The sequence below is a fragment of the Cygnus atratus genome, chromosome Z, assembly GCF_013377495.2.
Source record: "Cygnus atratus isolate AKBS03 ecotype Queensland, Australia chromosome Z, CAtr_DNAZoo_HiC_assembly, whole genome shotgun sequence".
NCBI classification, from domain to species: domain Eukaryota; kingdom Metazoa; phylum Chordata; class Aves; order Anseriformes; family Anatidae; genus Cygnus; species Cygnus atratus.
In genome coordinates this window covers 69,111,033-69,182,363 of record NC_066396.1, presented here as the reverse complement: position 1 = coordinate 69,182,363, position 71,331 = coordinate 69,111,033, and the positions used below count along the sequence as shown (strand labels likewise).

The 71,331-nt window shown below is 49.6% G+C and overlaps 1 protein-coding gene across 1 annotated transcript; it reads right to left on the bottom strand.

Moving 5' to 3' along the window:
* Positions 1–19,031: 19,031 nt before the first annotated feature.
* CORO2A (coronin 2A) lies at positions 19,032–70,659 on the bottom strand. The gene is made up of 12 exons (XM_035563002.2): positions 70,556–70,659; positions 37,515–37,715; positions 32,747–32,863; positions 28,725–28,874; positions 28,007–28,186; positions 27,048–27,164; positions 25,504–25,608; positions 25,046–25,142; positions 23,826–23,938; positions 23,326–23,416; positions 22,785–23,050; positions 19,032–21,991 (listed from the first exon to the last, which is right to left on the bottom strand). The coding sequence occupies exons 2-12, from the start codon at positions 37,713–37,715 to the stop codon at positions 21,860–21,862; spliced, it is 1,569 nt and encodes a 522-aa protein (XP_035418895.1). The 5' UTR covers positions 70,556–70,659; the 3' UTR covers positions 19,032–21,859.
* Between the last annotated feature and the right edge of the window lie 672 nt (positions 70,660–71,331).

Below are 71,331 nucleotides of genomic sequence, written 5' to 3'. Positions count from 1 at the left end.
TAAGGTTTGTATGGCAAGGGCTACCAGCAGGGGCCTGCAGGGGTGGCCTATGTGAGCAGCTGCCCCATGTCAGAGCAGAGCCAGATCCAGCTGCTCCAAAAGGGACCCGCCGCTGGCCAGAGCTGAGCCAACAAATGATGTTGTTTGCACCTCTCTGAGAGCATATTTAAGAAAGGGAAAAGAACTGCTACACCACAGCAGCTGGGAGAGTGTGGAATGAGATCCAGCCCTGCAGCCCCCAAGGGCAGTGCAGCAGGAGGGCAGGAGGTGCTCCAGGCAGGCAGCAGCAGTTCCCCTGCAGCCTGTGGAGAGGCCCCTGGTGGAGCAGGCTGTCCCCCTGCAGCCCATGGGTCCCACATGGAGCAGATCTCCATGCTGCAGCCCGTGGAGGAGCCCCCGGTGGAGCAGGTGGATGTGGCCTGGAGGAGGCTGCGGCCCATGGACAGCCCCCACAGGAGCAGGCCCCGGGCCGGAGCTGCAGCCCGTGGAGAGGAGCCCACACAGGAGCAGGGAGTCTGGGGGGAGCTGCCGCCCGTGGGGGACCCGTGCTGGAGCAGTTTGCTCCTGGGGTATGGATGGACCCCGTGGTACGGAGCCATGTGGGAGCAGTTCTTGAAGAGCTGCTGCCTGTGGGCAGCCCCCACAGGATCAGTTCGGGAAGGAGCCCACGTGGAGCAGGGGCAAAGAAATGATAAGACAGCCTTCTGGAGTATCAACCATTCCTTTCATTTCTATGTCACTACTAGTTACTGGCCTCCCAAGAGAAGTCCTGTGTCTGATCCCCACTCTCTTAGCATGCTTGTTCAACCGAGTTGCAACCCACTTAATGGTAAATCAAGGTGAAAAAAATTAAAGAAAAAAGTCACATCAAAACACCAACCCAACCCAACAGTGTTTGTAACATGTGGGGCAAAGTGCTCCAGGCCCTGTTGGGGCAGATGGCCCATGGTGACATCACAGAGCGATGGGCTGTGACCCCGCAGCCCTCGCTGCTTATCTTGGGGCGCCAGCAGAGGCCACGTCAGCCTAGCTCGTGGCTGGACTCCTGCTGAGCGTGTGTGCGAGGCTTGGAGCATCGAGCAAGGCTTTGGTGGAGCCGTGCTGTGGGGCCACTGGCAGCTGTTCTCAGTGCCCGTCCCCACAGTCATTGCCCGTGTTTCCCCAGCCCTGCCTGGCTCAGGCAGCCGGGGCCCCGTGGGACGCGCTCACAGCAGCTCAGGTGAGCTGTGCTGGGGCATATGCCCCAGGGCAGCCCACAGGAAGGCCCAGACATGGGGTTGGGGGGGTTCCTGCAGAGGTGCCAGGGGGGCATTTCCTCTGCTCACCCTGGCACAGTGAGTGACCTTGGCCTCTCTCCCTTGTGCAGATTCAGACAGCCTTTGGCAGCTGCAGCGCTGGGACAGGGGAGCAGCCTCTTCACCTCAGCTCTCCCCAGCCCACTGTAGAGCCCGGTGGCCATGGATGTGCCATCGGACTGGACCTGCCCAGCCTGTGGGGAAGGTCGGGACGATGTCACCTACATGACCCCCTGTCTCCACCGGCTGTGCTATGGCTGTGCCCTGCGGTGGGCAAAGAAGAATCCATCATGCCCCTTCTGCAGGGAGACAATCAAGACTGTCAAATACTCGGTGAGGTCGGCCGATGATTACCTGGAGTGTGCTGTCCCAGAGCCCGCAGAGCACTTGGCTGAGGGCCAGCAGGATGAGCAGGGGGCTGTGGAGCCAGTGCCCAGGGCTCCTGAGCTCAGCTTGCCGCCCGAGGTCTGGGCAGGCTTCTTCAGGGAGCACCCAGAAAACGTCGAGCCCCTGCTTGCGTGGCTGCAGCAGGAGCTGGAGACGATCTCCGGCTCCGAGTGGTGGGAGGTGGCTGCAGGTCTGAGCACGGTGATCGGCTTCCTGTGCATCTACGGGCTCGACGAGGAGGGCTTGGTGCGGGCGCTGCAGCCTTGCCTCAAAAACCGGACCCTGTCTTTCGTGGTGCGGCTCATCACTGCTGCTGTGGAGCTGTGCAGCACAGAGATCTGCCGGCTGCGTGACCGCCAGGACGCCCATGCTGCAGGGGGCCAGGAGGACAGCCCCGCGGCCAGCCACAGCCACACTACCTCTCCAGGGGAGACCCGTGCCCCTGCCACCACAGAAGAGGAGGAGGCACCTGAGGAGCCAGGGCAGGCAGCAGCAGGTCCCTCTGCCCAGGGCAGGGACTGCTTGCCTGGGGGGCGCCGGCGTGCCCCGAAGAGGAGGGCCAGCAGCAGCCTCCAGGACTCTCCCCAGCCCCGCAAGAGGCCGCCCCGACGGCGGCACTAGGCGGGCACCCCACGGCTGGCAGCATCACATCTGAAAATAAAGAAATGTTACTGAAAGAGTCTCTCTATTACTGACAGTGCAGACATTGCTGCTGTCCATACCCATGTTGGTTTCACAGAATCACAGAATCACAGAATTGTAGGGGTGGAAGGGACCTTGAGAGGTCATCAGGTCCAACCCCTCTGCCAAAGCAGGTTCCCTAGAGCAAGTTCACAGAATCACAGAATCACAGAATCATCTAGGTTGGAAGAGACCACCAAGATCACCTAGTCCAACCTCTGACCTAACACTAACAAGTCCTCCACTAAACCATATCACTAAGCTCTACATTTAAACGTCTTGTAAACACCTCCAGTGATGGTGACTCAACCACTTCCATGGGCAGCCTATTCCAATGCCTAACAATCCTTTCAGTAAAGAAGTTCTTCCTAATATCCAACCTAAACCTCCCCTGGCGCAACTTTAGCCTATTCCCCCTCATCCTGTCACCAGGCATGTGGGAGAATAGACCAACCCCCACCTCACTACAGCCTCCTTTAAGGTACCTGTAGAGTGCGATAAGGTCGCCCCTGAGCCTCCTCTTTTCCAGACTGAACAATCCTAGCTCCCTCAGCCACTCCTCGTAAGTCTTGTTCTCCAGACTCCTCACCAGCTTCATTGCCCTTCTCTGGACTCGCTTGAGCACCTCGATGTCCTTCTTGTAGTGAGGGGCCCAAAACTGAACACAGTACTCGAGGTGCAGCCTCACCAGAGCCGAGTAAAGGGGGACAATCACTTCCCTAGCCCTGCTGGCCACACTGTTTCTTATGCAAGCCAGGATGCTGTTGGCCTTCTTGGCCACCTGAGCACACTACTGGCTCATATTCAGCCAACTATCAACCAGTACTCCCAGGTCCTTCTCTGCCAGGCAGCTTTCTAACCACTCATCTCCCAGCCTGTAGCGCTGCTTGGGGTTGTTGTGCCCCAGGTGCAGGACCCGGCACTTGGCCTTGCTGAACTTCATACGGTTGGCCTCAGCCCATCGGTCCAGCCTATCCAGATCCTCCTGCAAAGCCTTCCTACCCTCAAGCAGTTCAACACACGCACCTAACTTGGTGTCATCTGCAAACTTACTGAGGGTGCACTCAATCCCCTCATCCAGATCATCGATAAAGATATTAAAGAGAACTGGCCCTAGTACTGAGTCCTGGGGGACTCCACTAGTTACCGGCCTCCAACTGGATTTAGCTCCTTTCACCACAACACTTTGGGCCTGGCTACCCAGCCAGTTTCTAACCCAACAAAGCGTACACCAGTCCAAGCCACAAGCAGCCAGTTTCTTGAGGAGAATGCTGTGGGAAATGGTGTCAAAAGCCTTACTGAAGTCGAGGTAGACTACATCCACAGCCTTTCCCTCATCCACCAAGCACGTCACTTTGTCATAGAAGGAGATCAGGTTTGTGAAGCAGGACCTGCCTTTCATAAACCCATGCTGACTGGGCCTGATCGCCTGGTTGCCCTGCAAGTGCCACCTAATGACACGCAAGATAATCTGCTCCATGAGCTTCCCTAGCACTGAGGTCAAACTACCAGGCCTATAGTTTCCCGGGTCTACCTTCCAGCCCTTCTTGTAGATGGGCGTCATGTTTGCTAGCTGCCAGTCGACTGGGACCTCCCCTGATAGCCAGGACTGCTGATAAATTATGGAAAGCGGCTTGGCCAGCTCTTCTGCCAGTTCTCTCAGTACCCTCAGGTGGATCCCATCTGGCCCCATCGACTTGCGTACATCTAAGTGCTGTAGCAGGTCACCAACCATTTCCTCGTGGATTGTGAGGGCCACGATCTGCTCCCCATTCCCTTCCACCAGCTCAGGATACTGGGTATCCAGATAACAACTGGTCTTGCGGTAAAGAACGAGGCAAAGAAGGCATTAAGCACCCCAGCCTTTTCCTCATCTCTCGTCACTAAGTTTCCCCCCGCACCCAGTAAAGGATGGAGATTCCCCTTAGTCCTCCTTTTCGTGTTAATGTATTTTTAAAAACATTTTGTGTTATCTTTAACAGCAGTAGCCAGATTGAGCTCCAGATGAGCTTTGGCCTTTCTAATTTTTTCTCTACACAGCCTTACAACATCCTTATAATCCTTCTGAGTGGCCTGCCCTCTTTTCCAAAGATCATAAACTCTCTTTTTTTTTTTACTAAGCTCTAGCCACAACTCTCTGTTCAGCCAGGCCGGTCTTCTTCCATGCTGGCTCGCCTTTGGGCACATGGGGACAGACCGCTCCTAAGCCTTTAAGATTTCCTTCTTGAGGAGTGCCCAGCCTTCCTGGACTCCTCTGCCCTTCAGGACTGCCTCCCAAGGGACTCTGCCAACCAGTGTCCTGAACAGCTCAAAGTCTGCCCTCCGGAAGTCCAAGACAGCAGTTTTACTGGTCCCCCTCCTGACTTCGCCAAGAGTAGAGAACTCGACCATTTCGTGGTCGCTCTGCCCAAGACAGCTCCTGACCACCACATCTCCCACCAGTCCGTCACTGTTTGTGATCAGAAGGCCCAGCAGGGCACTTCCCCTGGTAGGCTCTCTAACCAGCTGCGTCAGGAAACTTATCTTCCATGCTCTCCAGAAACCTCCTAGACTGCTTCCTCTGTGCTGTATTGCATGTCCAGGATATGTCTGGGAAGTTGAAGTCCCCAACAAGGACAAGAGCCGATGATTTCGCAACTTCTGCCAGCTGCCTGTAGAATTCCTCATCTGTCTCCTCATCCTAGTTTGGTGGTCTGTAACAGACCCCACCAGGATGCTTGCCTTGTTGGCCTTCCCACCGATCCTAACCCACTGAGACTCAACCTTATCAGTCCCAGCCTCAAGTTCCACAACATCAAAACACTCTCTAATATCGAGTGCCATACCACCACCCCTTCTGTGCTGCCTGTCCCTTCTGAAGAGCCTATAGCCAGTCATTGCAGCACTTCAGTCATGGGAGTAGTCCCACCATGTTTCAGTGATGGCAACCAAGTCATAGCTAGCCTGCTGCACGATGGCTTCCAGCTCCTCCTGTTCGTACCCCATGCTGCATGCACTAGTGTGGATGCAGTTCAGCTGGGCCATTGCCAGCTCCCCAGACACTGACATTGTTCCCCCGGCACAGTTCTAATGAGCCTTATTCCATCCCCATTCCCCATCCCCAAGCCCCTTCTTACCTAGTTTAAAGCCCTCTCAATGAGCCCTGCCAGCTCCTGTGCTAGTGTCCGTTTTCCCCTCAGAGACAGGTGGGACCCATCTGCAGTTAGCAGGCTGGGTGCCGAGTAAAGCGCCCCGTGGTCAAAAAAAAAAAACAAAATTTCTGCATTGGCACCAGCCTCTGAGCCATCTGTTTATCAGGTGGGCTTTCCGGGTCCTCTCTGTACCCCTCCCTGCCACTGTAGGAATGGAGGAAAGCACGTAGGCATCCAGACGGGTCTTGAGTATCTCCAGAGAAGGAGACTCCACAGCCTCCCTGGGCAGCCTGTTCCAGTGCTCCATCACCTTCACCATGACGAAGTTCTTTCGCACGTTGGTGCGGAACTTCCTGTGCTCCATTTTGTGGCCATTGCCCCTTGTCCTGTCCCCACAAACCACTGAAAAGAGGTTTGCCATATCCCGTTGTCTCCCACACTTTGTGTATTTATAAACATTGATAAGATTCCCCCTCAGTCTTCTTTTCTCAAGGCTGAACAGACCCAGGTCTCTCAGCCTTTCCTCATAGAGGAGATGCTCCAGGCCCCGTATCATCTTTGTGGCCCTCTGCTGGACTCTTTCCAGGAGATCCTTGTCTTTTTTTGTAGCGGGGAGCCGAGAACTGGACACAGTACTCCAGGTGAGGCCTGACCAGGGCAGAATAGAGAGGGAGGATCACCTCCTTTGACCTCTAGGATGTGGCCTGGAGGAGGCTGCAGCCCATGGAGAGCCCCCGCAGGAGCAGGCCCTGGGCCGGAGCTGCAGCCCGTGGAGAGGAGCCCACGCAGGAGCAGGGGTTCTGGGTGTACTGTCATTAGATGCATATGGATTCTGAAAAAAGTCATTCAGAAACATTGCTCCTCAACTTCTATGCTACAAGCTTATTTGGGAGAGCTTTCCTTGCTGACAGGAACATCCACAGTCACTTCCATGACATTAAGAGGAGCAGGATTTTAAGTGTGGTGGCTCTGGCCACATGAGCTAGGTCCCAGGCCCACCAGAGCCAATGAAGGAGAATTTGTGGGGTCACGGGAGCCATTCAAGACCACTTGATGGAAGAGGTGATATTGGTAGCAGACTGCTGCCTAGTACAAGGAATGGAAGACACTTATCGGCAAATTCTCATTTGTCATTTAGGGATGTCTCTACTTGCACAGGGCTCGCATTCAGGATGTTGAGGCTACCAATGCTTATCCAGCCCTCCAGCTACTACTTGCAGGTACTTTTCCATGGAGGCACCAACAATACTATCAGGACTAATCTGGGAAGTATCAAAGGTGACTGCAGGATTCTACAGGCAGCAGTCAAGTTTATGGGTGCCTGCATTGTGGTCTTCCTCATCCTAGTGGTAGGGGGAAAGGGCCTGAGGAGGGCTCAGTAGATTCTCCAGGTTAACAGCTTTTTGTGCAGCAAATGTTGATAGCACACCTGTGATTTCTGTGACCATGGAAGTCTCTTTGAAGGTCTATAGGCTCTTGGAAGAAAAAAAATCCACTTGAGTAAAGGAGGTCAACATATCTTTCTGAGCGCTTCCAGCCTGTCAAGGGAGGTCATCCTTCCTGTCTCCTCAGCACTGGTGAGGCTGCATGTGGAGCACAGGGTCCACTTCCAGGCACCCCACATTCAACAGATTCTGGACGTACTGCAATGAGTCCAGCACAGGCTGAGAGAGCCTACTCTGAAATGCACTTGAGGAAAACACTGCAACTCACAGATACTCAGCTCCCAGGTAGCAACAGGGTGCCAGCCCAGGGCAAAAAAGAGCAACCTCCTCTTCTCCCTGCAGGGCTAATGAGGGGACATTATCTCTATATTTAGGCATTCTCAGAACTTCTTGAGCACACCAATGGTACAGACCAATGAGGTGGTGAACAAAAGAATAAGGAATATTGTATAGGCACAACTCACTTTTATTTGCAGCTGGGAGCTGGCCTGGTTAGGGAAGTCTTCTCAACACTCTCATGACAGGCATATCCAGTTATCTGATAGAAGAATATATCCATATATGTTGGGGTGTCTGCCTGGTTTTGGGTTGGTTGCTTCACTGCAAGCCTTGCTTCACAAATCTCCATGGAACTTCCTTTGGAAGGTGGCTGCAGAACATGCTCTCTAGAGAGCCTGGGAAACCTGATGGCCTTCATGGATCTCTTCTCTGGCCCTAGGAAAAGCCAATATACAGTGGGCATGAGAGTAATCTCTGCCCGTCGTTGAGCCTTGCTTCTGCCTGAGCTCCAGCTGAGCAAGCTGTGAGAAGCCATGCAGGAGAAGGTGATCTAGTAGTGGAACCCGCCCCAGTGCAGAGGTCAAGCATCTGGACCCATGAGAAAGAACAGCCAGGAGCTCAAAGGCCTTTAAGTGGCCCCCAAGGCAGAGGCAGGTAGTCCAGCCACAGTGAGGCAGGCTCTCCAGCTGGGCCATGTGGTGAAGGAGCTCTGTTCCCCAAATGACCCTTCCTCCCACCAACAAAAGGACAGTGACAAGTGTTGCATGGGTATAACTTGGGTTTATTTGCAGGTGAGAGCTGGCCTGGTTGAAGAGGCTTCTCAACACCCCATGCAAGGCATCTCCAGTTCCCTGACTGAAATATGTATCCACATATGTTGGGGCATCTGCTTGGTTTGGCATGGTTCCTTCACTGCAACCTTTGCAGTGTTCTCTGAAGAGCTTGGGAAATAAAAGAGCTTGCATGGAAGTTTCCTCAGGCCCTGGGAAAAGCCAGGAAAAAGGAGGCATGAGAAATGCTGCCATGCCCATTGTGCAGCCTTGACGCAGCCTAAGCTCCAGCTCAGCAAGCTGTGAGAGGCCACTCTGGAGAAGTTACTCTGGCAGAGGCTACCCAAGTACAGAGGCCAAGCGTCCAGACCCCAGGAGAGAAGCAGACCAGGAACACAACAGCCTCAACCTTGCAGTGGCCCCCAAGGCAGGGTTGGACTGTCCAGCCACATTGGGGCAGGCTCTCCAGATGGGCCAGGGGCTGAAGAGGCTCTGCTCCCCAAACAGCCTGGCCTCCCAGAGGGCTCCTGGGGACTCTGGCTTCCTGACCAGTCCCACCAGCAGTCCTGCAAAGGAGAAAGGGAGGCTGTCAGACACCACTCCTCTGCTGACATCCATGGTGACCCACAGCATGGCGCCTGCACCCAAAGCAGAATCCCCACTTGCATGGGGAAACCATGCAAGCCCACCCCCTCTCCTTGCCCTCCTGGGCCCTGACCACAGTCCTCCTCCACACACAAAGCCCTTGATTACTCAAGGCAGCAGTTCCTACCTGCTCCAACTGGGTGCATCTCATCAGGAAAACAGGTACTCCCCTGCAAAATCACAAAATCACAGAATTGTAGGGGTTGGAAGGGACCTCGAGAGGTCATCGGGTCCAACCCCCCAGCCAAAGTAGGTTCCCTAGAGCAGGTTGCCCAGGTAGGCGTCCAGACGGGCCTTGAATATCTCCAGAGAAGGAGACTCCACAACCTCCCTGGGCAGCCTGTTCCAGTGCTCCGTCACCTTCACCATGACGAAGTTCTTTCGCACGTTGGTGCGGAACTTCCTGTGCTCCATTTTGTGGCCATTGCCCCTTGTCCTGTCCCCACAAACCACTGAAAAGAGGTTTGCCATATCCCGTTGTCTCCCACACTTTGTGTATTTATAAACATTGATAAGATTCCCCCTCAGTCTTCTTTTCTCAAGGCTGAACAGACCCAGGTCTCTCAGCCTTTCTTCATAGGGAAGATGCTCCAGGCCCCGTATCATCTTTGTGGCCCTCTGCTGGACTCTTTCCAGGAGATCCTTGTCTTTTTTTGTAGCGGGGAGCCGAGAACTGGACACAGTACTCCAGGTGAGGCCTGACCAGGGCAGAATAGAGGGGGAGGATCACCGCCCTTGACCTGCTGGCCACTCTCCTTTTAATGCACGCCAGGATCCCATTGGCCTTCTTGGCCACCAGGGCACACTGCTGACTCATGGCCAACCTGTCGTCCACCAGGACCCCCAGGTCCTTCTTTGCAGAGCTCCTCTCCAGCAGGTCATCCCCCAGCCTGTACTGATGCATGCAGTTGTTCCTTCCCAGGTGCAGGACTCTACACTTGCTCTTGTTAAATTTCAATTGGTTTGGTTTCTTCCTGCCCAAAGTTTCTTCCTGCCCAAATGCTGTCGATCCTTAAGATATTGCAGGGATGGTCTTCTGCAATGCCCACCTTAACTGCAAAAAATGTTGCACAGCACTCTCTCCAACTCAATAATGCAGAAGGTGCAGTGCTGGGGGAGATGAGAGAGAACCATAGCATGCTGCAGGTGCCCCAGTGGCAAGCCCCCTTTCTCCTACCATGTATCTGTGGCAGATCTCACATGTCCTGGAGAGCCACTCTACTCCTGTGCTCTGTGACCATAAATGCACAAGAAATTAATAGAAAATCAGCTATGGTACTAAAGTAACCTAATTAACACAATTCGTTTGACATTCCAGAAAACAAGTAGGATCTCAGGTGGCCCTGCTTTATGATAAACACAACTCAATTTAACCTACGTATTTTTATACAAATCATCAGTGTAAGACTACACTAAACGCAAAGACACATTCGACTTCTTGTGATCCAATCTTCAGTGGTTTGTTAAAATCTCTATAAATAACTCTGTTTTCACAGCTCATCTTTTAGTATCATTAGATAAGCCCTTTTTCATTTTCAACAGAAATCTTACGACATTCTCTCAACTACCTGCTAGCACTTGCTGTACATGAAACAACGCCCCCCCCTTCTGGGCTACGGCAAAGTTGCACTTACTTGCGGAGAAACCACTGCAGAAGAATGGAACAAACTCCTATTAATGTTTACTGAGAGTGTTCCGTAATTAAACTACCTGACCGGAACAAGAAGAGCCTTAAGGCCTATACATAAAGAAGACAAGCAAGTAAAGAAAGTGGGGTGGAGAAATCAATAAAGTATTGGACTATGGGGCTTTGCATTCAATGTCAGCTAAGGGCACTGATAGCTACTACAACTGCAAGTAAGGATCTGTCACCTTCTCAATAGTCAAATAGGAATGATCTGGACCTCATTGACTCCCAAACTCCCAGCGTTTCTTTAAAAATGTTCAATTCACTGAACTAGAAAGGCTGGAATGTGTACTTTAAAACAAGCGTTTAATTAAAGCTCTCGTGTTTTTGGACCCGAGCACAGATTCTATGACCAAAGACCAGATCTAACAGTGGACGTACATACAGAAAGGTTTCTAATAACCGACCACAAGTTTTAAGTAGAAGTGCAGTCACAGATTTGTGTGAAATCTGCAAAATGTTAAGCATCCAATTAACTTGTATCTATTGCTTCAGTCACCTAAAATAGTTTTGACTGACCTCCAACGTTCCCGAAAACTAAAGCTGCTACAGACTATATTAGAAACAACCACCCACCACAAACAAAAGCTCTCGGCAAAGGAAGCCAGTCAGAAAAATCTCCAGGGCCCGTATTTCGCAAAAGAAATTGGTGCCTCAAGGACACAATCCTGACAGCCACCTGCAGCAAAGCGTAAGGCTGCAAAGGAGAACCTCTACACGAGGCTGCCTTTTGGTCTTTTAGAAGTGCCAGACTTTTGCTTGGGAAATCCAGCCCAGAGGAGAAAAGCAGACCACAATTAAGAGTAAAAACATTGGAAGGCACCTGCAGATGAAAAGCAATGGCAGAGAAAGAGGCCAATTTGCAAACAGATGGTATCCAATGTCCCCTCTGACATGACACATACAGGAGATTTGAAAAGCAAATACCTGTTCCCCTGAGCGGTGGCTGCAGAACATGTTCTCAGGAGTGCCTTGCAAACCTGATGGCCTTCACGGATCTCTCCCCAGCTCCTGCAAAAAGCTGGGGAGAGAGAGCCTGAGAGCTGACACCATGTCCGTAATGCTGCCTTGCCTCTGCCTGCTCTCCTGCAGCTGAGTGAGCTCCGAGAGGCCATGCGGGAGAGGGTACACTGGCAGAATCTATCCTTCAGGCTCACAGAGATAGGCCAGCCAGGAAGTATAAAGGTGGTATAAAGAGGCTTTGGGATACACATGCTTATGGGCTGGTCTGCTTCAGGGCTCGTGGGAACTCTGGCTCCCTGAACAGTCCCACCAGCAGTCCCACAAAGTAGAAGGGGAGGCCATCAAACACTGCTCTTCTGAAGACATCTGTGCTGGAACAGTATGGACTGCTTCTGCACCCAAAGCAGCTTCCCCTCTGTTTCCACGGGTCCCTGTTTAATCACAATGCATTAGAAAACCTGCCCACAGGCTAGGCAGAGTCCAGTATGTCTTTCTACCTAGGCAGGAAGACAGATACCCTTTTCTTCCATTTTGTACCCAAGTGCAGAGGCCAAGTGTCCAGACACTTAAAGTTGCGACAGGGGAGTTTTAGGTTGGATGTTAGGAAGTACTTCTTTACCGAAAGGGTTATTAAGCATTGGAACGGGCTGCCCAGGGAGGTGGTGGAGTCGCCATCCCTGGAGGTCTTTAAAAGACGTTTAGATGTAGAGCTTAGTGATATGGTTTAGTGGAGTACTTAGTATTAGGTCGGAGGTTGGACTCGATGATCTTGAGGTCTCTTCCAACCTAGAAATCTGTGTCTGTGTCTGTGTCTGTGTCTGTGTCTGACCCCAGAAGAAATGTCAGCCAGGTGCCCAAATCCTCAGCCTGGCAGTCCTCAGCCTCCAAGGCAGGGGCAGGCTGACAGCCACAGCAGGGCAGGCTCTCCAGATGGGCCAGGATGTGAAGGGGCTCTGCTCCCAAATTATCTCGCCTCCCACTGCAGCCTGGCAAAGCTTTGGGATCCACACAGTTATGGTGTGGCCACCCATAGTGTGCCAGAGGACTATGGCTCCCTCACATGTCCTGGAAGCCTGCCTTCTTCCTGTTCTGACTGAGCGGCTCCATTGTCTGTAGTCAAGCGCCTACACACCGAGCACCGTGTGTGGCACATGCCTCTCCAGCCTGGGGGGTGGCAAAGCCCTGCCTGCACTGCCCACAGCAAGGCCTGGCCTCTGGGCATGTGCCGTCCTGCTGGTGTGTGCAAGTTGCTTCAGGCTGGCAGGAACCATGGCAGCAATGGCAGAGCTCCCTTAGCACAGCTGCAGCAGTCCCTGTTGAGGCTATGGCCATCCTCATTTTGATCGCAGCCAGGAGGTGCTGCCAGGGGATGTAGATGTGAGAAGAAGCTCCTCCGCTGACAGTCCCTCCTCCACTCCCTTGTGCTGCCCCAGTGCAGGTGGCTCCTGTGGCCAAGGCAGTGTCCCCTCTACCTGGATGGGGAGCTCACCTCCTCCTCCTATGCTTCCTGCCACACTCCCAAGTCTCATGAGCCCAGCCTAGCTGAGGAGCCAGAGTCTGGCCTTTTCTCCAATTATCTTGCCTTCTTCCCCGTTCCCCCACCACCAGATGACATGGCTGTCACACAATGCAGACTGGTCCCTGCTGCACCTAATCAGTCTTCACATGTTGTGCAAAGCCCAATTCTTCCCCCACACTCCTCCCTCCTGAAGCCACACCAGGCCTGGCCCATCGGTCACGCAGTCCTTGACCACCACCGCCTTGCCTTGGCCCAGCACTAGGGATCTAGTACCCAGGCTGGGCAAAGCGCGCCCACCCCTCCCTCGTCTGTGCATGGGGCCTGGCCTGCAGGCTGTGCCAGCCCTGCCCTCCAGCTTCCTCCCTGCCCAGGCCTGCCCCGAGCCAGGAGAACTACCCCAATGCCCAAGGCATGTCCCCAGTTGCTGCCCAGCTCCTTCTAGCTGGTGCCAGGGGGTGCCAGAGATATGGAGAGTTATGCCCTCGCTCTGATGCTCTCCAGCTACCGGCAGCCAGGAGGATACAGTCACTTCAGCTGCAGGCCTTGACACATTCTCAGGTGTTCCATGCACTGTTTTCAAGCTGGCCATCTGCCTCAGGGAAAGGATTTGAAATGACCAAGCTCTTGCACCAGGTTTCCCTGGCTCCTCTAGAAACACCAGTTTTGAAAACCTCCCAGGACGTTTTCCCACCTCACAACCTGCCCTGATGCACTCATAAGTCATAACAAAGCAGAGTCTTTGTTAAATATATATATTTTTATTATAATAATTATTATTTACTTTCCACAAATATGGGAGCCTGGCTGAAGGTCTACGGGTGTTTAGAAGAGAGAGGATCCATTTGAGTAGAGGAGGTCAAAGTAATTTTGCTAAAAGGCTGTTCAGGCTGGCAGGGAGTGCTTGCAACTAGAAAAGTAAAGGGGAAGGAGGGGCTGGGAAAGGAGGCGGTGGTGACCTAGGAAAGGGTCCTGAGAACCGGCTACCAATCCTGTCTTCAAAAAGGGCAAGAAGGAAGATGTGGAGAACTATAGGCAGGTCAGCCTCCCATAGTCCCTGGAAAGGTACTGGAGAAAATCCTCCTGCAGAGCATTTCCAAACAAAGGGAGGACCAGAAAGTGCTCAGGAGTAGTTAGCCTGGATTGCTGAAGGGAAAATGCAAAGCTGTTTCCTGAACGCTGGTCCTGTCGGTAAAGACTGAAGCAAAAAAGGCATTCAGCAACTCTGTCTATTCCATATTCTTTCTCGCCAGGGCACCCACCCCGTTCAGCAGCAGGCTGACATTTTCCCCAGTCTTCCTTTTTCTACTGATGTATTTGAAGAAGCCCTTCTTGTTGTCCTTGACATCTGTGGTGGTTTTACTTGGGTGGGCAGCCGAGTTCCACCAAGGTCGCTCTCTCACTCCCCCTCCTCAAAGAGGAAAGGGGGAGAAAATACTACACAAAGAGCTCAAGGTTTGAGATAAGGATGGGGAGATCACTCAACAATTATCATAACAGACAAAACAGACTCAGAGTAGGGAGATAATAAGATTTATTGCCTATTACTAACAAGCTAGAGAAATGAGAAACAAAGGAAAGAAACCAAAAACACCTTCACCCCATCCACCCTCTTCCACCGCCTCCCCCCAAGCAGCACAAGGGAAGGGGGGTATGGGGGTTGTGGTCAGTCTATAGCACTTTGTCTCCACCGCTCCTTCACAGTCACTCCCTGCCCCTGCTCCATGTGGGGTCCCTCCCACGGGATGCCATCCTTCCTGAACTGAGCCTGCGGGGGCTGCCCACAGGCAGCAGCTCTTCAAGAACTTCTCCCACATGGCTCCATACCACGGGGTCCATCCATACCCCAGGAGCAAACTGCTCCAGCACGGGTCCCATGTTTGTTCCCATGAAGTCCAGGGTCACAATTGTACTTTCTGCCCTGCTTCCTCTTTTCAGGAACCTGAGCTCCACGATATCATGGTCACTGCAGCCAAAGCTGCCCCTGACCTTCACATCTGGAACCTCCTGGACTGTTTGTGCCAAGCTGTGTGGTCTTTCCAGCAGGTATCAGGGTGGTTGAAGTCCCCCACGGGAACCAGGGCTTATGATTGAGAGGTTACTTCCAGCTGTTTGAAGAAGGCTTCATCTACTTCCACTTCCTGATCAGGTGGCCTGTAGCAAACACCCACAACAGTATCAGCCATGGTAGCCTGCCCTTTAATCCTTACCCATAAGCTCTCAAATCACTCTTCATCCACCCTTAGGCAGAGCTCCATGCATTCTAGTTGCTCACTCACATAAAGAGTAACTCCACCACCTTGTCTTCCTGGCCAGTCTTTTCTAAAAAGCACGTAGCCTTCCATGACAGCATTCCAGTCATGTGAGCTATCCCACCACATGTCCATGATTGCAATGAGATCATTACACTGGTGAGGTCTTGTGTGTTCTGGGTTCTCCAGTACAAGCAAACTGTAGACACACTGAAGTCAGTCCTGCACATGCTTGGAGGGCCAGCTCTGACATGCTGCTGTTGCAGCACACCCAAGAGGCAATGCTAGATTCTGGGGCTTTGCTCCAGAGCCCCCCTGCAGTTCCCACATCCCCTGCTCCAAGGGACCAACACAGGTCCAGCCTAGCGTCAAGAAGAGTGACTTCTTCTCCCTGCGTGGTTAACAAGGGGGCATCATCTCTGTGCTCATCTCTACTTACAGCTCCTCAACTACACCAATGGTACAGACACACAGGATGGGAAACAAAAGAAGGATGACAAATGTTATGGAGTCCAGTTCCCTGACTGAAAAAAACAGATCCATTTAGGCCAGAGTTGGTTAATTCACTGAGCTCCTTGCCTTACGGTTCTCCATGCCTCTTCCAGTGGAAAGTGTCTGAATGAGATGTTCTCAGAGAGCCTGGGAAAACTGATGGCCTCCACGGAGGTCTCCTCAGGCCCTGGGAAAAGCAGAAGGGAAGACATGTGAGGTACCACCATGTCCATTGTGCAGCCTTGTCTCAGCCCAAGCTCCTGCTCAGCAAGCACAGTCATGCAAGTCTGCTTGTCATGCAGGAGGTTCTATGGTGATCTGGTGAGTGTTGCCTGAGTAGAGGCCAAGCATCCAGACTCCAGAAGGTAGGCTGGCCAGAAGCCCAAGGGCCTCACCCTAGTGGTGTCCCCAGTGGGGCTGGGTCTCCAGCTGGCCCAGGAGGCCATAGGGCTCTGCTCCCCAAACAGACTTGCCTCCCCAAGGTGGCAAAGTGGTCTTGGCAGGGCTTTGGGGTTTGCTAACTTACAGGCTGGCCTCCTGCAGCATTCTGGGTGATGGTTGTTCCCTGACCAGTCCCACCAGCAAGCCTGCAAAGGTGAAGAGGAAGCTATCAAACACACTCCTCTGCTGACATCTGAGCTGCCATGGTGCTGTCAGAGTGCGGATGGCTCCTGCACCCAAAGCAGCATCCCCACCACGGTCTTCCTCCCCACGGTCCTTGATTGCCCACAGCCAAGGGAGGCAGCACTTCCTACCTCCTCCGACTCGGTGCCTTTTGTCTGTACCACAAACAAATGCTGTGCACCGCCCAGCGCAATGCCATCAATTCTCTGGATGTGATGAGGGTGGGGGGTGTGTCGCAGCTCCAGGAGCCTCCCTGGTGGCTCTGGCCACTGCCTCTCAACCCTGAAGACATTGCATGGCTCTCTTTCCTGGTTGAAGATCCGGGAGAACGTGTCATGCCTGAGGATACGAGAGAGCCATGAGGTGCTGCAGGTGCACAGCAGCAGCCCCCATGCCCAGCAGTGTAGTAGCAGCAGCAGCACCACTCACATGTCCTGGACAGCTGCTCTCCTCTTATGCTGCGTGACCAGCTCCATGGTGCGGTGGTCAGCAGCATGCAGCAGGGGAGGTGCTGGGCACTGAGCTAACGTGTGCAGCCCATGCCCCTCCTGCTTGGGGGGCTGCAGGGGTAGAGTCCTGCCTGTGCTGCCCGCAGCAAGACCTGACTTCTGGCCATGTATCATCCTGCTGGCAGCTGCAGGGAGCTTCGGTCTGTCATGGACTGCAGCAGCACCAGCACAACCTTCACTATGGCCACCCCTATTGTGACTGTGGCCATCCTCATTGTGACTCCGTCCAGGGAAGCACCAGGAAATGTGTGGCCAGGGGTGCCAAGTAGGGGTGATGCAGACTTGACCCCAGGCTGACTGTGGCCCCAACAACACCTTGGCCCTCTACCCTGCTTAACAGCAAACCTCCGTTGGTCTGGGAGCAGAAGTGTCCTGCAGCCCTGTCCTTGCCGCATAGGGCCGTTACTTCAAAGTGCAGTGTGAGCGATCTCTGGGTTTTGCCCTTGCTGCAACCTCACTGGCACCATTTTCAGGGACCAAGGTGCTCTCAGGCAAGGGCAGGATTCGGAAAGGCATAGCCCATAATGAAGGGGCTGCCTTTGGGTTGTCTTCAAAGGGTAGAATTCCTGGGTATATCACAACCTGAGTCACTGCACTATGTAGGTTGACTAAAGTCCCACCATGACAGGCTGAGCCCTGGAGGTATTCCTAATCCCCCTATCCCTAATGAATCTTTAGTGGCACCACAGATTCACACAGAGCTAAAGGGAACAAAGCAATGCAAGTGTTTAATCAGGAGGAGGAGATAGAGGTGCTAGACATGGCCTGGAATACCAACTGAGTGTGAGCTCATCACAAGCACCAGAGCACCAGATTCACGTTTAACAGGTTTGAAATAACTGAACACAGGGCATAAGAAAAAAAGAGCAAGTTGGATACTCTTGGTGTGGACTTGGACTTGCAGTCAGCTAGCCTGCAGACCAACAACCCACCCATTAGCAGAGACAACTTCCCTGCCAGCTGCCGGGGAAGATGAGATTGAACCTGGTGCAGTTTGAGCGTGGTGCAGACCTTCTGGGGAAAACAGATATCAGAGGGGTGGCTCATAGGACGTGGGTGAGGGCCATAATTCTTGCATTTGTGTTGTTTGGAGAGGAGCCTCACAACCTGCTCTGATGTACACACCAGGCTTTGCCTGGCAGCTGTCCTCAATTTCCCACCTTCCTCATGCCACTGCAGAGGCCCAAGATCTCACCTGAGAAAACCAAAGATCCTTTGGGACTCAGTCCAGAGACTTTTGTCTAGTTACCCATAACTAATGAATGCAAAATGAAAAGGAGGCCAAATCTTTTCATAAAGATTTTCAATTTTTCAAATGGATTCTCCTTTTAGGTTTCAAAGCCTGTCAAGGCGGCTAATGGCTCTGCAACTGTCCATCAGACTAAGGTTCTGGGAAAGGTTGCCCAGCCCTGGGACTGCCAGATGGGCAGGGGGCAGTCATCCCCTCTTGTCTCCAGACAGCTGCATTCCCCATAGGTGCATGGGATAGATAAGGGAACCAGTCCTCAGGGACTGCAGATGTCTTGATTCATGCCTACATGAAGTGTTCGTTAACTATGGCACAAGCTGCAATGGACAGCTTGTGAAATGGGACTAACAGCAGTGAAGATATTCCGGAAGGTTGATAGTAACCAAAATGTGAGGAGCTGGAGGTCAGCCTCTTCTGGCAGATAACTAGTGATAGGACTAGGGGGAATGGCCTCAAGTTGTGCCAGGGGAGGTTCAGGTTAGAAATTAGGAGACATTTCCTCTCAGAAAGAACAGTCAGGCTTTGGAACGGGTTGCCCAGGAAGGTGATGGAGCCACCGTCCCTGGGGGTGTTCACAGAAAGGTTGGACGTGGTGCTTAGGGACATGGTTTAGTGGTGGGGGGGGGATGGTTGGACCAGATGATCTTGGAGGTCTTTTCCAACCTTAGTGATTCTATGATTCTACATACAGTTCACTACATTGCTGCAGCACTCTGCTATATCAAAATCCCATGTAACGTCAAATATCTTCAATATGTGAATTTGGTATTAATGTACTAAACATTCCTTATGTGGAATATCTAAAGAAGCCTGGTCAGAGCATATTGGACTGCAAGGCAGCTTGGTCAGGAAACACCTCACCATGCAGTATGACCTTCCAGAGGGGGGTGGTTTACTCAAAACAACATACAGAGCTATGTAATGCAGAACTGTTTGAAATGGCCACCCTCTTGCAGCATCAGGGGCAGATGGGAAAGATACACAAAGACAGAGCTATGTGCATAAGGCTGGGTGCAACCTGCCTGCTAACATAAGGCCATGCCTTCACACAAGCAAAAGAGGCAACAGGCAATACTCCTTTCTGACAATAACAAACCAAGAACCTTGTATTAAAAATTCTAAATATATTTATTATTCAGTTACATTTGCTTTTCATTGCACAATTTTTTTTTATCCCCATGTTTTACATTTTTTTACAAAGCTGTTAGGAGTTTTAGAAACTGTTAAAATGATCATGTAAGTCAATTTAGGCACAGTTCATTAACACATAACTACATTTTTTTCCACTTATTTCTCTCTGAAAATTTTATGGTTGCATTTGAGCTCCAAATTGAAACACATTTCACAGTCTACACTTTTATGGGCATCCTGTCTAAAAAAGAAGTTTTGATTAAGTAGTCTTGCCTTATCAAAGGTCGCCAGCAAAGCCTAAATGAAAGCAACTCCTTCTCCAGAAATGCTGAAATCAACACAACCCTAAGATGAGAACCATAGTGGCTGACCAATTTTTGTGCTATCCAGATATAGCATGACAAAGAAGCAGTCCTCAAGGGGACATAAAAGTCCCCTGAAAAAAATTACTTTAACTTGGAAATAATTTAAATAATTTATTCTGTATGAAAATTAAGCAAAAAGTATCCAGCAAATAAAACACACATGGTGACAGGGAAGGTGTCATATCATGTGTACTGCTGGGGTTGTGTCAAGCACTTGCTCTTCTGATGACAAGAGCTTGAAAAACAGTGTTGTATTCCTGGACTAAACTGAGTGAAAATGGCTTTGAAGTCTGAAGCTGTCAGGCCTGCTGGACATGGCTGAAAAACTGTGAGCTACGAGATTTCTTAAATAGCTGATCTCTTTGGTGAGAAAAAGCCTGATCGCTTCTAGTGTAAGATTCACGTTTGATTTAAAGCTGTGTCTGGGGTGAGCTGTTTTCGCATACATCTGCATACTGCAGTGTGCACAGGGTGCAGGAAAGTCCACTCTAGAAGACTTGAAATAAGCTGAAGTTTGGTTCAACAATGTTGTCGTAAATATATTTATTTATTTATTTATTTATTACAAAAAGAGTAGTGTTAAATAAGTGACCAATGCTAAAGGGCTTTTCCTGAAAAACATAACAGCTATCCCCTCTCTGTAACGTTACAGAGACAAAAATGTTCATGACTTTTTAGCACCCACATCTGTTGCTGCTGTGTAGAAATGAATTAAATATTTTGAAAGCTGGGTAAAGATTTTGCTGTAGAGAAAATGAGATGCCGAAGTCTTTGTATGATTCTCATATGGGAGCATTTAGTGCCTGTGAGTTCCCTCCTGACTACTGCTTTCAGTGGTAACCAGAAGAGCATCTCACATGAGCACAGGCTGTGCACTGCCTTTAATCCCCTTCATGGGGGAGTCATGTTTGCAGGAGCTTCTGATTATACAGATTTTTTATTTTTATCTTTAACTTTGGTAAAAAAATCAGGCTTCAGGGAACCAGCAGGAAATACTATTCACTCCTACATGTGCCACAACAGATGTGCACAGTTACAGATTAAATAGCGTTTTCTTGCTCTGTCTGAGACAAGGACGTCTGCACGAGCTCTGCATTTGGGGCAAGGAGAATCATTCCCCCCTCGGGAGCTGCTGCTGCACTCAGGCCCCAGGGATGCTGACAGCACATTCTCTTCATGATCTGCCCCATCAGCCCGCATCCCTCAGGAGCAAATGAGAGAAGACCTCCAGACACCAGCAAGGCATGGGGGTGTCCATGCTCTTCCTCTGTGTAGCTGCTGACCCAGCTCTGCACAACAGGGACAGCCTGCATAAATACGGTCACAGGTGCCAGCTCTGAAACCAAGGGTGGGACCTGCAGCCTGCAGCTGATCTTGCCCTAAGCAAAAGGCTGGGGAAGCAGCAAACTGGAGAGCAGAGCACAGATGAGCAGAGCTGAAGGGCTTGGGGTGATGGGGCAGCCCTGAGAGAGGTGCAGGGGACTGAGCAGCACAGTCTGGAAGGGGGAGCCCAGAGACACAGGGGCTGCAGGCATGGGATGAGGTGCCAGCACCTGGGAACTCAGGAAGCAGCAGCTGTGGGCACAAGGACATGCAATAATTCAGCAGCCAGGAAGGGCTGTTCATGGCTGGCCATGGTCCCACGATCCACCCGTCATCGAGACTGCACTTCTAGCACTGTTGCTGAAAGATATGCAGCAGGCTGGGCGTCTTTGGTAGAAGGAGGGGAAGAAGCCACTGGCTTAAAGGACCTGGAGACCTGCAGCTTCTCTGGTGGCAAACAGCCCACATCACTGCCCCTTTAGAGTGGGACCTCCAAACAGACAATCCTCCTTCACCTATCGCCAAAGTGCTGGCCCTTGGCAGCCCCAGTGCAACCTCCTGCATTGAGCAGGATTATCCCCAGCACCAGGTCAAGGCAACTGCAGCTCTGGCAAGCCACCTGCTGCAGGGCCAAGTTGTGAGGCAAGAGAGGGGCATGAGGATTGCTCTGGAGTCAGAGGCAGAGCTGTCTCCCAGGGCAGGAGGACAGCGGTCACGAGAGCCATGTTGTTGTGTCTGTGGGTGGGAAAAGAAGCCAGCAGCTGCCTTCACTCTCCCATCCTCATGTCATAGGGGCAGCAAAACAGGTTGTGGTCCTAGAGCTTAACAGGTGGCTTCTCCAGGACAAGAAGAGCAAGATTTTCCAAAGTCTTACTACCATTAGTGTATGATCTTCTGACATGAGTGAGTGGACAAGCAAGAGGACTCTGAAGAAGCTCGTCAAGTCCATCAATAATTGTGTGGTGTCAACCGGGGAAATGTGACCATCACAAGCCAAGGAAGTCCATGCTGCCTGAAGCATCAGCTTTTCCCCCAGACAAAAAATCTAGAAGTTCTCTGTAGGACATGTAGTCTGCTGCAGCTGTAGAGGTGCAAAGAGCTGCAGACCAGCACCCTCAGTACCTGCCAGTGCCCATGTGGAGGTTTCTGATCTCCAGCTCCAGCTGTTTAACTTGGACATCTCTCTGGTTTACCACCTCACGTAGTCTACGTATTTCTTCCTGTTGTCGGTAAAACATCTGCAGAAGCTGGAACAAAAGACACATTTTACTTCCTTTACACTAAAGAAGCACAGACCGATCCTGTCAAGTGCTACCAGTCCTGCCACATCATTTCTGAGAAAAATGACATCTAAGGAGCGGGCTTTCAACCAACAGACTGGTCATCAGCAGTCTCCTGCTAGCTTGGGCTGTGAACATAAGTCTTTCTCAGAAACATTTGGCAATGCTATATCTGCTTAATTCAACAGAAAATACAGCCTTCCTAATGCTGATGAAATAGAGTATTTGGACTCTAGATTCCTGGATCTGCCACATCTCCAACTCTGACCTTAGGACCTTATCCTTCTTCCTTCTGATCATGCTCTTTCCTCACTGGGTAAGCTGAGCGTGGCTTTTCACTGTGCATGCAGCAGAGCACCCAGCTCTGAAAGGGTTGCTTCTGTAACATCAGGGGTCAGGCTCAGAAACACGCAGAATAATATCATTTTCACACCACAGGGAAATTCAGTTCTGTAAATTCCTACCCTGTCAAGCTACAGATGTTAAAATCTTGCATAGTTGAAAAGGGTGCCTAAGCATGGCTACAGGAAGAAAAGCCTTCCAGGGTTCCTAAATGCGAACAAGCTGCATGTACCCAAAAATGTCCCTGAGCTGCCAATGACTACGGGCTTTCCAGTTACCACAAAGATGTCACACTGGTCCAGGCTCTGCAAAATAAACCCTCTCTGGATTCTGCTACGTTGTGAATGGCACCTTTTGGCCAGCTGACTCTTGAGTCTCCCCTCCCCCAGCCCCAACCCTTCAACCCAGGCCTTCACACCTCATTTTCAGTTTTTGGTGGTGGGCACTCAAATATGTCAAAGCCATTGGAAAGATGTGTTTGCTCCTTTTTTGGCAACTTCTCCCCCACTTCCAGCTGCTTTCTGCTGTCTTGGATTTCAGTTTTCTTCTGCATCTCCTCTGGTGCCGTTTTTCCTCCCCAGCCTCGGTGATGATCAGTAGTTTTCAGGACTGACCCTGACTCGAGATATTGCGGTAAGGAATTCACAGCTCCAGAGCCTGGTCTCAAGGACACCAAGAGAGGTCCTAAGGAGGGAGGCAGGTGACTGGTTAGCACTCAAAAACCACATTCAGAAACCTGCAGTAAGCAATTCTTTCAATCAACCTGCAGGGATAAACATGGAAGCACTTGACAGGAGAGTTTTCCAGAGTTCACAGCAGCCACTAAGTTATTTCAGTCTACAGCTATATTTGTTACATCTCTCCTCTTCCTCCTTTCCAGTTTCTCAGGCCAGAGGGCCAGCGGCATCTTACCCAAACCCTGGGGAGCTGAAGGGTTGGGGAGCTCTCCATGTGCTGACCTTTGTTAATACCGTTCAGCCACTCCTGCGCTGTCAGTGCTGGCTGGGCTCCAGTGGTCAAGGGGTAGATGTCTTCCTGGTATGACTCCGACTGCAAGCAAACAAAGGAGTGACTACATCAGAAAGGTTTTGGTTCAGAAGGATCATACTGGAATGTGGTGGAGAAAGAAGCCTGTTTCACCTCAGCAAAGGGAGTATGCCAAGAGCACTCACTGCCGTGTACAGACAGTTGACCTGACAGTTAGACACACGAGCAGATCAGATTGCTGAGTGTGTCTTGCAAAAGAAAGTTGGCCACTACACGGAGATCTGGGTTAACCAACCAAGGATAGTTGGCAGGGCTGCCCTACTAGCTGACCAGCTTTGTGCCTCAGACAGGGAAAAAGAAAATCCCTTGTTCTACCTGCTCTCCTGCCACCCAGCAGGCACAGAGAGGAGGCACTGCCCTCTTATTCACTGATATTTATCCCTGACACAGGCATGACCTGAGGCTCACTTACCCGTCGAGGCACAATCATGGAGATGGGCTCGATCAGGCTTTTAGTTGGGATCAGTTTGTAGAAACGGAAAATCTCACAAGCTGACACTTCAAGGCCTCTCTTTGGCATCATTCCTGGTGGGATAGCATAAAAGAAACAAGGTATAACTCTCCTGAAGACAGTTGGTGTCATCCATCATGGAAAAAGGACCACCAAACAAAGGACCACTGAACAACAAGAGTCAGAGTGCCACCTCAACAGCAGCATGGTCTGAAATAGTGACCCAAAACTGGCTCAGTGTCACAAATTACAAGTAAAATTCAATCTTTTTTTTTTTTTCTGTCAGACCACGTGGTTACACACAGAATATGTGGTTCTCGTGCTGAACCTCCTGTTCATTACTACATCTCATGAACTGGAATTAGAATGACCAGAACTGAGCAGACCTTGCAGGTGATGTCACAGGATTGTCAGAATCAGAAGTAACAGAGTTCCAGACACTTTAACAACACCAAATAGCTGTTTTGGTCGGCCCAAAAGCCCTTCCAACCCACTATCCTCCTCCCAGTACTGTCCTAAACCAGAATGGAGTGTAAGGGTGTGAACATCTACCCTCTCAGCCAGCACCATATGTGTTTCAGGGACTGGATGGGCCACACAAGATGTCTAACTTCTTGGTAACCTCAATGAAAAAATCAGTTTTCTTTCCCATGCACTTGGCACTTGTACGCCCAAAAGCCTAGAACCATGCCAATGGCATTAGCAGAAGAGATTGCCTGTCCTTGTAAACTGTGTTTCGCAGTGTCCTACAGAAGCTTTGATTTCTACTGATATCACGCACATTCATTAAGCAGTAGATTCTATGTGGAGGACTGTTGCTCCTTTTCTTATGCATTCATCTAAATGCCACTCTGAACTCCACTCCTCTACGTTGTATTTGGTGTGGACAGTATTGGAAAAGAAGCCATTGTTCAATAACATTAGCGATATTTTTGATCAGAAAAAAAGATGATGTGAGGGAGGTAGACTTGATATAGCCATGCCTTTTAAAAACAGTTGTACAATTCCATTTCATGAAGTGATTTTTAAAAAGATTATGACAATAAAATCAGGATGCTGTGCACTGGAGGGAAACAATGGCAAGAGGAGTTCAATGCTGGAAATCCTAGGGCAGAGTCCCAACGGGCAAGGAACACTCTTTACTTCCAAATGTAGTGTTACACATACACAGTGACACTCACCAATTCCTTTCTGTGGTAAATGAGAATGATATTCCGTCAGGTAGTTCAAGTATGGTTTCTCAGGGCTTATCTCATAGTACCGTATATTTCCATCACCCTAAACACAAAGGAAATGACCATGACCCAAGTTCTGCTATGCAGCATGAGGCTCTGAGAAGAATGTATGGCCCCAGAAGCCATGCAAGGTCAAGAATGTAAGCACCTCCCATACAAATATTTACCCCTAAATTGCTGTGTGGGGAAGTTAGGGCTCTGCAGGGTACCTTCCCACAACAAACATGGCTTGTCTGCAGTAGAAAACATGGCCTGACACCGCAGCATCCTCAGACCCCACCCCATCAGTCCTCAGGTTAATGTGCCTTCGGGGCACCCATGACTTCGGCCTGAACTATGTTGGTGACACAACACAGACTAAGAGGAGAATCAGACCAGCATTTGCTGACACAAAAGGCACTTACCTTTCCAACAAGGTAAAGCATGTTCGTGTCTGAGTCATAGAAGGGAAACAGGAGCCCTGAGGAGCCATCCAGATCCTCCTCCAGTAAAGGCACAGAAAGGTCATTCTGGGCAGGACACAAGAAAAACGAACAGCTAGAATCACCCATCAGTCACCTCATGTCAGGAACACCTTACTTGAACCCCACCTTGAAGTGACAGGTGAGAGCAGCTCTGTGATGATCCTAGGCTATGACCAACTTCTCTGAGCTGTGGGCCATGCAAAAGCTCCACAGGAGAAAAGCTAATGAGCTCTTGACAGAGTGCAGCATGTCAAGACATCACCAGGTACTTGGTGACGTTTCAGGGGTAGATATAATAAGAAAAACTGTTTGCCTCTACATGAAGGCCATATGGGCCACCAGACTCAGGAAGATGAAGGGCATGTCTGCATTGTATACTGAATTACTCGGGTTCCCTTACTATCTCTGTTTAAGGTGATACCTTGACAATAGTGCACCACCCACCACAAGAGCAAGAACAGCCTACAGTAGCTGACAAGTCTCAGCGCTGCACTGTGAGAAGATGCGCACTGCACAGGCAAAAGTCCCCATCAGCGTTTTGCAGCTAAGCCTGGACGTAGCATACCACTGCGTGCACAAGTCTCATACTTCTTGTACAAAGCCAACCCTGCACTGCTGAAGGGAGCAATTCAGCTAAGACCAGCAGTGCAGAACAGAGCACTGAAACCCTGATGCGAATCCATGGTGTTACCCCTGGGCTTAGCTTTGTGGGAAGCCTTTGGATAGCAGCACAGCGCCCTGCCCCTCATACACAAAGAAGCCATGTCCAAACACAGTCAAATGGAAAATCAGAGACTTGGTCTACCAGCTTCATCTGGTACAAAGGGTGACAAAGGGTGACATTGAGAGAAAGAGGCAGAAGGCTGTGCTGCAAAGTAGCTGATGCAGAGGGACAAAGTGATATGGTGAACAGAGGAAAAGTATCTCACTGCATATTAGGGGGGAAGAGAAGAGTTTCATGAGGCTAGGAACCATCATAATAGGAAAGCATGTCTTGCAATTGACAAGTGCCACCTCAATACTCCAATGTAAGGAATCACTGGAAATAAAATATAAAAAATAAAAAATAAAACAACAACATATTTTCCTTCCTTGAGGGCTTTGTTGGAGTATGTTTGTCTAGAATTCATTTGCCTCCTAGTACCAATAACGGTTTTGCCAATAAGAGCACTAAGAGCTACTTTTAGCTGGGAACTACAGTGACCATCCAAAGGTCCCTTGAATTATTTTTTTCCTGCAGTAGGCACAGCATTATCCGTGCTCTGGTGGATTTCTACGCGCAAAGCTTTGAGAGTTTCTTCAAAATTTATGCTCAGTTAATAGTATCATAACAATAGAACTTATCACCCATTAAGAACTTGACAGTCACTTCTGAATTGCTGTTATAAACCAATTCTTGGGTATTTGGCAGGTGCAAAAGTTAAAGTGACAGCAAAAGAAAGAAAACTGAAGATGGTATGGTAACAATTTCTGGTTCAACTCACTTGATCCCATAATGCAATTTGCCTATTATTCCACCGAGATGTTCCAGTAGAGAACAGCTTTTTCATGTTTCCAAGGAACAAGACTTTATTGACTCTGTGAGACTTGTAGTTGGCTTCCTAAGAAGAGAAAACACACTGCATGAGTAAGAGACAGCATCTTCCCTTCCTTCATTAAAATAATGGAAGGAGAAATCACATCAAGGCAAGAAAGCACCTTCCACTGCCCATGAAGCTTATCTGGGTTGGCTAAGGCACATCAGGCCATCTTTGTGTAGCTACATTTCACATTACATGACAGTTCTGGCCCCAGAAGCCATGCAAGGCCAAGAATGAAAGCACCTCCCAACAAAATATTTAGCCCAGAACTTCCATGTGGGGAAGTTAGTCACACTTGAAATATCTCCCCAACCTGGCTGAAACTACAGTGAGCAGGATTTCAAAGCCATCTGAGAGAAGCAGCCTAAATTCTTCAAGCCCACACCCAAAAACCCAGTCAATTCACAAGAGGGCAATCCCTATTAGTGGTACTGTTGAACTTTCTGTGTACACAAATACACAAATGTGTGCAAATACCTCCAAAAGGCAGTCAGCATCACCTTACCAAGAAATGCAAAGTACAGACAAATGTACACTTGCATCCACCTGGCCACCTGATCTCTACTGGTCACCCTAAGGAATCCCACCGGAGTACCCCTAGAGGACTGCAGAGGGGAACTATGAAAGCAGTGCACTTCAGGAAGGGTTTCAGGGAGAGAAGAGCTTGTTAGCAATATGCAGAGAACCTGTTGTCAACAGTGGCAGCAATTGTTTCGTGAAAACTAAAAGACAATATTACTCTCTGATGCCTTGGGCAACACTGGGCACAGATCCGTCTTCTCTAATGGCATTGAGTCTACCCAGAAGAGGAAACAATCCATGGGTGAGATCAGCTGGACCACAAACCACTGAATACAACCTACTTGTAGGACTGTTCCTGCACGAGGTTCTATGACACGGATCTTTCTGTCCCGGCAGGCTGTGGCAAGGAGGCTACCATCTGTGTTGAATGACATGGAAAGTATCACATCTTTGTGAGCATCGAGGATCTTCACTGGGTTCGAGAGGATAGCCTCCCTCGTGTCAATGTTCCAGATCATTATCTGGGGTAAAAGAAAAAAAAATCAGACATTTGCTGCCCAACGAAGTGGGGACTTTGTGTACCCTCTTTACTTCTTCCTTCTCTACATGTGTACGTCTTACCATCATGAGTTGCAGTTCTCCAGTATTTAAAATAATTCCTGGTGCTTAGAGAAATATATCAGGGACATAGTGTCTGTTCAGAATCTCTGATATTCTCTTTTCTTTTAGGATCACATTTTATACAGAAAAATGACCAGCATCATTGCAGGTATTTGCACTAGCATAAGAATGAAGCCAAAGGTCATCTATGGCATTTGATATTGCAACAGAAAAGAAGAGCAGAGTAGACTGAAGTTCATCAGAAGACTGGAAAATTATCCAGGCCTTTTGAAACCTGTGACAATGACCTCCTGCCTTTTGGGTCGCTCAGGGATTTCCTCCTCAGGAAGGCTTCCGAACTCTTTATCATTAACTTACAGCTTGAAACGAAAACAAATTTCAAAACAACCTGCCAAACACTAAGTCCCAAGGGGAGGGCTTCAAAGAAAACAGACCCACCTTGTAGTCATAGCCGGAGCTGAAGAGGATGTTTTCAGCAGTGGGATGCCACTCAATGAGGCCCACCCTCCGAGCGTGCCCAAGAAGTTCCTTCTTCGGACTGGTGATGTTTCTTGTTAGCAAGTGCTTGGGTATGTCCCAGATCTTAACCTGAATGGCACAGGATTGGTCTTTGTGAAATTAGTATGTAGGGTGATAATTCAGAATTTAACTGTAATTATTGTTGTTGGCCATGCTGTTAGCACATTTATGGAGAACTGCTCCCAAGGGGAAGAAGTAAGCCACAGATCTTACAAACACCAAACCACAGCACCTACAGTTTTCTACCTTGTCTTCTAACAAACTTTGATCAGGAATGGGCAAATCTGAAATAGACTTCAGCAAAGAGTCCCAGAAAGTATTATAGCAGTGACTGATGCAAGCAGCCATCCACTCAATGCTACCTGGTGAAAGAACTGAGAATGTCCCTGGTCAGATAATAACTATAGTACTGTCTGTCCCCTGAAAACTGCACAAATGCTAAATATTTTGCAAACAGCACAAAGGACACAGAAGTCCACTCAGGCGGCCACAAGGTGGATGCCCTGAGCAGCCTGGACAGCATAACACAAGGGGAGTTTTCAGTCTCATGACAGGGCTACCTGCAGCCCTGGATTCATCTGGAAGGGTGCTGCACGAAGACAAGAATAAATTCTGTCCTCTTGATGTGGAAGGAGACAATAGAGGTGGCCTGCAAAAGCAGCTGAACCTGTGCAGGCAAAAGAAAAGAGTCTTTCTTACACTGATCTTAGAAGCACAGCCTTTAGGATGACAACAGATTAACCCTTTGACTCAAGGAAAGTGATTCTACTTGTGAGAAATTCTCTAGGACTTAACCTGAAGCCACATGGAAATGCTCTTCGAATTAGACAGCTTGTGGAAATTAGCCACAGCTGCCTGAGTCTCCCACTGCTTGACTGATGAGAATCACAATATTCTATACCAAAGAAGGAGAGGCACAAATTCAGCAACCTGTTAGGAAGGATCACAAGCACCCTTCTTCTCACCAGTGTTTATCTCATTAAAGAATCAAGTCCCTCAGAAACATTAGGACTGTGGGGTCCAGTAGCCGCTAATGAACTTCCACAGCAGTAAGAGGAAACATCACACCCTACAGTTTCAACAGGTATAATCACTAAATGAATGGGGCTGAGAGAGGAGGAAAGGGGGAAATGGTGTGTGTTCACAGTATGAAGAACTGCCTAGAATGAACCATGCACTACCCATGCTATGAAATGGTGGTAAGACCCTGGTTGGAGTTTCAGGGTTCATGAAATGGCAGCAATTCTCATTCCTTAGTGGGCAGGAGAAGCAGGTCTTGGAACAAGAACTGCCAAGGCCAAGCATGAGCAACCTAGCTCACCAGCAGTCTGCTCCTTGAAGACAACTTGAAGAAAACCTGACAAAGCAAAGTTAAGGACACAGAGTTAACTCTCCAGCCACAGGGGAGAAGATCTTCATCAAGATGAATTCGTACATTCCTGATGATTTGCCAGAAGGAACAGAAGGGACAGGAGGATGAGCTTGCTTCCTGCTCTAAGCTCAAGCTCTCAGCCCCAGGCCACTTTTCTTAGCCCCAGCCCAAGGCAGCAGTAGGAACTGGGAAGGGCACCAGGCATTTGCAGACTGTCCACCCCCTCCCATACCCTAAAGTACCACTCTGCATGCTTCAGCTGTAGGCCACAGAATTTAGTTGTGCTATCACAATGGCACGCTCCAGAAAGGCTGGTTAATGACCAAGAAACCTTTTAGGAACCTGGGTGGTGGGAAATGTTCACCATCTTCACACAAGCTTGTGGCCCTCCTCAACATTTTCAGGGAAAACCAGTGCAGTAGCAGCAATCAGATACATCCTCGCACACAAGCCAGAGCAGTGCCTCATGCTGATGCTGAAAAATGGCAGGGGGCACCAGGCCTTACACAACAAAGAGGAAAGAAGTGTTTGGCTCAAATGTGCAGCCCAATGGAAGTGGTAGACATCTCTGGGACCCTAAAACTTCTCATACTTATCGGGTCAGGACAGAGAAAGTGTTGCTGCAGTGGTGTCCCAATAGCTGTCCAGTCTGAGCTCTGCAGGACAGGACAGGACAGGACAGATACGACAGATGTTGACCCCATGGAGTGAGTCCTGGCAGACAACAGAATAAATAAGACATGGCAGCATGCCCTGGCAGCAATGAAAGCTAGCAACATCGTGGTCTGGAAAAACAGGAAGACAGCTCCTAGATCAAGGGAAATGATTTTTCCCTTTACTCAGCAATCTTTAAACAACCACTGGAGTGCTGCACCCACTTTTGCACCTCCTAGTACAAGAAGTAAAATAAACTTCAGTGAATCCATTGGAGACCACCAGGATGCTCAGGAGGCTGCAGCACATGCCCTGTGACAAGGGGAGACGGGCTTGCTTGGCTTGGAGAAGAGACATCTTGAGAGGAACCTGATAAAAGATTTTGGTACTAACAAGATAACAGAGAAAATAGAGCCATGCTTGCTACTGAAGTGCAGAGAAGGAGGATTGGATACAGCAGTCATTAACTACACTGGGAAGATTCTAGCAACATATAAGGAAAAAAATCCCCATAGGAATAGTGAAGAACAGGAACAGGTTGCCCGAAAAGGTGGTGAAGTTTGCGTCCTTGAAGGTTTTTAAGACTCAGCTCCACAGACTTAAGCAGGAGGTGGGGCCAGAGGCCTCCCAAGCTCCCTTTAAACCTGAATGATTCTGTAATTGTGTTATTTGAATATATTCTGCAATTGCAGCAGGAAGCTTTGAAGCTTGTGCTCATTTCTCATCTGAGACTTAAAAGAGAGGTCATGGTCATGAGTTCCTGCCACAAGTCCTTTCTGAGACAGCATGAGCACCTGGCATTCCAGTTGGAAGATAAAATATAACCCCCGCAGGCAGCCCAGAAATTGAAAAACGTTGTCAAAAAAGGCATGAAGATCATAAAAAAAAAAAAGGCAAAGAAAAGTCACTAAACAGGAAGGAAAATTCAAAGGTCATATATTTCCAATTCAAGAGAGGTTTCTGACAGAGCTGAAATGGCAGAAGATAAAACACTAAGTCAGGGCTGGAGGAAATGACAAGGGAAACCTCCCTGATTATGTCTGGCAGAGGGCATATATACGCAGTGGGAGAAAACAGACATGGGATCTCTGAAAAAGAGCACAGTAGTTAGATGTTCTTACTATCATAGGAGCCAACACCACACTTTCGATAAGCCACAGAAAGCAATTTTCCAGTGGGTAGATATGGCCTAAACTGTCCCTTACACACATGAATTGAATTTTCCAGTTCCTAACAACTAGGCTGCACCTACGCTGAACTAAAGTGTGTGACTGCATCTTACTTACATCAATTTCAGCCCAACTACTTATTGCCTAAAACATAAACCTGACTTAAGAATTTGATATCTTTTTATAGGTTTGTATTAGTATTAATCTTTGCGTCTCTGGAGTCTTTCTCTGTTTTTGGTTGGAAAATGCTCATTTCGTTGATGCCCTGGGCAGAGTAAAGTATGACACAGACTCCTTAACTGCCCCATAACTGACCCAGCATGACTTTACAGAGTAACTCAGAGAGAAATGAGTTCAAACTTGCTACGTGGAGAAATGATCTGAAACAGCTGTCACAGATTGCATTGCGTTGGACGTTTTATTTTGTAGTAAAGGAGGAGTTTCACAGTGATTAACCTTGAACCAATTTTACATTTGCATTCTTTCTCACACAAACATACCCCAAAAGATGGAAGCCCCCACAAAAGCAGATCTTCTTCCTATCATGATTTTGATACATCATTTGGAAGGGATCACATAGGTCTGACCTCAAGAGAAATACAGGGATCTTACTCTGACATGGCTGTTGTTAAAGATTACATGCATTTTCACATCTCATCCCTGGGCCTCTTGGTTCTTTTCCTATTTCTTTCCCCCAAAAGCACATTAGCCAGGCAATAACGTCGAGTATAAGCTGGGAAACTTACAGTGGCATCTTCTGAACACGAGGCTATTACAAAGTCATTGAACGGGTTCCACTTGATGTCCAGAACATTTCCTTTGTGCCCACATATTCTGGGATAATGTGGGTCGAGCTTCCCTGTCTGGAAAAAAAAATAAAAATAAAATTAAAAAAAATATATATCATGAAACCTAATGTGAGCCATGGAATTACAGGACATTTTCAAGTAAGACATGTCCAGCTCCACCAAGAAACCTCTTTCTGCTTGTTATGCTCCAAATGCTCTGGGTGGTCTCCTTCTGTTGAGAATGGGGTTTTGCTGTCCCTGCAAGGCAAATCCTGATGATATCACACACAGGAAGGTAACGTGGTGCTGTGCAGGCCTTCACAGTGCTACTGAGAAATCTGTACATATGCAACAGAGATTATATGTTATTATTTGATTCAGACACCAGAATAAAACTTGGAGAGGAAACACTTAGCAATGAATTGTATCTTCCAGATTTCTTGAAGATTTGGGGGGAGAGAAAATCTCTTATCTGTTTCTTGAGAATAAATTTCTGATAAGCAGGAAAAATGTTTTTGCTCATCATTTTTAGCCTCTTCAACTAGCTTTTATTTTATTATTTTATTTTATTTTGTTTTGTTTTATTTACTTTATTTTATTTTATTTTTAAGCAAAAACACAAATTACAAACCCAGTTTTTCTTTCAACAGGCTATGCATTTCTCTCTGATGGTTTTCAAATCCAGTCATTCATTGCATTAAATCAGATTCAAGACTCTCCAAGAATAAGCCACGTTTGGGCAGTGTACTCACTGCTAACTCTCATGCACAAAGCGCACTGAGTGCTGAGGAGCTTGTGCCGAAAGGGGGCTGTGTTGCTTCAGGATAACCCCACGCTGCAGTCAGCCTCTGCTACAGTCATGTCAGTATGTCTATTATGTGATAGAAAGGGTACTGGGGATTTGATTAACATCAGGGCAACACTTGCTCCTCCCTGTCAGGAGCAGGAGGAGCAGGAGGTGCTCCAGGAATGCAGACTTCTGTGTGAGAGCAAAGGTAAGTCACCTGAGGAGGCAGACATGGTTACAAGCCGGTCGTGCTTACCTGCCCACTTTTATCCCAGCTGGAAGAATCAGAGAATGGCTTGGGCTGAAAGGGACCTCAAAGACCACCCAGTTCCAGCCCCCTGCCATGGGCAGGGACACCTCCCACCAGACCAGGTTGCTCAAAGCCCCATCCAGCCTGGCCTTGAGCACCTCCAGGGATCCACAGCTTCTCTGGGCAGCCTGTGCCAGGGCCTCACCACCCTCTGAGTGAAGAATTTCTTCCAAATCGTAAATCAAAATGAATGCAACTGCATGCCCTTCTGGAAAGCAGACACTGTAATGGGTGTGCTCCCCACACCTCTTTGGAAGTGGCACTAGAGAAATTTGCCTCATAGACTGGGATTAACCTGCTTCAAACTGAACACCCAGCGGGCTTTGAAATGTAAAAGACTGCTTTTTTAGACTACAGTCTAAAACAAATCAGTTTTATGACAGCAACAATACAAAGTGACTTGGGAAGGCAGAAGAAAAGAGATAAAAGGCCTTTAATAAGAGTTCCCCCACCCACGGTGTCCTTTTGCGGGCTTCAGAGCTTGGTTTCAAGCTCACAACTCAGAAGGCTGGGCAGCCAGCTCCACAGGGATCCCTTGATCCCTATGGGAATTCCGTCCCCTCCCAAAGCTGGCTGCCTGTCTGCTCCATCTGGGAGACTCCCAGACCACCCTGCCAAACTGCCACCATGCCATGCTGAGCCCCATCCTGAAGCTTCTCCTACCCTTCACAGAGCCCTTGCCCTTCCTGCTGCCGGTCCTACCTACACCCCGTGCAACCCACCAGCTCTGGGACAGAGCAGAGCCCGCAGCACATAAGCTGCCAACAAACATACGTGACAGGTCGCACCGTTGGTCTCAGACAAATGCAGTGAGACAACTGTTAAAATTCTCCCAGCAGTTTTGTACAGGGTAAATGATGGTGAGATTGGTCATCTGCAGGTCTCAGGTTCTCTCCAAAGACCACTAGCACCTTGTCATTAAATCCTGGCACAGCACCCACATGTAGCCTCAGGTAAAGCCGAAAGGGTCATCACAGCTTTCACTTCATAGTCTTTGTTATCCAAGAGAAGGAAACTGAGTTAGTGTCCAGTAGGTCCACAAAATGAAAGATGACCTCCCCTTCTCACCTGTTTCTGATACATTCAAAGACTAGAGGCTGCAGAGACCTGGACACAAACATTTTCCTGTCTCTCAGGACTTTGTTTTCATCTTGCTACCTCTTTGTCTCAAGTCTGGTCATGGGAGAAGGAAAAAGGAAGGCATGTGTGTCCCCAGACTCATGAGATTTACAAAGGCACTCACTCTGTGCCAGGCACCAGAACAGCCCCTGTGCCCACAGCTGCTTTCCTGGTGAGATGGGCTGCTGTTCCACCCAGCCAACTTCAGCGAGGACCTAACTGGTCTTCATCAGGATCTAAGCGACATGTTCTGCAACAGAAGACTGTTTTCCAAGCGGTGGCAAAAATTCAACTAATTCCTCTTCAGGTAGTAGGCAAAAGCATGTGTTTCTAGGCCTGCTGGATGGGGGTATCTATGGCTAAGAGCTCTTTCTTTTGTTAAGCCCTACTGCTCTCCACCCCGCCTTACTCCCAGGCTCTGTGAGAGGAAGAATGATGCAGAAGGCAATAAGTGGTATTTCTTCAAGGGACGAGAGAGCTCAGCTTCCATGAGTCAGCAGGAGAGAAGAAAAGAGACACCATTAAACCAGGGACAAGAGCTGCAAATCCAGCCAAAAAAAAAAAAAAAAAAGGATTAGCTGTCAGTCATGAGAGGGCAACACTATCCCAGACACAAGTCTCCAGACCAGGCTGCCTTCGTCTCCCTGGCAGCCAGGGGCACAAGCCAAGAGCCCGGAGTGCTGCTGGGGGTGACTGCCGCTGTAGGAGCTGGCAGCCACAAATACCACCACTGGGAGCACATGCCAAAAGCTGCTGCTTTTCACCAGGTGGCACCAGTTCGGAAGAGTATCTTGGAAGAAAAGTAACTGGTATCACAGCACCCAGGCTCAGAAAACCCCTTTCTGTGGGTGGCTGAGGCCACTCTCCCCCACAGCTTGTGTCAGGAACGGGTATTTGGAGAACAGCTGGAAGAAGCACAACACATACAGACCCTTTCCCTGACCCACCACCAAAGGTTAACCCTCAGGGGACTTCGTGACCTAAGGGAACTGCATCTGAACAAACACTGTTTGTGGCACAACTCCTCTCCATAACTCTGTCCTGTTTTGAGCCCCTTAATTCTTCCAGGCTCATCAGCATCCTGGGCTGTGAGCTCCACAGTTGAACTGCAAAAGCGTCCACTCCTGCCTGCTGCCAGGCTGATCAGTGGTGTCCCACCCCTTCACTACACAAATCAGGAATTCTCCCTACACTTCTTCCCCACCCTGTTAACAGTTTAATGTATCTCGCTCCTTTGTCTTTTTTCCCAGACTAATCGAGGCCTAGCCTTCAAAGTCTTTCCTCAAATGAAAGCAATTTCACATTTTCATTGATGTACTTTAACTATCCTTCTCTAGTTATCTCTTCTAGTTCTACTGGGCCTTTCACTTCTGCAAGCAGTATTTCAGACCTGGGTGGAGCATTTAAGCAGGTGTTAAGAATGGATGAACTGCTACTAAAGATGAGCTAAGTTGAGAAGAGGTGTCAAGACAGAAGAATTAATAGTAAGCAGTGCAAGCATCTTGAGCTCTTTTTGCCAACACTTTGAGAGCTGGGTCCCACCCCACATCCCACAGTCCCAGCTGCCTGCTCAGAGATGCAGGTCTGTGATAAAGACAAGTTCTTCAGCCCCAACAGATCGTGGTCGAGGGGGCAGAAGTGACTCAGTCAAGAAAAACAGGGTAGTGGTTAATTTTAGGACTGTCTCAGAACAGCACCAGCGGTTAATGAGTTGAATAAACAAAGTCTAGAAGAGCCAGGAACTGCACTAGGCTCTTCAAGCACACCCAGTTCACTTTCATCCTTAGCAAATATATATTGAAAAAGTGGCACTACAATAACACCATCAATTAACTTTTAATTAAAGGTTGAACTTTTGCCTTTCATCTGTTCTGCCCTGATTCCAGGGAGATCATAATCTCATACTGAAGTTAATCCACATTAGTGCATGCCTAATTCTTCTGCAGCAATAAATGCCAGACAGCCAGCTTCTCCCTCTCATCAGATCTCCAAGTCATCAAAACCTACAAACATGGGATTCATTTCCGAAAGGGAAGTTTTTCCAGCATCAATGTTTGAAGCTGAAGAGCTTCATTGTCTTATAACTGTCTCTCCATTCTTTCACAAAGGAGAAGGTAGTTAGAGCAAAATACACCATACTCTCCTCTGGTGACAGATGAAGGCAAGCCACTAAAGCACCTTTCAGTTCTTACCCTCCGTATCTACTAATTGCTTTTTGATTTGCAGTCTTTCCTGGGAGACAAACATTTGAACAGCACAGCTCCCGCTGATTACACAAGAAAGGCAACCGAGATACAAAATGAAGGAAGGTGCTGAAAACCTGCAAGCAGCCACCTAGGATGCACAGGTACCCACGTGCCAGGCAATCTATGGCCCCTTCCGTGCATTTTGCAATTCAGGCAACAGCATTAGCTGAATATCCCCTGTGAGATCTACCTCCCTGCTCAGCCCAGCTCTCCACCAGCATCTCGGCACCCTCACGAAAGCCATCCCTTCTCGGCGGCGCTCACCTGGTGGATGGGGATGACGAGGAAGGCCCCTCCGCCCGCGCACTCGGTCACCACTGCGATGAAGTGTGGGTTCACGGCACAGAATTGGTTGTCGTGGACACTGTGGGTGATGGGCACGCAGTCATAGCACTTGTCCTTGCCGGCAGCCTTGCCGTACACATGGCGGAACTTGGAGCTGCGATACTGCGGGTGCCACGACATCTGTAGGGGCAGAAAGACAGCAGGCCATGGCGTGAGGTGCGGCTGGAGGGGACCCCCCCAGACCACATTTTCCCCTTTGGCGTGACCCCTCGCTCCTCTCTGTGGGCGAGAGGAGAGATCAGGGGAGAAAAGACATCTCTCCCCAGCCCCAGGCCATCCCTACACTGCTGGGGCAGGGCCAGGCAGCAGCAGGTTGAAGGGGAGATGACTCCGGGTAGCACAGCACTCAGGAAGCACGGAAGATAAAACATCCTGGGTGAGGAAAGCCTGAGAGATGGGGATTGAACGAGCCAGTCTGGATGCATACTTCATTTAGCCCTCAGGCGGTTTGGGACCAAAAAGGAGTAAAAATTTTGCTTGCATGAAGGGAAGAAAAGAAGTTTGACAGATCACAGGAATGGTTGCAGGCACCTGTTGGTTTCTCTCCCCACTGACAATGACATTCTGCGCGTCTGGTTTATAGCCGCACCACAGACAGCATTCTGAATGGTATTTAAATGAGATACATAAAGCATGCTAAACACAAGAATCCCTTCCCACAGAGAGCATTGAAGCTTTATGAAACTGGCACAACTGATTTTAAATTGGAAGCTGGCAGTGTTGGACAGCAAAGAGCAATTCTGTCTATTAACTCCCGCCCTTTCCACAAGACCTGGGTAGTAAAAGGTACGTGGAGGGGGCAGTGGTAAGCTCCTGCTGCCCAGAGAAAAAGAAATGCAGATCTGGCAAGCAAGTTACAGGTGAAAGAGAGCCCCACACAATCCACTGGGAATATGGGCAAAGGCTGGGACAGGGCTTGGTTTTGCCCATTTTTGGTCTGTTTAACATGCATTTGGCAAACAGTTTAATCAGTGATGCTGGATCAGTGATGCTACAGTTTGAGAGGGAACCCAGCCAAGCAGCTTTTGAGTTACACCAAAACTTACACTGCTTGCTCACATGGGTAAGTGTCCTGCAGGAAAGAAAGTACTCAGTGCCAGGAAGGCAGATGCGTCATCACCATTCTGCACTGCTTGACAGGAAGGAACCCAAGCAATTCTAAACCAAAGTGTGCTTGCATCTGGCCTGATATTGCAAACTGACACTCAGCTTCCTCACAGGAACCGCATTAAATGCTGTGAGCCTGTATTGCTTGATCCTGGGCAGTCAAACAGGAGCTTCACAAGCATCCATCAATACCAAGACCCAGTGAGCCTGCACCCCACATTACACAGGAATATTTGGTCTGTTAATCGCGCTAGGACACCAGTTCTGTCCTGTTCTCTGCCTCCTCCCAGTCCACTGGCACAGCTCACAGCCAACCCCACCTTGGCCAAATACTCACACCTGGAAAAAAAAAAAATCAGTCCTGGTAGATCATAGTTAGCTTTTACAGTCCTTTTTGTTCCCTACCTGAAACCTGGCATGTTCTACCTATATTAAACCTGCGTTAGTCTGTATTCGTAGCTGATTAAATTTCTTTTGCAGAAAACATTAGGTGCAAAGGATCTATGGCACAGTGAGGGCTACCTTCAACCAAAAAAAAAGCAAATTACTTAAAAAAGTAAGCAGTGATTCTGGATCTTGGGAGAAGGGATGTTCACAGGTAAAAAGAAAGCTGATCTAGCAGAAAAAGGTCTAGCAACTGGCTAGACCCCCAAACAGCCCCAGAGGGGCAGTGTTTCCAAACAACTTCACGTTCATTACAGGTCTAGTGATTTGGTTTACTCACACCGAAGAAAAAAAATCACCATGTTTTCTGGATGTAGCAAGTCCTTCCTAGAGCAGGAACATTAACTTTCCAAAGGGAAATTAACTGCCATGCTCCAGGGAACTTCTAGCTAAACTGCTCTTGAGGTGGAACAAGTTTGTGGTCTGGAGGTACAAGGCTCCTCAGCAGCAACAATCTCAATTCAGAAAAGAGTCACCAAGTACAGGACAGACATTCATTGTTGGGCCATCATTCCTACAGAGAGCAGGAACACACAGCAAGATACTGATATCCTGTGCAGACTACTGGTAAGATTTGAGGGCAAACAAGGAATAAAGGAAACAAGAGGAGCTAAATGCCCAAGTTTGGGCTGTGCTTTGGAAATAATAGCCCTTTGGTATTTCAATTTGTAGAATTAAGGCTCTGCTGACACTGGAATGGACTTCATAGGACCTCCAATTCTTCCAGAGACAGAAAGGCAAGATATGTCTGGGAATACCAGAAAATTGGCAAAGACAGTCCCAGAGGAATAGTGACCCTCTTAACACTATTGCAGCCACAGCAGAAAACTCAGCATTAAAAGAAAAATATGGGGAAAACCAACCTGAATAGGTGCAGCACCAGTAGGCTGGTACGATGGAAGGAGCTGATCGCAAATTAAGCAAACATATGGATATTAAGAAAAATTTGTCTGGAAAGAGTGTGGAGGAGAGCTCAGCAACAGGTTGCTCAGGTGGTGATGGGGTCTCCACCCTTGGAAATAATCCTTTCATGACTTCGTTATACAAAACCATGTCCTCCTTTATCTAATGTGGGTAACAGTCCTGTTCTGAACAGGAGGCTGGACTGGAGAAAATCAAGGACCACCAAACCAAGCTGAAACCACACAGCTTACAACAGAGATATCTATTCACAGTCCTAGGATTCATATAAGCAAGAGTCAAAATAAGGATAAAATGATAATGCTTGGATGAAATTCAGGCAAACAGGTGAAAACAAAATGCAGAAAACATGAGTGTGCTGCAAAGTGCCTCTTCAAGAATGGGAAAGTGCCTGAACAAAAATGTTTCAGTATCCGGTCACACACGCCACCACCTATTGGTCTGTCTGCGACTTTACCAGGAGGGAAAGATCTGCGATCAACATGAACCTTGGCATGTAAAATCCTGAAACATATTACTTAAGGAGTGATGTGCTCCCAGCAGCAGGAGATTTAGATGGTTTATTTGCAGACCAAGGGCAGGCAGTGAAATTCCAAGATACAGAAAATGTATACCCCATGGCTGGTGAGACAATTCAAAGTTCAGAGGGAGTCTCAACGCTCAGCTGGTTGTTATACACACTGCAACACCAGAGAGCAACACAATCCATCCTTTTGGGTGGCACATAAAACTGCAGGCAAGGCAATGAAAACATGTCCAAGCTCTCTAAATGTATAGGGAAAAACGAGGACTCCAGTTAACCCCTAGTATGCAATCCCCTTTGAGGAAAACCAAGAGCACGGCATGGTGCCATATAACTGTACTGAAACCCTGCAGTTAACAATTGAAAAACCTCACACCTTCACTAAAGAAAATAAGCAGGGTTTTTGAGAAAATGAAAAGTCTCTGAAGCATGGGACACTGAAGAACCTCATAAAGGGACCTGGTCTGCCATGGGTGTTCCTCAGCAGACGCAAGGGAAGGAGCTGTAGCACATCGAAGCTCTGGAGGCTCTGCACAATGCTGTCTATGTCAATAATGCTGTCTATAAGCTAAAGCAGAGCTCCAGAATTACCCAGAGGGCCTCACGTTACAGTAGAAATGGGGCGAGGTCCAAGAGGTACTGCCCAGGAAGGAGTCAATGTGGGAAAGGTATGCCAGAAATAAATAAACAGACAGAGTTAAGGTGAACATGGTGGGTAGTTGAAAACGTTATTTTGCTTTGTTGGCTTGAGATTATTCTGGTGCAAAGAGACTGTAAAATTAATCTTGGACTGGTCAAAACTCATGCTATAGGTTCCCCTGTACCTGAACAGCCTGTTAAAGATGTGACCATCAAAGACCCAGGTCACAGTGCATAAAGCCAGGCCTAGCTTTACTCTGTAATGAAGCTCACTGAATCTGCAAGGTTCATTTTACATGGCTGTAAGACACACCGACAGCACTGATCCTGAGAAAAAAGGACCTGAAAATGTTCTAGGAAGGATGAAGGATGGAAAGCTGCACCGGGAAATCTGCATCTTGTTGTTCAAACCATTCCTTTGCATCTAAACAAGGTAGCATACAGAGGTATTCTGAGACGGTTGGTTGGTGCAACACCTGGAAAAGGTCTCACTTCAATGCTGGAAACTCCTTGTGTGACCCAGACAAAATCCTCAGAGGGCATCTCCAAGGGCGCTCTTAGAACAAGATGGGATTAGAGACAGAAGTGACAGTCTCTGTGCTTATCAAGGTACAGACCTCTGTACAGAAATGGTCCCAAACCTTTGCAAAGCCCAAGGCCACATCCCAGCCCCTGTGTGCACAGCCTGTCCTGCGGAGGACAAGATGTAGTTCCTCAGCAGGAGACAATCTTCCAGATGGCTGTTAGCAAGAACAGCACGGCTACGGGAACAGCTATGAGAACAGCTGACAGATCTCAGCTATCAAGGCAGTGCAACCCATGAGGCTTACAAGAAGATCTTTTCAGAGAAAAGAGGTCAGCATTCCTAGAAGTTCCCAATTAGAGCTCTCAGCACACCAAACGCTGTGTATGTTTAAATGCAGGCCCAATACCAAATGCACACATGGGCAGTAGCCCAGATACAGAAGCTGGAAAGAGACGAGCTGGGCAAAGCACTTCTCTGCAGAGCTACATTTGAACGGATCCCAGGCATCTGCTTTGGAAGAACATAATGTTATCTACTGCGCTCATGTACCATGCAGAGATAGCTGTTCTTTCCTCTTTTGTTCTCCACCCCTGAAAGATTGCCACCTCGTCAAAACAGCTTCCCCCAGATGGAAACAGCTTCTTGGCAGTGAGCGTGCGATGGCCACTTGGACTAACAGCAGCATTTCCCACCATTCACTCTTGGAGAAAATTGAATTCTTTGAATTCTCTCCCGTCTTGGGTGAGTCCTAGAGCAGAGCAGCCCCCACCTGCTCCATACTCTTTGCAAGTCTGTAGATGAAACAAAGCTGGGAAGCGGCTGATATACCAGGTGTTTGTTCTGCTATCCAGAGGGACCCAGGCAAGTTGGAGAAACAGGATGACAGGAACCTCATGAAGTTCAACAGGAGAAAAAGATAAGACCTGCACCTGGGGAAGAACAACCCCAGGCACCCAACAGGCTGGGTGCCACCCAGAGACACAGGACATTCCCTCTTTACATTAGGAAGCATTTCTTTGCTGTGCAGGTGCCTAAGCACTGGCACAGGTTCCCCAAAGATGCTGTGCAGTCTTCCTCCTTGGAGATACATAAAACCTGCCCAGACATAGTCCTGGGCAACCAGCTCTCCTGTTTTGATCAGGGGGGTTGGACCAGCAGACCTCCAGAGGTCCTTTCCTACACCAACTATTCTGTGATTTTAGGGTCCCTGCATATGTTGCACCATCCTGAAAATGCCCCTGGCAGCATACCAGGGTGCACACATATGGCGTGGACTTTCAGCCCCATAAACCTGAAGTTTGCCTTGCAGCCTCAGCTCCTCCAACAGGGAGTGGTGACAGTACATTTCTTCACCATTTCAGGGAAACTGCTGTTTGGAGGGGGAATAATTTTCAAAACTGCGTCAAGGCAGCAAACAGCAACTGTTAAAAGGGATGGGAGAAAATGGGGGAAAATATACCAACATTTTGTCAGCACAATAGGCCTTTTTACTGCAAAAACTTACACCTCCCACTCAAAAAAAAAAAAAAAAAAAGTGCATTTTAAAGAGCTCCATAATTAAATGTTTTTTCACAGTCCCATAACAATACATTTGTGCTGCATGTTTTGGGGGATTAATGGGGTTTGCTTTCTCCCTGCACTGGAGGGCTGGCCCCGGTTTACGGAGCCCCTGCCTTTAAGCAGCCATGTATGAGCAGAGTGAGTCAGCATGGGCAGAGCCCAAGGCCCTGCACATCCTGGGCATGCAGCACTGGGTAGGGCCTGAAGCCACAGCTCAAGGATCCCCAGCTCTCCTCCACTGCTCGTGGGGCAGCAAGGAGCCAGGGTGCCTGGGGCAGGGGCATGCACAGCATCCCTTTGCACTGGGCAACTGCAAGGAAAGGGTTAACTGCTCCGCAAGGAGAAGGTTAACTATTCTGCCTAGATGTTAGGAACTGATCGATTTGCAATTTGTCTCTGTCCAGAGCTACAAGCACTGCCCTGAGCATTCTAGGGGCTGAACCTGGAGCAACAAACTGACTGTGTGACAAGAGCACCAAAAGTCCTGTTCTAACCTGGGCTCCAAGACCACGATCTCCTTTATTTCCTTAACGGAGGAGGGATCTCATGATCATGACTCAACTTCAGTACAGCTTTGTAAATCTACCCTTGGGGCCTGTTTCCTCCTTGGCTGTGGAATATCCTGAGTCACTTCTGTGACACGGTGCCCATGGGCAGCACATCTCTAACTTGAGAAGCAGCTGGAGCTGAGGTCTAGGTTCTCTCATCTGAGCAAGGACCTAGACCTGGGACCTTGTGGATGTCCTCCTGTCTCTTCCAAGAAGGATCATTAAAGAGTTTTTTTTCTGAAGCTCCCTGAAGGTACTGGGGTAGGCTACAGAGATCTCTGCAAGCTTTCCCAGATCTCTGCTCACTAGGATGCAGCAGACAATCAGCACAAGCTTCTCAAGGCTGAGCAATGTTTCTTTCATGGCTTTTTCCAATTAAGCTGTGCAGCCCTACCACTGGAAGCACTACCACCTCATTAAAAAAAAAAAAAAACTGCTCTAAATAGAACAGTAAAATATATCCATTTGCTTCACAGATCCTTATTGCTGGCTTAAACAGGGGAAGCAACTCCTCTCCCTCTACTAGAAGGAACTGCAAGAGACATAGCAAGGACATACAACTAGTTTTAAAAGATTCCCTGATTCACAACAGGCATTTCTGGGCTCTGAGCTGAACAGCATGAGATGAAGATCTTACATGTTTCCCATGTTATCCATGACAGCATGGACTACTTTGAGATGAAGATCTGACCATGTGAAGAACCCTAACTACAGAGCAGAGCTTTCATGCAGGGGTGAGAAGATCCTCATCTCTTGTCCAAGGTCTGGAATGCAGCAGAAGGAGGCAGGGAAAGTGGGGTCATAGCTGCAATTTCTCCCATCTGCTGAGAGCAAAGGTCTTGCTAGAAAACATCCTATCTGACTGTGAAAGCTTTCTCTGGTCCAGTCCCTTGCAAGCAGTAAGGACCGGGACCACTGGCCCAGCACAATGGTGACCAGCAGGTAAGCAGAGAAACCTCTGGACTAGTCCTCTAAGTGCAGTACAGAGTGCAGGCTTTAGTGAAAAAGTGGGTGTGCACCTGGCCCTGCTGTTTCTGGGTATGCACAGGTTGAGTCACGGATGCAGCGAGCACAGTCACCAGCAGCTCATGCAGGACCTGGAATTGATCAGTAAGTCTGCTGTTTCGCAAAACCTTTTGTTCTTTTTTTTTTTTTTTTTCTTTAAGACACAGTCATGTTGTCCTTGGCTTTCTTGGGTCTGATATGTTAAGAGGAAGCAGTGAAGCAGAAGCAATTCTCAGCCCAGTGCTCAGGGTGGATGGACTCATTTTCCAGTTGGTAAGTTGCTCAGAAAACTATTGGGGTACTTTGATATCCTCAAACACAGCTTCCTCAGCCCTTTTGTGTTTACCAGATGTGAATGTGGAAATGCTTACGAGACCTCTAAAGAACCGACAGGGACACCTCCCACCAGACCAGGTTGCCCAAAGGCCTTGAACACCTCCAGGGATGGGGCACCCACAGCAGAGGAGCTGCTCTGGAAGCACCATCACGGGCTGTGCTGCAACCAGCTGGTTTGGGGAGGAATTCAGGCTGCATCGAGGTCAGGTGTGAGACGGGTCTGTAACCTAACCGTGATGTTCGGGGGCAGGAAATCCCACTTGTCTGCCCAGCTCCTACATTACACACCCCAGTGCGTGCCGTGCCAGCCTTCTGCTCTTTCCCAGCCCAGAGGGACTAGCAAACCCCAAGGCACGTACCATCTGCTGCCCGGCATCTCCTGTTGTGTCACACACCCCGCATGTAACAGCAGATCTCCACCATGGGAGAGGAGAGGTGACACCAGAAGGCATGTGAGCCAGGACCTCCACTTGTCCACCTGCTGGCTGCCAGCAAGGGAGGGCACCCCTTTTCTATCTCCCCGGCACACGCAGCAGAATTATGTGCTACCAGGGCACCCTCCACCCAGCTGGCACCAAGGGTTAAGCATGCGTGACTGCTTCTGGAGGTGCACCTTCCTCTGCCATCCATCCGGTTTCAGCAGCTGGCTTAGCATCAGCAGCAATTTTCCCCCATCTTTATGCGGGGGAAAGGCTGAGCAATCCTGACATTTACTCCTCTAGATGCTCTCTGTGTATTTTCTTCCATCCCAGGCACATTTCAGGCTCCAGATATGCAAGCAGGGAATAAGGTACCCTGGCTCTGTGCTGAAATACTTAACCAAGGCATAAGCTGTCTGTAGCTCCAGGACAGATGTATGGTGCCTGTGATACCCAACAAATGCACAGAAAGGATGAAGCTGCACTAGTGTTTCAGCTCAGCTCGTGTTTCCCATCGAACACCAGACAAAGACATTGGTGCTGAGCACTGCACTGAGAACAGGCACCAGATGATTCACGGATAACTCAGCACAGTATGTTAGGGACCAGAAATCACAGCCATGTAGCCTGCTAAGGAACCCTAAAAGCTCCAGGGTGGAGATGAGGGAGGGAAGCCATGATAACAGGCTTCAAACACAGGAAAAGTTGCTACAAGGAGGATTCAAATCACCTGCTTTCACAGTCTAGGGGAGACAGTTAAAAGGCCCATGCTTTAACTGTATCAGAGCAGCCTCCAATTAGGCAGCACTAATCTCTGACAGTCACAGCAGTGGAAAAGGGAAATCCCCACCGGAGGCGTTTCCCAGGCAAAGTCAGCTGAAATCTAGTAAAGACCACAGAGCCACAGCTGACCCTGATTTGGACAGGAGACAGACTAACAGAGCAGGAACAGAGAGATCAAGTAATACTGCCATTGCACGTGCAGCAAGCCTCCTACATCCAGAGTGTGGCAGAGCTGACCTGTTCATAGCACCTGCACTACCCCTCAGCAGGGCACCCGGCATCTCCGTTTCTTACAATTGCAATACTTAACCTCCACATGAAGAACTGCAGTTCTTAGCATCTGAGGCAAAACAGTAGGATTAGGTATTGCTAACGCAGAGCAATCTGCTTCATTACAGCACCAGGAGCCGTGCTGCAAGCCAAGCTGTTTAGCAATGGACATCACTCCTGCCAGTAACACGTCAGAGTAGCTCCTTTCAAAAGTATCGCTGCTCAGAGCCAGTATTACAAGCACTGTGACAGTAGACAAAAGCCAGAAGTTTAACATGAGCTTGTCTGTTTGATGTAGTATTTGAGTTTGAACCTTCTCTGCCGCCCTCATGAAAACAAGCCCCATTTCCTTGAGATTAACATTGACAGCTGCGTGGGACTGCAAAATGGACGTGTAGAGGGAAAACACCATCCAGGTACAGAGCTGAAGGTGACGGTGAGAGGAGCGGGTCTGACATGGTCAGACCTTCAGAAGCAGAGATGACAAAATGTCGTGGAAAAGAAAGGAAGGAAACAGAGGCACAAAAGCAAAGTGGCACAGGATGGCACACAGAGAACTCACATGAGATGAACAAGTCCAGAGGGCACAAGAGACTTCTCCTTTTGCTTGGACCACCTGGAGTTCCTTCAGGGAATTTTTCACCAAAAATTTTTCAAGTTAACTAGGCTGGAGACCACCTTTGAGGTCCACTGGCTGAGAGACAAATGGCCGAGAGAAGTTTTTCAGGGCAGTTTGGCTCCAAGCTGCCCCAAAAAGTCTTGAAGCCCCCAGGCGCAGAAAATGTTTTGGAGTAGCTTGGTGCAGGAATTCCCTCTGGGCCCTGCGGTGCTTTCCAGGGCCTCCAGGCACAAAAAGGCTTTTCCTGAATGGGGTGAGACACACGTCTGGGAAAAGGGTGTTGCTGCCGATAACCAGATGTTATCTCAGGTCTGCCTGCCCAGGCTCAGAGCGCTGTGTGGTTGCCATGAGAAGGCACACAGACTTTGTTTTATTACCACCATCAAAACCACACTGGCTTTTTGAGCTCTTCCTCCCTCTGGTCCCAAAATGCTCACTTCTACATGAACCAGCCCCTTCTCCCCACCAGCCATGCACAGGGAATCCCAGGGCCTCACAAGCACCCACCATGCACCCAGCCAAGGCACAAGTCCTGGCCCCTCTTCTCCCTGTGCTAACAAATATTACTGTTCCCCTGACTCGAGGCTGCAAAGGGAGGAGGCTCGCTGCTGACTCTTGTGATACAAACAGGCACCCTGCTCCACCAGCTATAAGATCACCTCTATTCAAAGCCTTTTTTGCAAGTCACATCCCAGCAAAGCCTGTGCCAGCACAAGACCACTGCTTGTAGCACATCACATTAGGTCAGGAGTCTGGCAGGACTGTGCTGCAATCCCAGTGCTGAAGCAGGACACATGAATTGCAGAAGCAGCACTCCATTCAGCCAATGCCACCTTTAAAGGGTGAACAGCAATTTGTAAATCCTGACAGAAAGCTCTCTAGTCACACCTGCCTTCAGGCAAGCAAAGGGAGGGCAGTCAGCCTGTCTCTGCCCCTGACCTCAGGGGTATCACAGTGTTCAAAGGACAGCCAGAGCTCTTGGAGACCGGAGCCTGGCATAGCACCTCCAAAGGAGCCCAATTTGCATCGTCTCCCCATCCGTGTGTTCACACACAGAGATGCTCACACTCCTCAGCACACCTCATACCTGGGCTGACAGCCTTCCAGGTTGCTCTGCAAAACGTGGACGGTACACCCCCCTTGTCAAATAGCTGGTTTTTTGGGCTGCGGAGTACAAATACACACCAGTGGCATCTGAGATACGTGAATTAATGTCTGTGTTTCCTTCACACTCCCCAGCTTCACCTCAACAAGCCTCCCATCCCTTTAGACCCGTGCTCTGCACGGTCTGTGTTGCACTCTGGCATGAAAAGCTGCCTTGGCACCAGGAGGCACCGGCTGAAATCCTCCCAGACCTCTGGGGACCTCACCCCATGGCACCCCTGGGGAAAGCATATGATGTGACAATCTTCCAGAACACTTTTACGTGCAGTTTCCTTTTGTTCCTAGGCAGGTTTCCAAGCTCTACCTTTACCTCGGCATCCACTCTGAAAAGCATCGTATGTCCAGGTAATCCAGTCTGATAAATTGGACACTCTTCCAGAGAATTTACAGTTCTGAATGATTTTTTAAAGGTCCTAATCTCTTGAAAGTTAGCAATAATTTGAAAAGCAGAAAGATCATCAGAAAAAAAAAATTACCTTTCATTCCATCTCTTCACATAGGGTCAAAAAGAGATAAAACGGGTAGAAATGAGGAAATGCAAATGCTGATACGGGGTCCTTGGAAAGCTACTATGAATATTTCAGTTTGCAACACCATGGAAACTTTTCATTTCCCTTTTCATTTTCTCCTTTGGAATGCTTAACTTGTATTGCACAGGCAATGTCTTTTCCCTTTCAACCTCATCATTTCTAGGGAATGTTTCTATGGTCAAAAAAAAAAAAACTTAGGGCAGCCTTGCTAGCCTCCTGAGAGCATGGTTCACAAGTATCCAAGGAGAGTGCCTCCAGAGAATCAAGCTTCCGACTGCATGCAAATAAGCAGACTGAAACTGGCACGAGGTTTCTTGACTAAAAGGCTCCAGAGAAAACACACATACACTTCTCAGCCCAGTATTAGCCATCCATAAAATGAAGTTTTTACATGCATTCAGCATGCCCCTGTAATAAAATCAAACAGAGCAAAAATCACTGGCCTTCCCCAAATCTGTCTGGGTCCTTGTTTTCCCTCCTACTGTCTTCAGCTCAGTTTCATTCCATTTACCTTTACCCTCTCCTGCCAAATCCTCTCTCCTCCCTTTCCCGACCATTTCTTCCACACAGCTGATCCTTGCAAAATCCACCCCTCCTCATCCGAAAATGAGTAACCTAACTGCTGCCAAAAGACAAGAGGAGTCAGTCTGGGAGACTCAAAAAGCCCCTTCAACAGTCTTGCCTCTGCCAAGGGCAATTAGCTAATGGCAATTCTTTAACACTTAGATGACAAGATGTGCATGAAGTCAGCTTCATCGCTGCACACCCAGCTGGTCATGGGCAATAGAGGAGACACTGCCATTCCAAGTACTCCTGGGACTGCAGAAAGGAAGCAGTTAAATATGTGCCCTTAAATAAAGTAATTAATCTATCATGAAATATTGCTGGGTTTCTGCCTGAGAGCCGGCTACACGCCCTGTAAATTTCATGGCCTGGCTCCGTGCGGAGCAGGCTGCACAGAAGAGCTCCACAACAGCACCCAGCTCTGCTGCAGCCCCACAACAGGCTCACGTTGAAACCAGGAGATGCCTGCTCCCTGCTCCCAAACCAGGCTTGGGCAATCTTCACACAGGCACGGGGTCTTGGTTCCCAGATCCCCAAGTCGAACGTGCTCCCTGCAGGTGCAGGGGCACCGTGAGGGCAGAGGACCTGCTGCAGAGCCTCCCTTGAGTCAGGGCACGGCTGGGGAACCACAGCGTGGGGCCGGGTCAGCAGAAAACATCTCCCCCCGGGTGCTGCACTCCAGCAAGACTCACACAGAAGCACATTACAAGGAGATGCTTGATCTAACCGAACAAGCTGACCACGTCCCTGCCCCAGCCTGCTGAACTGGGACTGTTTCTGCAAAGGCAAAACATCGAATCATTTTGTTTACTCTGAATAATACTACCAATGTTTCTCCCACAGGGCAAAGACCTCTCCCGACTGCCGGCACTGCAGTGCACGTGCTGCAATACACCCTGCCCCTGCGGCAGGGCAGGAGCATTCAGAGGGACAGACACTGGAGAAACTGTGTGTGGAGGAACTTCTCACTTCCAGATGGCCTTACAACTTCCAACCTCACACTACTCAGCATGCATTTCTCACCCCATCTTCTGGCCTTAAGCAGAGAAAAGCCTGTCAGCTGCAGCTCTGGTAGGAGCAGAGCGATCACAAAACAAGCAATCAGCGAGAAAGGTGGCTGCTTATTCTAGTCTGGGGTGCCAATTTCTAGCCGCATGCAAATAGTGCTGGGTTTCAGTTTCCCATCGTTCATATCCTTGTTTGCCACCAGCTCTCAGGACAATGAAAATGGCTCTGGTAGGAACAGCAGTGTGCAAACGTGTCCCTGTTGTTAAACTAAGGCACGGTTTTCTGCCAAAAGCATGCGCTGTTTCCCGGAGGGTTTTGGAAGATGGGGCACAATCCTTCATGCAAGCATAGATCAGGTTCAGGCATGAGCAGACAGCCCCTTGGAGCATGAGCTGGTCCTACCATCATTTGTCCTGCCCTGCACAAACATTGTTCTCAGGGGATTTCACCAGAGCAGCCAGCTCTTCACATCTCACCCCCTTCCCTGCCTCCTGTCCCCCTACCGTAAGAAGCAGAGGACAGTGTTAACCACAAATACCAGTGAGCAGCCCCCCTCCTCAGAGCAAGGCCATCCCCAGAGACAGATGATTGTGGCTGTGGCTTCCTGCAGCACTGCCTTGCAAACCCCCAGGAGGGTGGTCCTTCACCCCCCCCCCGCTGCCCTGCACCACCCGATTTAGGGTGACCCCCCCAGGAGACCTTCAGTCTTCTGCTCACGGCTCTCTGGGCACGGCCCGAGAACAGGCAGAGCAGGGAGCACTTCCAGAGCCACCCACCTCCAGCCCCGAGGGACGCCTCGCCAGCAGCCTGGGGAAAGCCTTCTGGGTTGTGCTTGTAAGCTGCTTAATGAAAGGGTCACTAATGATACAGGTGTGCTCATAAACACCATGTCCCGTGTGTCACCCGGCAGATGGAGAAGCAGTCCCTGGTCTGCAGGCTGCAAGGAAACTGGAGGAGACCCCTCAAAATACCAGGGAAGCTGCTGTGCTGGCAGACTGCTGCAAGGCAGGCGGAGGCTTTGCCGAGGCACTCCTTTGCTCCATCAGTTTGTGACCACCCTTGTCACACCCCACCAGCAACTTTACTTCCCCATGATGAAAGTCTCCGCACAAACGTGGATGTTCCTCTCTCCTGCACTCTCCTGCTCGATGGTGCTTCATTTATAACACACTCTTCCCAAGAAACATCATTAAATCACAGCCAAATAAATCCTCACACGGCCATCCAAACCTTGTGCTCAAAGAGTCACACTGTCCCTTTGCATCTTAAGCACTCCATGTCTATGGGCATGAAAGGTTCCGGGTAAAGCTGTGAGAAATACACAGCTTCCAGTACGGTAAAAATATTGCTAAGGAGGTATATCAAGGAGGTATAAATTTAAACTGTTATCTTGTTCCCTACAACAGCCAAAAGCACCTGGAGGTACTGCACAAGCCATCTTCCCGTCCTCTGGACCAGAGCAGACTGCTCGCTGGTGCACCAGGGGGATGCAGGTGCCATGGCAGACCTCCAGCACTTCAGCTCCCCTCTTAGAGGAAATGTAAACCTTTTATTTTGCCCAGGGAAAGACAGAAAACCCAACCATTCACTGCAACTCTGTTTTCGCTCAGAAAGTAGATCCAAGTACAAATGATGAGTTTTTGCAAAGGAGTGGTAAACAAGGCAGATAAAACAGTAAAGTCCTTGCGGGTTGTGTGGAAATATTCAAGAACACTGTACTGGAAGCAAGGGAGTTTGAAATTGTAGTCAAATCAAGAAAATATAAAGGATAATATAAAAATATATTTCAATATATAAGGAATAATTTCTAAATGGCACCAAAATTACTGAATTCTTTCTCAAGCACAACTAAAGCAGGACTTTCAGGGATCACCTTCTGCAAGTTCAAGAATAGTCTGTCCCCAAATGAAGCAAAATGCAGAAGAAGAAGCAAAGACCTGCATTCATGAACAAGAAAATCCTCAAAAAAAAGATCAGCCACAAAAAGGATACACACAGAAAGTGGAAGCAGGAACAAGCAACCTGGGAGGAACAGAGAGACCATGTCCAGACATGCAGGGCTGGGCTTACAGAAACCAAAAGCCCACCTGGAGCTGAATTTGGTGAGGAATTTGGAGGGCAACGAGGAAAATGTCTGCAGGTATGTCATCAGCAAAAGCCCAGCAAGCCCAAGGCCCTTGGGACTGAGGAGTATGTCAGGAGCAAGGAAGACTTATCCTTGATGGAGGAGGATCAGGTTAAGGAACAATTAAACAGACTGGACATGCACAGGGGCCTGAAGGGACACACCCACAGGAACTGAGGGAACTGGCCCAAGTTGATCAAGATCAACACTGGTTTTCTCGAAAGGTTGCAGCTATCAGGGGATGTCCCAGAGGGCTGCAAGAGAGCAAATGTCACTCGTCTTCAGAAAAGGCAAAAAGGATCCAGGGGGCCACAGGCCTTTCAGCCTGACTTCAGGCACTTAGACATCAGGAGAAAGTTTTTTACTGCGAGGGCTGTCAAACAGTCGAACAGGTTGCCAGGACAGACCATGAAGTCTGCATCCCGGCCTCAAAACTCAGACCATGTCCTGAGCAACCTGCTGTAGGTGATCCTGGTTTGAATGGCAATCGGACCAGGTGGTCTCCAGAGGTGCCTCCACCCTCAGCCACACTGTGACACTTTGAAACCTGCACGGGGATCTCTAGGGAGAGCATCCTAAGGAAGTACAGTGAAAACAGACCAGAATTTTCTCTGTGTGCTCACTGTGAAGATGGGAGAAGTTCCCGTTACAGAACACTGCCCAAAAGGGACTCATCAGACAGGCCATGCTCAGGGGGAAGGAAAATGAGTGGCAACAATTCACCCAGCTAACTGCAAGCAACAAAAATAGCCAAACTGCAGTGTGCTCCCTCTCCTTTAACTCCAACTTTATGAGGCAAGCAGGAAAGCAATGTTAGAAGGTTCTCAGGGAAGGCTGGGAGAAGGAAGATGAGATCAAATAAATAAAAAATGGAACAAAGCTGGCAGACACACAGAAAGAAGTCAGACAGAGGGAGAGTCAGCACAAGTTTTGTAGATCCTAGCCAGGTCTCACACACCAGAATCCCCATGATATGGTGTGCTTGGTTTTCCAGTACTCAGCACAGCTCCTCACAAAAGCGGTTATGCAGCATGAGGTTAGCAAGAAGGTCCTTAAATGGATGTGATTTGAGAAAAGTGGGAAATTTCTACTTCTTGAGTGCTGCATGCTTGAGATCTAAATAGACTCTCAGCACCCTCTTTATACGCCTACATGTCTCCCAGGAAGGATAAATTCGTGGAAGAGAGGCAGATCTTCACAGGTCTTGGGAGTCCATCTTTTCCCTATTCTTCTCATTCATTTCTTTACATACTTACCTAAAGATCTTTGTCTAAAATCCTCCAGTGGCAGAGCACCAGCTTCCTATGAATCTCACCCAGTTCTCAATTGCCTTTACTATTACAGAGCTTTTCCCTGCTTTCAAAACTGAATCTCCTTTCGTGCAATCATGTCCCTTAATTCTTATCCTATTCAGACAGATCACAGGAAAAAGACTGTTCCCTTCTTCATTCAGCAAGCTTTCCTACGCAGCTGATGCACAGCTTTTCAGTCTTCTTCAGCTACACCTCATTCTCTCTCCATCAGCCACGTTTTTCCAACAGCTGATAGATTCGTCCTCCTCGCTTCTGCTCTCTCCCAGCTGATCTGCATTTTTCCAAAGCAGTTGCACCTAGAACTGGCATATTTCTGCTTCACCAACATGGATGAACAGATGCTTCCTTTATAATTTATCAGATACTTTCCTGTTCTTATTTATCAGTTTCTTGCCGCAGCGTGTCGCTGGGTTGTGCTCATCCTGGGACGAACTGCAGCCCCTGGATGCTTTTCTGCAGAACTGCGCCAGGTCTGCCTGTGCTGTGTCATCCGAAGACCAGAACCTGTCACTGCTGAACTGCATCCTGTTTTTCCTATGCCATGCCTGCAGCTCATCAGGGCAATTTCAAGCCAGAGCCCTGCCTTCTGCAAGTTTCCTGCTCCTCCTGGTTCCTGTTTGTTATTTTTTCCTTTGTCCTAATTGCTAACTAAAATACCAAACAGCCTCGGATGTCAGAGGGATTCCTGCAAAACTTTTCTCAATAAATTCTCACATTTTGATAATCAGCTGTTATTTGTGTGGTCACATAATCTTTCCTGTATGGTTCCCTCGCCAGATGTACCTGTACCTTACTGCAGACAGGTGCATCTAGTGCATGCTCCCTCAAGAAGATTAACTGGGACAGCACTGAACATTTGTCTGAAGTCAAGATAAATGCCACATCCTGCTATTCGCTGTCCTCCAGGATCACCACCCTTCACGAGAGTGTGTTAACCCGATTGTATTGCCATGATCACTCTGCTTCTTCCATTCACCATCTCTCACAAGTGTTCCAATTTTTCATGTTGTTCTGATAATCTCTTTACAGACAGGCCTACAATTCCCTTTGCCTCAAACTCCGGGCTCTCCTCCACCCTCTGCAGTGCCCTCAGAGACAACCTGTTGATGGCTGTATGCCTATAGGACAATTCAGCTCTTCATGACAGGGGCAGAAGTTCTCCGTGATCTCCATGCCTTTGTTCTCACAGGGCTTGGAAACAGATTTTTTCCAATACTCAAGACTGAGCACACCAAACATCTGTGTCATCAGCAGATCATTCACAGAAAATCTTATCTGCAGTAGGAGGAGAGCTCCTGTCTTGTCTGTGACTTGGGGATCTGGAGCAACACCCAGGAGTCCTGATTACAAATCAGGGAGTCAGGATGCCTCCTGTGATAACACATCCTCTCAGGCTACACAGAATCATGCTTCTCCTCCTGTGGAAAGTCAAGACTGCAGTGAAGCACAGGACAGGCTGCATTAGACCACTGTCTGCACTGGGTTTTACTCAGCACAACAACAAATGCCCCTGTGCAGACGTACGTATGCATCCACAGGCAACCAGGGGTTGAAGAGCATCTTCACCCAAGACACCACACTTCAGGGGTGAGGAGGACCCCTTCTGGATTACTTTCTGCATGCCAAGATGGAGCCTAACCTGACCACCAACACCGGTGAGGTTGTATTAGTTTAAGGACATGCTTTAGCTTCTGCTGAAACAGTATTCCCACATGAACAGACCTGGAAAGCCCAGTGGTAATAATAGGACAAGTAATAGTGCCTTGCAGTACATGGAAAGCTCTAGAAACCCAGAGAGCTATCACAGATCACATTTTGCATCTCAACAGATAACACTATTCAACATCAATCAAATTTTTTTCCCCCCTTTAATTTCAAAATATAAATTTTCTCTTCCTGCACAGGAATGGAAGGGTGGGAATAGCTACTAGAGGGGACTCCGTTCAGACATGGAAAACTTCAGCATTCCTGCCAATATGATTGCTTTAGAAAGTAATCTATCATCCACTGCTTAGGTCCAGCATGTCTGTTTGTAATTTCCCTGCAGCCAGCCGCACGGTCGGTGCCCAGCCGTATGCACACAGCAGCTAAGCCATATGGTCCTGCTGGTCTGTGCTAGGCAGCTCACTTGCCCCTGTACGTGGACTTGCTGCAGGCACGTTACAGGCTGGCTTCCAGTCCCCCACCCTCATCCAAGCAATGTTTTTTCTAACCTGACTGGTTCAAGGCGCTCAGGTTTACGTTTCTGAGCTTGCTTTTTTTTTTTTTTTTTTTTTAAGCCCGCCCACAGGCTTCCAGCCTCCAAGTTTTAAAAGGTAAGATGAGTACATCCTCAGAAAGGCAACCCTGCAGGCAAATGGAAAATGTCAGCACTATCTACAATTTGTAAGAGACACACACACGAAACAGCCTCCTGCCTTTACAGATGTTTTATCATGGTTCGTGTCAAACCACTGCTCCGAGACAAAACCAGAGCTCGCACTGCCCACATCTCCTGAATCAGGTGCTCGGTAAGCACAGGCCCTCCTGCTCCTGGCCCAGCATATCTCAGCCCTGCTACACGAGAAGGTCTGCGAGCCGTTGAGCTGACGCTGGGCTCCCCTCCCAGGTGAGCTCCCACCCGCGGGCAGGCAGGTCACACACCCCGGCACACCTCGCCGTCCAAATTCCACCTCCGCTGAGTAAGAGCACTATCATGGAGAAAGTATCAGGAAGAAATGACTTTGGTTCCAAAGTCAATCAGACAACGTGATTACGCAGCAACCCAAAGCTTTAAATACCAGCTGTATGTGTCATTTTGGACACTACTGCAAGCTGAGGGGCTGCGGATTTATTGCTATGAGAGCAGTACGCAGCACAGACAGAATGGTCCTCACCTCCTGGTTCACAGCCTGTTTCCACCTAACACGGGGCAAACGCAGGCAGCTTCCTCTTCCACAGCTCTAGATGGAAAAGCAAATGCCTGCCTGCATGGATGTTTCCATGGAGGTTCACCTGGGAACCCAACACCTGACTCCCTCAGGGTCTCCTCCACACCAGATGTGGTACAAGCAGCAAAAGCACTTCTCATCTTTGACTCCCAGGTGTGCAGTACAACTCAGAGCTGTTTCTGAAAGATGCTAGCACACTGCCAGCAGCTCAGAAGGGGCTTGGCTGCTCCAGGCACAAGCACACATGCCGCAGTTGTGCCTTTTCCTACAACAAGGGGGACCAATATCTGGGAGCATGGCACCCTGTACCCTCCCTGAGGTCCCTCCACCCCAGCACAGCACAGAAATGCAGACGCTGTGTCCCATGGCTGGAGGTGGGTGTCCCAGCATCCAGGTCCACCAGCAGGAATCTTCACAGATAAAACTAATGCATCTGCATTGGCAGAGAGGTCCGCGTGGGGCTCCGTCACTGCAGTGCTCGGTTTTCAAAGCCTGTCCTGGCATGCAAACCTCACCTCAAACACTTGAGCCCCTTCAGGGAAGCAGTTTACGCTCTGTGCCACAAGAAAACCAAGTTACGGGTGAAGTCTCACAAACAGGACCAGTCTGGCAAGCAGTTTTGTATGAATAATGCATTCAAAAAAAAAAAAAACCTATATTGGACAGTAATTGTTTGTATACAAGAAAGGAGGAGGAGAGCCATTAGCTAAGTGATCTCACATTCCTCGATTTGCTTTATCAATCTCAGTATTCAGGAAAAAAAAAAAAAAAGGCTCAAGAGTAGTCCAGGCTCTCCAGTGAATCAACAAAACCACACAAAGGACTGTACCACTTCCCACAGCCTCTGGGCTGTGCATTAGCTTTTAGCAAAGGTATCTACCACATGAATAATGCAGAACATCCTCCAGAGCATCTGTACACCACTCCATCCACAGTAGCAAATAAAAACCTTTCAGCACGCCTTTCTGTCAGGCAGCAGGACCCTTTTACAGCTGCTCAGAGGCATATTCTAGGAAAAACAACCCTATCTGCCACACTAGCTGGAAGCCTTTTAAACCAGCCAGCTGGGAACCAGCCGGTAAATCAACCATCCTGAGGGGCCCTGATTTTATCAATTGCCTTGCCCTTCTTTGCCTTTTGTTCCTACAAGATCCGCACCCACTGTTAGAGGGCTTAGATTAAGGGTTCAGTGCACTTTTGGAGAACCACACATGCTCCCCACTGCCTCAAAATGCAGCAGCTCACCGGCTGCAGCCTGCCCGAGCTCCCTCTCCACCCCTGCCAGCCGCACAGTGCATACACAGCATGCCTCTCCTGATGCTGTAAAGCAGCCCCATGATCAAAATACCCTTCCCTGACACTGGAGGCACGGGCAAAAAACCTTCTTCAAAGCATCCCTCAGCCATCTGTGCAAACTCCTGGATTGTCAGAGGGAAAGCAGGCGGCAGAAAGCAGTGCTTTGTATGTGTCCATCACTAGTGCCAGCTTGAACATCGGTCCTCTGCGGGACCCAGGAACACACTGGGAGCCATGGGACCTGCTTCTGTCATCTCCAGCCTGCAGGCTAAAGGGAGGACTTAATGCTGGTGCGGGTGGGTTAGGGTCTTTAAAGGTGGTGGTAGGACAAAGGGACAACAAGTAGCAAAATCCCAGAGGAGACCATGTTCCAGAGATGTGCATCTTTAATCAGAAAATCCAGCTCCAAATAACCCTGCAAAAATATTAGCAGCTATGCTGAGTGGCAAAAAGTACTTAAGTATAGTGCCCTGGAAACCTGACTGTGAAGAAACACTTCTGCCTGTAGTATAAACATTGCACAAACACAGAGTATATGAAGTGGAGGGTGAAGAAGTTACTCAAGAAGGAAGTGAGCTGTTTCCTCATTCACAAAACAGAGAGGCCTGAGCCCTCCACCAGCTGAGCACGGCCCTGCTGAGCAGAGCTGCCCCAGGAGAAGGCCCTCCTGCCCCTTGCTTCTGATGCACACTGGCCAAGGCAGGACACCAGCTCTCACGCATGTCCCTGGCAGGAGGCATCATCTGCTTGGACCACAAGCAGAAGGTGGTTCCAACACTTTTGCCTGCCCTCCTCCGCCCCTAAAATAAAACTAAGCCAGGGAAGAAAAACATTTCGCAGAGGCTTGGCCCATACTGAACAGGAGGAGACCAGCAACACACTGCAGCCCTGCACACACAGTCACGGCTGGTGCCACCTCACCTCAGAGCATCTTTCCAGTGAGGGGTCCCAGGCAGCCTGCCAAGGGCCAGGAACATAACCAAAGCCTCAGACTTAGCAAAATACATACTGAGCAAATTTTATTCACGGTAGGAGGTACACCAAGTACTGCAGACTTCAAAATAATTTTAAGCACATATGGCCAGGGATGGGCTAGGGCTGCCAAGAGTGAAACAAAACCATTCTCTATAATGCACTGTAGAGACAGCAAAATCCCAAGCACAGCCTTCCTGGATGAGCTTTCAGCTGCATTTGTCTTCAGTCACGGTGGAAACCCCAATGGACTCCCCAAGGCAGGCAGAAATGCGCAGCGAGGTCAAGGATGAAAGCTCCCTGAAGGTGGCACAGCATTTCCACATCCCTACCGCCTGGTATTACTCCGTGGTTGTGCTCGTCTGTCAGGCTGGTAGAGCAGGGAGATGGGCAAGGGAGCATATGTGCCTCACAGAAATAGCTCAGCCAGGTTATTTTTAACTGGGTTATCCCAGCACAGCTAGCAGCAGAGGCCAGAAGCAGGAAGGAAATCAAAATGAAAAACTGTCAGGGACCACAGCCTCAGGCAGCCACCAAGAGGCTGCCACAAGAAAGCTCAGACTGTTTCGGGTAGGATCCCCCAGCACATTGTAAAGAGAAGCCATGTCACGAAGAACAGCCTTCACTGCTTCAGGGAGCTGCTGCAAACCAGGTGCAGAAGTCGACATTTATCTTCACTCAGGCCCAAGAAGGGCTGTGTTTACCTCAAGGCCATGGAGAGGCATCGAGCAGGCCATGCGGCCCGCAGGTTGCAAAGGAGGCCACGGGGCTGGGAATTGCCCACACAGGGTCTGTTGACAGATACTGGACTTCCCAGAAATAACTATAGACAAGCATCACTTCTAGCCTGAGTAATGATATGATTCACCCAGTGGCACCATCGCTGCCACTCTGCTGCCAACGATGCCTGGAGCACCACGTCCTAGCAGCTCACTCCTCTCCCTCAGGCATGGGGAGTGAAATACTGCCTGGCTGCACATGAATTCCCCTGAGCCACAGGAGAAGTTGGTTCATGAATATTTTTAAGTCAACATCAGTCAGAAATCATGCTGAAGAGCAGGGCCCACCCTCCAAAGAGCAAGAGGACACTTTTGTTCCGTTGATGCAAAGCCAGTTTGTGCATCCCAGAGGGGACTGTGAAGACGAGCCCATTTTCTGTCAGATCGACCTCCCCCTTCACCAGATGTCCCATGTTTGCTGTACGTGGTGCCCCTACCCTGAAAGCTCTGACAGAAAAGAAAGATGTGGCACTGAGGAGACAAATGGCACCAGTGAACACATTCCTTAAGAACCAAAGTGACCCCGAAACTCAGATCATTTTCATTGCGCTTATCGGAGCTCCCAGGAAGGCAGGAGGCGATCTGAGTGAGGCAGAGGAGGGGGCCAGCCCAGCCTCTTGGGAGAGGGAGCCCCTCCTTCCCCTGGTTCAGCTCCAGCCTACCAAGATAGCCTGTGTACTCCAACAGAAAGATAAAGCCAACTTGCCTGCATTCTCCAGAGACAATACCCTCTTTCACTTTGCTGGTTACCTGGGCAGCAAAGAAAATATTATTGCTTATCAGCTTCCTTGTGAGTACTAATGTGCTGCTGAATTCAATGAGAGGGCAAATTCCACCTCACAGGGCTTTTCTACCCTGGCAAGGACCTGCTCTGTTATGAAAGAAAAGCAAATACAACAATCATGTTTCAAAGAGCAATAAAAACTCCAAGCCCCCTCACCCCCACCAAAAAACTCAGCATAAAGAGGAAGTGATGAAATGCATGAACTTTAAGAGACGTTGCCACATTTCTTGGCGGAAAGGCAGCCTTGAAAAACTCATCATCTGACCTTCTGCAAGCTCAGCAGTTTCTCCTGAAACCCAAACACTGTGCTCTTGCTCTTCTGTTTCACAGGAAGAAGCTTCCTGCTGTCCAAGGCCAGGACGGCCTCTGAGCTTCAGGAGCCACAGCTCAGTTCCCTGTTGAAAAGCCACAGCTGGGTCTCAGGAGCCTGCCACATTGTTTGAGAAGGTAGGGATGTCTAGACCCACTGCTCTTTATCGCGAGGTCTAAGCACGCTTGCAGACACCGTGTGGCACATGGGTTATTTCAGGCATGTCTGCTCAAGTAGAGAAGGCTTTCCCTGCAGCAAAGCAATCACTGGTTTGGGGGATTTGGCCACCTTTAGGGAATCCCAAGGCCTTGGTTAGTGCCTAAAGGAGTCCCAGAGGTTAGAGACCTTCCCGAATCTTTTCTGCGCAGCCAAAGAGCCATGGGTGCCACTAGGGCCTGGATGCATGAGGAAGCATGAAGTGGCCAGTGGGATGGTGAGGCAGTGGAAATGCAAGTGCAGATGTTTCTCCTGAGTTCTAGGGGGGCTTGTAGGCTACACACTTCAGATGAATGTCTGAAAATGCAGCCCTTACTTGAAGGCAGGAGGGTTCAGGAGAGGTCTTGCAGCCTAGCACATGAGGAAAGCACAAGCGGAGATGCAAGGGGACAGCCTACAGGGCCTGCCCTCTGGGAGTCTCCAATCCAGCTTCACAGCAAACCTGTCCACAGCCCTAAATTAGGGCAGATGTGAAACCTTCCAAGGAGGAAGGGTCCCACCTGCCTGATCCCAAAGCTGCACCACTGTCCTGAGAAAGAAGCTTTCTCGAGTGTCTGACCTACTTCCCTCCAGCTGCAGCCAGCATCTTTTTTTTCTTGTTACACGGTCACTGCCAAGAACAGTTTGGCTCTGTAACTCTTCCAGGAGTTGTATACTACTGTATTCTACTATTGGTAAATCAGTTTGGCAGCAACAAATACAGGTACCTAGTAGAATAGAGAAGAACCTGCCACGGATTTCCAAGTCATAACCCAGCAGCAAAGGGAAACGTTCCCTGCCCCTCTGGGAATGATGACAACAGGATCTTGTTCTTTGAAAGGCAGCCAGCAGCATCAGAGGTCTTCTCTGAAGCCCAGAGGTGCAGAGTTCTTCCCCCTTCCTTACAGCATCATCTGCATAGAAAAACATTCAGGGTGCCAAAGAAAAAAGAAGTGGGGGGAGCTCTCCCACACATACACAGTACTTGTGGAATTGATTTATTATTCCAGTTGAGGCTTTTCTCTTTGTTGTCTGATTAAATCAAAGTATTATATATAATATATATATACACACACACACATATATAAATATATATATATAAATATAATACATATTATATATTATATAACATTATATAAAAAATAAAAATAAATATTTTTTATATCTATAAAATATATAAAATTCAGTTGAGGCTTTTCTCTTTGACTGTCTGATTAAATCAAAACTGACATCTCTCTGTTCTCTGGAAAATTCCCAACTCACTTTTGAGCTCTCTAACAGTAGGTCCCATTTATCTGAGGCATGACAAGCCAGCAAGAGTGCGTGGCAAAGGCGGGTGTAACAGATGCAAAGACTCTCTTCTGCCACATCTGAAGTCTGAAAATCAATTCACCATCAGGAGCAGAGGTAGCCAGTTCATTTTAGCTCTTTTCAGTTCTCACTCCAGCTTTGATTTATGCTGGCTAAGTATGAGGGCTACCTATGTTTTCCCTGCCAGAGAAACGAGATGCTGTGCCCATTCACTCACCCACCGGGCTTGGCAAATGCACAGTGCCTGGGAAAACAGTGGCATTACTCTGACCATTAGAGCAGGTGCAGGAGTAGTGTTCAGTTCAGACTGGGAGCACACTTTTGAAGCAAATCTTCTCACCACTGCCATTTACCACACTCCAGCTTTCATTGCAAAGCAGTCTTGCAGCATGCAGACAATATGCACTCTGGATGAAACTAAGGGTGTTCCAGGATCACAACTCCATCTGCTGATGGGACAAGCAAGGTCAGATTAACACTTTTAAAGTGCCTATGGATATAAGATCCCAGAACCACCTGTTTCATGCCACAGGTCTACTTCTTTTGCACTGTAGACGTGGCTGTAGTTAACACAGAGATGACCTAGGTGAACTCAGTCACTGCACACTTTTGCACATGCCTCTCTGTTTGCCCTTCAGCCGTGCCCATCTTCAGATGTGACTGTTTTCTCGACCTCCTCTCCTCCAAGTAATGCTCTCTTTGACATTGTTTTTGGGTGTAACTCCACCTCTGACCACTTCCTTCAGCATCACCACCCAGCCACTGCTCTCCTCTGTGACCAGTCCCCTCTCCACACCTCCCATCTATCAGCAGTGAATACCAACCTCTCTTCCCATATAGCAGTTTTTTTCCTACATGCTTCGCTCCTGCCTGTGCCCACCTCTTTGCACATCTCCTCTGGCACCAGTTCTGACCATTTTCCAGCTCTGTCCTCCTGCACCACCTTTCTCCAGCCCTCCCAGCTGAGGAGCACCCTGAGCACAAACTCCACGCTCCAGCCAAGCTCCACCCTACAGGCTTCCTCTCTTTCTCTCTACTGCTGCTACTTTCCAAACCAGCCTATTTCTCCAGCTTAACTGATATCCATACCAACAATCTTTTCTCTGCCTTTGAGTCAGCTCTGGGCATCTGTGCCTTAGGGATTTTTTGAGCCAAAGGCTTATCTGTCTGTTTAGCCAGCCCTAATGGATTTTCCGCCTGCAGATTCATCTAATGGCTTTTCTTGAACCACATCCTCAACATCCTGTGTCAATGAGTTCCACTGTTTATCTGTATACTGTAGTTCCTGGGCAGTGATAAACAGAGGAACAATCACTCCCTATCTGAACTCTCCATCCCATCATCCTACCATATGTCAAAGGCCACATGTCATATCCCTCCCCAGGCATACCTTTTCCAAGGCAAACAGTTGTCCCAGTGCTGCCTTTTCTCCTGCACTACTCGGTCCTCAATGAGCTTGCAGAAAGCTAGAATTGCATGAGGCATTCATGACATGGCTGCACAGGAGGTGTATCCAGACAGTATTTGATCTTCTCAAAGTGCCAGTAGGAAAAAAAAAAAAAAAGAGAGAGAGAGAGAGAGAGAAAAAGGGATTGAGGGAGGAAAAAAAAAAAAAAGGAAATGAAAGGAAAGGAAAGGTTGCACAGCCCTTGAAGTCTGGCTGTGAATTAAAGCAGCATTTGAACTTCTGATATAATGCAGACCAGGCAGCTTGGAATGTGATTTCCATTCCATTTTGCTTCCTTAGGCAGCAGAAACAAAGACTGTCTGTGTGAAGAAGAGTGAGAAGAAAAACACTGGGTAGGACACACTGGGCAACACTGCACCTGACTGGGTATGCAGTGTTCCCTGGGCAACTTAAATGCACTCATGGAATTGTATCTGTAGTCTCAGGCTATTCAGTACCAGAGAAAGTCTTCAGGCTCCAGGAAACTTCTGCAGACCGCTCAAAGCCAGAAGAGAGTCCAGTCCCCATGTCTGCCCAGAGAGAGACAACACCAAGCAGGAACAGCCCCATAGAGAGGTTCCTGAGCAGGCTTGAGGGCTGCAGGTGGGACAAGCGGGGTGCCCTGCAATGCCAGGGAACTCCAGGCACAGGAAGGAGAGCAGGCAATGGCACAGGCAGATATGGCAGTTAAGAAAGGGGAGGGATTTCAGAAAGAGCTCAGCATTTAGAAAGAAATATCAAAATTCCTTTGAAAGACTTGTCTTTCTGCAGGAGTTTAAGACACTTGCAGGTTTCCAGACGTACATACCAAAAGACACCAGGCAGTCATCTGCCCATACTGCCGGCAGCCAGGGACAGCAGAGCCCCGCAGCACTGGCAGGCTTGTAAAACCCTTCGGTGCCACATACGGTCTCTGTGCCATTGATCTTCCAAACCCTCACAACTGAGCCTGACTGCAAGACAGGCAGAAACAAGAGTATAAACACTGCTATACCATTTTAATACATAAGTTACAAGCTATCTTGAAGTCACAAAAAAAAAATTCATGTTGCAAGTCATGCTTTCAGGGAAGGAAGAATGACACCTGAAAACTCCTCAGAAATAGACAAAACTGTGCACAAGATAATGACTTTAGTTTCACTGACGTCTCAGAATGGGAAGAAAGAGAAGGTAAAAAAATTGCTGCTTCAGTTCCCTCTTTACACATCAAAAAGACCTACTCTTGATTAAGCTTAAGAAGTCCTCTTCCACTAACAGCCCACAAAGGGCTGGGCACCAAAAGCAAGTGCTCAACACTAAGAGACTCCCCAAAGTAGTAACAAGAGGTTTATTGAAACATTCTTTGAAATGTTTCAAAGAATGGATGACCACAACATTCCCAAGGACAGAAACCCTTTGATATTTTGCCTCCATCCAGTGGACAGACCCACAAGCAGATGCATGTGCTGTGGCAGAAATGTAGGGATTGCAGCCACTCTCTCAAGTTCAACGCTCAGCAATACACTTAGAAAGATGCAAGGGAGATAGGGATCCAGTATGGGTTTTCTTGGTTTAACTCCTTGGAACTTTGTTCCCTAATAGCATTTCCAGGTTTTCTCTTTTACTGCACTCACAGAGCCACAGAAAAATTTAGGCTGCTAGGGACTTCTGAGGGTCCTTAGCCCAACCTCCTGCTCAAAGCCCCTGCATCAGGTCAGATTGCTCAGGGCCATGTCCAGGTGTATTATGAAAATCTCACAAGGTGGAGGTGCTACAAGCAAGCAAACTATCCTTTTAGCCATCCCTGTCCAGCTAATAACTCTGACCAGAGTGTGACCTCTGCAGGACGTTGCCTACTTCCAGAGAATGCTGCTGTCTGTGCTGGATGGCATTATTTAGAAAATCACCTTGTTCAAGTTGCTAGCTATGTATCATCCTGTAAAGCTCTCCCCGTGATTCGCCCTCTCTGCTGCTGAAAACACAACTACCTCTCAGTTTTTCCAAATAATAACTTCTGCCTCCAGCTACTGGATCTTGTTCTGGTTTGTCAATCAGACTGAAGAATCCATTATCTAAAAAGATACAGGAGATTTCTGAGGTCTTTTACTCTCCATGCAAACCAAGGGCTCACCAAAACACAACCTGGATGCCAATAAAGATGAAAGTGTTGACTTTCCACTTGAGGATTTACCCCTCTCAGAGAGGGGTTGGGCTGGGATTGCTTGTTTGGGGAATTTGTTTGCTTGGCAGGCCGCACCAGACCCTGCACAAGGCTTAATGTATGGCAGGTGGCACAAGTCTCAAATAGATGCAAGGGGCCATAAAGCCAAACCCTTCAAACCCCGGCTAAGCCTTTAAACAAGTGCCATGATTTCTAAAACTGTGGGGCACTGAAACTCCTATTGATTTCTGTGGAAGACGTCAGATGCCAGGCTATCATTAGCAAAATCAATCTTTTCAATTAAGACTTCAGGCATCAATTACTGACATCAAGACCTCTGCAAAATCGAAGAGAAACATGAGCCACCACCACGACTGGAGTGGGAGGGGGTGAGGTGAGAGGCTCTGATCCTCCCTGACTGTGAGGAAAAAAGCCTCTATGCATAGGAGGAGCCAGATGTTATGAGAACAGGAACTTGAAGCAATGCTATTCTGATTTTGTTTTTGTTCCTCTGTGTATGTATTTTGGTATTCAAATTAAATTAGAGAAAATGGCAGAGGAAAATAATGCAAACTAATTACATTTAAGTAGATGTTAGCAAGACAATCTTTGACTTCTTCTATCCGTCTACTGCAATTAAAGAGCTGTCTGGGTTTCCTGTGCCTATTACCCTGCAATTTTGTTGCCAGCACAGGCTCCTTTTAGGGGGCAGATCAAATGAAAGAAACCGGAGGATGACAAGGAATATCGGTCCTTCCTGACATCTTTCGTGTCACCAGACAGCGTTTCCAACAACGTCAATACGAGGTTCCTTAGAAAGGAGCGCAGCAGCTGTGCCAGCAGCTCGGGCACGAGGGCAGCTACACTTTCCTAAGCTTTTGTGTTTTTTGGGGTTTGACTCACGGGAAGCAGCACTTCAAGGGTGCTTTGGGCAGATGGGCAAACATGCTCTGTGGCCACATTACCCCTGGGTGCGGCTGGAGCAGGACAGGCAGCTTCAGGGGAGATCTGCCACGCCGGTCCCACGCTTGGAGATGCTCCAAATTCACCTGCTGCATCAGGCCGTTCGTCAAACCACAGTGAGGGCAAGGTCAGAAAAAAAAGTGCTCATCTACCAACGCTGTCCATGGCTCACCTAAAAGCCACGATGGCATCCAAAGCTCTCCAAGCCTGCCAAGGAGGATTTCAGCCCTCTGCACTGGCATGCAGCACAGAGGGTTAAAACCACGGTATCTGTAGAGCCAGGACTGCCTAATTTCTGCTCTCGGGAGTAGGCCCGGTACTTGGCTCCTGCCTGCGCCTGTTTTTCTGACTGTCAGCCAGGAGGCCAGTCTTGTATTCGCTTTCACAGGTGTAACCCTGACCCAGCGGCCTTGGCTCGCCTCCTCTTCCTGGGAGAGCCTCTCCCCCGGCGCTGCCTCCTGCAGCAGGAGCAGGATGGAGTTCGGCCTCCCCTGTTTCCCTGGGAGTTATCTGATCGGGTTCCCTGGACTTTGCCTCGAAGTCGGCCATAAAAATACCACAGACGCCGTGAGTTTCTGCTGCTTCTCCTTCCTTATCATCTCCCTCGGTGACTTTGTCCCACCGAGGGAGGGAGGCAGTGCAGACACGGCGGTGAGCAGAAGGCCATCTCCTTGCAGCTGGGAGCCTCCGTGCTTCCTGGCACAGAGATAGAGAGCACGGAATCCCTCCGGCCCGGACAGAAACCCTTGTGCAAACCAGGGCCCGAAGGATGCTCCAGAGGGAGAGGGACAGACCGAGAGGCCCAGCTCTGGGCTGTGGTCCACAAAGTGTGAAGCGGTGTGAAATAAAGCGGGCAGCTGGTCAGGAGGGAAAGGGGGAACAGGGCTTGGAGCTGCAAGGTGTTCCTGCTGTGGGCACATCCCAGCACTTTAGAAAGAGCTGTGCCTGGCTGAGGGTCAGAAAGTCCTATTCAAAGCGCCTTGGGAATAGTAAGCGTCAGCATTACCCTAACACAGCCCTGTAGGGTGTATTTTCAAAACGAAGAATTGCTGGCAAGCCTGTCATACCGCAAAGGGGAAATCCCTGGAAATACTAGGCCAGTTTGGCTCCCGCTCGCAAGCCTGCGTGTGTCAGCACCCCCCTGGCCCACGCAGCCTCCCGGATGATCTCAAGGTCTTTCCTGTTTCTTCCGCGGAGGGGCAGAAGGCGCGCCGGCCTAATTGCCGCGAGCCGCGGGCTGCCTGCCCCAGCCAGCTCTCTGCAGCCAGCGCAGCCACGCGTGCACCTGCAGGAAGCCAGGAGAAATCTCCTCGCCACGGCCTGTCCGTGCCATGGCAGAGGGAGAGCAGGCCGCCTGCAGCCCTGCCTTGTACCCTGAGATGCTTGAGTGGAGCATCGGGCCTGGACTGCTGGGGGCAGCCGTCCTGGGACAGGCCTCCCTCCGCCCCGGTTCTTCACAGGAGGGTCCCTCACACACCATGCCACATCCCATGAGGTCTCCCCCACCCCCAACAAAGTCCCTGCTGTGGAAATCAGGGCCCACCAGGCTGGGACGAAGAGTTCACACTGGGCAAGTAACACAAAAACATTGGAGGAGCACACAACACAACACACGAGGAGCCTGCGTGGCCACACAGAGCACAAAATCCACCTTAGCTTGCCTCCGAGGCAGCTGTGTCTCACTGCTGAACATCACCTTCCCTTCCAGGCATTTCCCAGGGCTTTCAGATCTCTGCCTACATGCCCCCTGCACCCCTTCGGACAGCACCAGACAGCCCAGAAATCCCACAGGAAAGTGAAGATGGCCCTGGTGCAGGCCCCACGATCCAGCAGCAGGCCCCGTGCCAAGCCACCTAGAGACTCACAGGGAAGCAAACCCCCAGAAACCCACCACGGAGCCAGGCATCCCCCGTCCACTCGCTATCCAGCCACTAACAAATTCAGCAGACGCAGAAAAGTTCGCAGTGTTGTCCGCTCGCTGCAATGTTCCCCAAGAAATCTGCTCACGGGGGGACAAACCAAGCGATCCAAGAGGAAGGCAGAATTTACTCGGGAGCACAAAGCAAGAAACCCATCTCGGCTCCAGATACCCCGAGCCGCTGGCAGGAAATCCACCTGCTGTGGAGACACAGATGGGAGCCGGGCTGATCGGTGGGACCGAGGTGAGCCACGCAGCCTCCCTCTGTGCCCCTCGCGAGCTGGCACAGGCGCACGGGGCTGCGCTGCCTCCCGGGAAGGGAGGGCAGGAGGAGCCCGAGGCAGAGCTGTGGCGCAGGCGGCGGGGCTGTCTGGCTCTTTGTCCAAACACCCGTCGGTACCTGCGCCTCCAGTTTCCCCGGGCGAAGGCAGATGATGGGACTCGAATTGCTGCTGTGGCCTGATGGATCGAACGAACGTGAAATACCTCTCCCGGATGGAGTAACAGCTCGTCTGCAACGATGCTAAGCCAGCAAACAACCTCAGCACCGAAGGAAACACCTCCTTCGCGCCTTGTCTCTCAGGAGCAATCAACTCACCTCTATCTCGCCTCCTGAACCCTTGCTTTAGTTTCCTGAAACGCAGACACCAAAACGTGAACTCCCTGCGTGTCTCCATGAGTCACTCCCTATCTCCGATCAAACCGCAAGGGATCAGAGCTCTCCAAAGAGGGCACAGCCACTGGCAGAACAAAGGGAACAACAGGGCTACGCAGGATGATCCTATCCTTTGTTAAACCTCCAGGGAGCCTGCCTTGGGAAGGTAAAAGCCGACCGACATCCAACCCCTCGCAAGGGTTGCCTGAGACCTCTGCAGAAACCACTTCCCTACAGCACCCAGGAGGCCAGAAGTGGTTCAGCCCGTCCAGGCGAATTCCCTTTAGGGGGGACTGCAGAGAGCACACCGCCTGCTCGGGGGCTGTCAGTGAGCAGGGGGCCAGGATGCTGCGGGGCTCTCTTTCTGCTCTCCAGAGCCAGGCAGGGAGGGCGCCGCTCCCCGCAGGGTGAACAAGGGATGCTCGGCGAGGCGCTGCCCACCGGTGGGGAGGGGGGTGTGGGGGGGTGTGGGGACCTGTTCGCAAAGTGCTGTCACCGCCGCACGCCCCGGCCTGCCTCCTCCCTGCCACAGCCTCGGGACCAAAACGCTCCCCACGGCAGGGGGCAGCGCTCAAAGCGCAGCCCCCGAAGCCGGCGGCGTGGCTGTCACCCTGCCCTGCGGGCTCCCACCCCAAACCCCCCCGACCCCAGCACAAAGGGACGGCTCCGCACAAAGCCGGGTGGGGCCGGCGGCAGCCCCGCACCGCGGCACCGGAGCCGCCACCCCCCCCCCCCCGCCCAGGGTCCCCGTTCCCCCGTGGGCACCCCCCGGTGCCGGGGGGGAGCCGGGGGATGCTGCAGGTGCCGCGGAGCGCCCTCCCCACGAGTGTCCCGGCCCCCCACCCTGGTCTCCTACCTTGCCGCCGGCGGCCGGGGGTCCGGCAGCCCGCAGGGTGTGCACATGGGAGCCGTGCCGAGCCGTGCCGAGCCGTGCCGCGCCGCCCCGGCCCACTCCCCGCCCCGGCCCGCCCCCCACGCCGCGCCCCGCTAGGCGGCTGGCACCCCTGGGTGCCCGGTGGGAGCGGGGAGGTGCCGTGCGAGGGAGGGAGGGATGGGGCTGGTCCCCTTGGGGTCACCCCCAGAGCGTCACGGCCCCGCTGTCACCTGCCCCGGGGGTGCTGGGAAGCACCGTGCGGGGCAGGAGCAAGGGGAAGAGTCCAGCTGCTCACACCCAGCGTGGCCGCTCGTGCAACAGCTGTCCCGGGTCACCCTGCCCACGAGGAGGTCTCTGGAGCCCCCCAGCATCCTCACAGCACTGCAGAGCAGTGTGTGACAGGTCGGGTGCTGGTGCGCACGCCATCCCCACCGCTCCCTTTCACTCGGGCCCCAGCTGAGCCTGCACCCAGGACTGAAAGGGGGACAAAGACCTCTTTGCTTGAGGTTACTGGTGGGGCAGATTTCTACTGACTGCAGCCCAGCCCGCTGCAGGCATTTAGCTGTGCTGGCCGTGGGGGTTTTCTGTAGCAGCAGGTGGTGGCGTGGTTTTGGCTGGGACAGAGTTAACTGTCTTTGTAGCGGCTCACACAGCGCTGTGTTTCGGATTTAGGATGAGAATAACGTTGATAACACACCGATGTTTTAGCTGTTGCAGAGCAGTGCTCACACAGAGCCAAGGACTTCTCAGTTTCTCAC

Coding starts and splice junctions, on each gene's coding strand:
- CORO2A (XM_035563002.2), bottom strand. CDS start 37,715: ATGTCGTGGCACCCGCAGTATCGCAGCTCCAAGTTCCGCCATGTGTAC. Junction 32,864..37,514: donor TCGTCATCCCCATCCACCAG/GTGAGCGCCGCC, acceptor TTTTTTTTCCAG/ACAGGGAAGCTCGACCCACA. Junction 28,875..32,746: donor CGTGTTCAGAAGATGCCACT/GTAAGTTTCCCA, acceptor TGTGCCATTCAG/GTTAAGATCTGGGACATACC.